This window comes from Quercus suber, unplaced genomic scaffold (genome assembly GCF_002906115.3).
Source record: "Quercus suber isolate HL8 unplaced genomic scaffold, Cork oak 2.0 scaffold_63, whole genome shotgun sequence".
NCBI classification, from domain to species: domain Eukaryota; kingdom Viridiplantae; phylum Streptophyta; class Magnoliopsida; order Fagales; family Fagaceae; genus Quercus; species Quercus suber.
In genome coordinates this window covers 1,542,284-1,608,530 of record NW_027069528.1, presented here as the reverse complement: position 1 = coordinate 1,608,530, position 66,247 = coordinate 1,542,284, and the positions used below count along the sequence as shown (strand labels likewise).

The 66,247-nt window shown below is 34.5% G+C and overlaps 2 protein-coding genes across 2 annotated transcripts; both read right to left on the bottom strand.

Annotated features, from left to right (window-relative positions):
• Positions 1 to 34,485: 34,485 nt before the first annotated feature.
• LOC136067211 (trifunctional UDP-glucose 4,6-dehydratase/UDP-4-keto-6-deoxy-D-glucose 3,5-epimerase/UDP-4-keto-L-rhamnose-reductase RHM1-like) lies at positions 34,486 to 38,075 on the bottom strand. Its single transcript, XM_065772754.1, has 3 exons — positions 38,025 to 38,075; positions 35,334 to 36,921; positions 34,486 to 35,235 (listed from the first exon to the last, which is right to left on the bottom strand). Exons 2-3 carry the CDS (start codon positions 36,906 to 36,908, stop codon positions 34,771 to 34,773), a joined length of 2,040 nt encoding a protein of 679 aa, XP_065628826.1. The 5' UTR covers positions 36,909 to 36,921; positions 38,025 to 38,075; the 3' UTR covers positions 34,486 to 34,770.
• Positions 38,076 to 60,028: 21,953 nt separating this feature from the next.
• On the bottom strand, positions 60,029 to 60,571 carry LOC112040788 (uncharacterized). Its single transcript, XM_024073686.1, has one exon. The coding sequence runs from the start codon at positions 60,569 to 60,571 to the stop codon at positions 60,029 to 60,031; it is 543 nt and encodes a 180-aa protein (XP_023929454.1).
• Positions 60,572 to 66,247: the final 5,676 nt, after the last annotated feature.

Below are 66,247 nucleotides of genomic sequence, written 5' to 3'. Positions count from 1 at the left end.
TTTGAATTGATATTTTATAATTTGGGGTTCAAACGTTCAAGGGTGTTTTATACACATTTTGAACTTTCAGTGCTATATGTTGACATAGTTTTTATGATTTCCTCTCTAGACATATGTATATATGCATACGTTGTGCACATGCACAACAACATACAAATTATATCATATAATATGTAAGACTAATATGAAAAATAAAATGGTACTCAATGTGAATATTATATATGTTTTAATGTTAACGGGCTACTACAGTGGTTTCAAAAATTGCCAATATACATCAGATATAGCGGTGCTTTTTTGAACCGTCCATGTACATGAGATATATTGAGGCATACCATTAGACCACCGCAATAAATATAATCTTTTGCGGTGCTCTATAGTGGCGGTATAAAAACAACCGCAATACATGTGTTTTAGTAGTATTTCTTTTAGTTATAGCGGTGGTATACTGAACTGCCACAATATATGCATTTTTGCAGCATGTTTTCTTAGTTATAGCAGTAGTTTTAGTGGTTGCCGCAAAGGACATTTTAATTGCCCAAACCCATTTTTAGTCCAAATTTTTCCATCTTTTTTTTCTTTCCCTTTCCCTCGCCTAAACCTACTACTTTAGCATCCAACCTTTTCATTTATCATTTGTTTGTCTCCCTCTAAAAAAAATAAAAAATAAAAAATAAACACACTCTCTCGACGCTCTCAAAACCCAGTGATCGATCTTCCCACCACTGCCACGCATCCTCACCACCACACATCCTTACTGCCATGCATCCTCACTCTCAAAATCCAGCTTAGGTCTCTCTCAATTAACACTGAACGCCGCAACTCACCGATTGAAGCCCCAAAAGGAGCTTTCGAGGCTTGGATGAGCCAAATGCTTGGCATTTGCCATTGACAGTGCTGACAAAGCAAGCTACTCTTAAAATCCAACTCGAATTTTATTGCTAATACTTGAACTGGGACTTAAGGAATTTTGCTAATAAATTGTAAATTAGTTTGTGTTATGCTAAATTTACAGAGCTATGTAGGTGTTCTCATTTCTACCTGGAGTCTTGAATTTTCCCCTTCCTAAACACTTCTAAATGTTTAGATATGGTTTGCATGCTTTTACCCTCTTTTATTATTATTATTTTTTATTTTATATATTACTTTATATTGGATATGCTTTGTTTAGCCTAGCTCTTGGTTGATGGAAATGGGTTAATCACTTATACTTGGACTAATCATATTAATTTTGCTTAGAAGTGATATAGCTGTAAAAAGCATGGTTTAGGGTTCTAAACAATTTGCATGGGTTGCTATAGCATCTTTCACAATACATCATGGTAAACTAAAATTTAATGACTGAAATTTAATAAATAATGCATAAATCTTAATATTAGGACAATAAATAAATTTAAAAAAAAAAAAAAAAAACAAGGGATTAAAAATACAAAAAGGAAGTTTTCCCTTTATTTGACATAAGAAAAGATTCAACAAACACATCATTTTGAGTTCCACAGATAGCAGAAGGCAAAAATAATTATTTTATGAAAACAAAGGTGGGGCATGGAGTTAATCTGAGTTCCACGGATAGCAAAGATCATACTGTTTGGTCTCGTAATTTAACTTACAAACACCATCAGGCCTAATCTTCCAAAAGTAGTTACCGCATTTAGGGTGATCTCTATCAAATAGGTAGATATCAAACCAATGGAAATTATTTGGCCATTGAAAATTACAATAATAATCGGAAGTGCCAAAAGCATTTGGTTTAAAGTTGAATTGATAGAAGCCATTTGGATACTAGATGAAATGAGACCCAAGATCGCTATGCCCAAATTTACAATGAACAGTAACATTCAAGCCCAAATCATTAAACAATTCTACATATACTCTTTTCCTTTCAAAAAGCCCTCCTTTAACCTTGTGAAAACTAGAAAAAAACAAAAGAAGAAAAATTTGCAATAGTACAATTCTATTGATTGAAATCATAGTGTACTCTTCAATGCTAGTTTTGTTGGGTAAATTGACATTTTACATGCCTATCATTTTATAGAACCAAATATTATCCCACATTCAATGCTATAATCATCAAATTTGGCAACATTGTATTACCTAGTTATGTTTTGCAATAGGATGTCTGCGCTAGCTCAACATTCTTTGTTTTGACATCCATATCTTCAACAAAATGAATCATCTTCCAAAAATCATTATCTAGAAAACTATGTTACTTTCCTTGGTTTGGTAATGAGTGGGAAAACTATATCTTAACTTCCCTTATTTAGTTTTGTGTGAGATACAATTTTCCTTATTTAGCTTCGTGTGAGATAGAGTTGTTTCCCAAAAATTATTAGCAGAAAACAACTATATATTATGTCAAGCTAAATAAGGGAAGCTAAGAAATAGTATTCTTTGAACTCTTTTTATTTTATTTATTTATATATATATATATATACACACTACAACACACAAGAAAATGCGAAAACTATCTTCACATATGTTTTTCCAAAGAAAATAAATAGAAAATTGGATTTGTATATTGCATAAGAATTGGGATTTGGTTGAAATATTTCAGGATATGTTTACGGCATTTGTAGTAGGAGATTGTTTGATTGTGATTGCTTATTCTGGTAATTTTAAAAGCATGAGATAAAAGGTTGATTTCATTTCATCAAACTAGAGTTAAAATTGCAGCTTTAAGTTAGAATTATTCCATTGAACAAGCAAAAGGAAAAAGGACCAGTGTCATGCTAGTAAACTCCATGAATATACCAGCACAATAGCATGGTGACACCACATCAGGGAGCGTCCTGTCTTGTTGTTCTCTAACCAAGGAGGGGTACTTTCTTGTAAAGCAATGCCCCAATTTCTCTTTCTAGTTTAAAGAAACCTTAATGAATATAGGAAATATAGACTTGAAATCCATCATAAAATTAATAAATTCTAATAGAAGTATTTTATTTCAATTTTCTAAAAATCAATTAAGAAATATAAATATTTATAGAAGTCATTTATGGTATTATAAAAGCTTCATTAAAATTGAAAATTTTAAAAATATCATCAAATTTCATACAATAACATAAAACACCAAATTACCTAAATAAGATAATTGAATTTAGGTGTGAAAATAAGGATAATTTTTTTTAAGGGGACTGCACGTGGAATTTTATTTTGTAGTTCTTGAAGGGGAATTTTGAAACCAATTGGGTCCATGATATATTTATTTATTTTTATGTTCACTACAAGAAAAATGGCTATTGTTGGGCTTTTTTGAACCGCCCCTATACATGAGATATATTGCGGCGTACCATTAGATGGCCACAATAGATATAGTCTTTTGTGGCGCTCTATAGCGGCGGTATGAAAAAAAAGCCACAATATATGTGTTTTAGCGGCATTTCTTTTAATTATAGCAGCAGTATATTGAACCACCATAATATATGCTTTTTTGCAACATGTTTTCTTGGTTATAGCGGTGGTTTTAGTGACCGCTACAATAGATCTTTTAATTGCCCAAACCCATTTTTGGTCCAATTTTTTCCCTCTTTTTATTTTATTTTATTTTTTATTTTTTTTCGCCTAAACCTATCACTTTAGCCCCCATCCTTTTCATTTATCATATTTTGGTCTCCCTCTAAAAAAAATAAAATAAAATAAAATAAATAAACACACTCTCTCTCACTCTCAAAATCTCTCGACACTCTCAAAACCCAGTGATTAATCTTTCCATCCACCACCACCACGCATCCTCACCACCACACATCCTCATTGTCACACATCCTCACTCACAAAATCTAGCTTGGCTCTCTCTCAATTAACACTTTCCACCGTAGCTCACTGACTAAAGCCCCAAAAACAACCATCGAGTCTTGGAAGAAGCCAAATGCTTGGCATTTGCCATTGACAGTGTTGACGAAGTGAGGTACTCCTAAAATCCATCTCAGGTCTCTTTATTAGCACTCATTGATTGAAGCCCCAAAAACAGCCGTCAAGGCTTGGACAAGGCCAAATGTTTGGCTTTTGCCATTGACAGTGTTGAAGAAGCAAGGTAAAAATTAGTTCTTTTTTTCTTTTTTAATCTCAATGATATCGGATTTTCATTTTTGGGTAGTTAGTCTTAGTTTTTTTTTTTAGTTGTATTGCTAATACTCAAACTGGGTCTTAAGGAATTTTGCTAATAAATTGTAAATTTGTTTGTGTTATGCTAAATTTATGGAGCTATATATGTGTTCTCATTTTTGCTTGGAGTCTCGAGTTTTCCCTTCCTAAACACATCTTAGTGTTCAGCTATGGTTTTCATGCTTTCACCTTTTTTCTATATTGCTTTATATTTGATATGCTTTGCTTAGCCTAGCTCTTGGTTGATGGAAATGGGTTAATCACTTATGCTTGGACTAATCGTATTAGTTTTGCTTAGCAGTGATATAGCCGTAAAAAGCATGGTTTAAGTTCTAAACAATTTGCATGGGTTGCTATAGCATCTTTTACAATACATCATGGTAAACTAAAATTTAACGATTAAAATTTAATAAATAATGCATAAATCTTAATATTAGGGCAATAATTTAAAAAAAAAAAAAAAAAAAAAAAAAAAAAAAAAAAAAAAAAAAAAAAAAAAAAAAAAAAAAAAAAAAAAAAAAAAAAATTTTCTTGTAGTGTTTAATAAATAATGCATAAATCTTAATATTAGGACAATAAAAAAAAAAAAAAAAAAAAAAAGAAAGAGAGAGAGAGATTAACAATACCAAAAGAAAGTTTTCCCTTTATTTGACTTTTGACATAAGAAAAGATTCAACAAACACATCATTTTGAATGTTGCTTCTCATAACAACGAAGGAAACATGCTTCAAGAAAAAGAAAAAGAAAAAAACCAACAAATCAGAAGGCAAATAATTATATAGTGAGTAAGTAGTAGACATTGATTTATGAAAACAAAGGTGGGGCATGGAGTTAATTTGAGTTCCACAAATAGAAAAGATCATACTGTTTGGTCTCGTAATTTAACTTACAAACACCATCAAGCCTAATCTTCCAAAAGCAATTACCGCATTGAGGGTGATCTCTATCAAATAGGTAGATATCAAACCAATGGAAATTATTTAGCCATTGAAAATTACAATAGTAATCGGAAGTGCCAAAAGCATTTGGTTTAAAGTTGAATTGATAGAAGCCATTTGGATATTGGATGAAATGAGACCCAAGATCGCTATGCCCAGATTTACAATGAACGGTAACATTCAAGCCCAAATCATTAAACAGTTCTACATATACTCATTTCCTTCCGAAAAACCCTCCCTTAACCTTGTGAAAACTAGACAATAACAAAACAAGAAAAATTTGCAATAATACAATTCTATTGATTGAAATCATAGTGTACTCTTCAATGCTAGTTTTGTTGGGTAAATTGACATTTTACATGCCTCTCATTTTATAGAACCAAATATTATCCCACATTCAATGCTATAATCATCAAATTTGGCAACATTATATTACCTAGTTATGTTTTGCAGTAGGATGTCTGCACTAGTTTAACATTCTTTGTTTTGAGTCCACATTTTCAACAAAATGAATCATTTTCCAGAAAATGAATCATTTTCCAAAAATTATTTTCTAGAAAACTATGTAATTTTCCTTGGTTTGGTAATGAGTTGGAAAACTATATCTCAACTTTCCTTATTTAGTATTGTGTGAGATAAAATTTTCCTTATTTTTCTTCGTGTGAGATAGAGTTTTTTTCCACAAACTTATTAGCAGAAAACAACTATATCTCATGTCAAGCTAAATAAGGGAAGTTAAGAAATAGTCTTCTTTTAATTTTTTTTTTAATACTACAACACATAGGAAAATGCGAAAACTATCTCCACATATGTTTTTCTAAAGAAAACAAATAGAAAATTGGATTTGTATACTGCATAAGAATTGGGATTTGGATGAAATATTTCAGGATATGTTTAGGGCATTTGTAGTAGGAGATAGTTTGATTATGATTGCTTATTCTGGTAATTTTAAAGCACGAGATAAAAGGTTGATTTCATTTCATCTAACATGAGTTAAAATTGCAGCCTTAAGTTAGAATTATGCCATTGAACATGCAAATGGAAAAATAACCAGTGTCATGCTAGTAAACTCCATGAATATACCAGCACAATAGCATGGTGACACGACATCAAAGAACGTCCTAACTCGTTGTTCTATAACTAAGGGGGGGTACTTCCTTGTAAAGCAATGCCCCGACTTGGGAGCCGTACTTGGGAGCCGTGCATCAAAGGTGGAAACTGTCACTACAGATCAAGTCCAATTGGGTATTGGGGTAAGGGTTCAACTATAAGTTGGTAAGGTATTTGGGATTCCTTTACTTGTAACCGCTTGATTTGATAATAGTGGAGTTTCGGGAGTGGTGACCTGAAAATCACCCGGTGGGATTTTTGCCGCGAGATTTTTTCCCATTCGTAAACAAATCACCGTGTCTTTTATTTTTCGCTGCTTTTTTAGTTTATTGGTGATTTGTTTGTGCTTCCATACATTTGCATGATTAATTGATTAATTAATAACTTGGCTAATTAATTAATTTGTATAATCACAAGGGGTCATTCAGATTGTGGCCTATCATTTCAACCACCACATTCTGTTGTGGAGTCTTTGGAGCTGAGAATTCCTTCTTGATACCATGCTCTTCACAAAAAACTTCAAACTTAGCATTCTCGAATTCCTTCCTATGATCATTTTGATTTTGACTATGGGAACTCCTTTTTCATTCTGCAATCTATTGCATAATTTTTGCAATTTATCTCATGTTTCGGACTTCTCTCTAAGAAATTCCACCCAAAAGTACCTAGAGAAATCGTCAACTACCACCATAATGGATCTCTTTCCTCCTAGACTTTCAGTTCTTGTAGGCCCCATTAGATCAACATGAAGAAGCTCTAAACACCGTGAGGTAGCAATCACATTCATCTTGTGATGGCTTGCCTTTGTTTGTTTTCCCATTTGGCATGCTCCACATATAGTTTTCTCCACCTTTCCAAACTTTGGAAGTCCTTCAACTGCCTCAAGTTTAGATACTTTAGATACTTCAGCATATCAACACGAGCACTTCTACATGAAATAGGTGCCGTAGGAACTACTCCATAGCAATTATCAGTAGTCCTATTTCCCTCCAAGACTTGAATCCCTTTTTCATCAATGATTATGCACCCCTTCTTTGAGAATTGGACAAGAAAGTCTTCATCACAGATTTGAGTGATGCTTAACAGATTTGCCTTCAATCCTTTGATGTATAACACATCCTTTAATAGAGGTAACCCCGGTATTTCAACCGTCCCTTTGCCGAGAACTTGAGCATGGCTCTCATTACCAAAAGTCAAATAATCACATGCTTTCTCTTTAAGAGTCTTAAAGAGTGATTTATCTCCTGTCATACGACGAGAGCATCTACTGTCAAGGTACCATAAGCATGAGTTAAAAACCTTCAATGAGGTGTGCACAAATAGACAAGCATGAGACAAGCATTTTTTACCATCAAACATAACTTCATCTTTATTTTCCATGCTTCTGTCAGATTTGTTAGGTTCTAAATATTTAGAACAATTGGCAAATCGTGAACACAAACTTGTCTAGATATAGATCTTAGAGTCTATAGGTTTTACTAGACAAAGCTCAAGGTGATTCAAGTCAAGATTCAAGAACATACAAGCTGCAGGAAGAAGACTTCATATTTTGCCTGGTTCGATCAATCAAAGAACAGGCTTGATCGATCGAAAATCGTATCTGCAGAATTTTAAGTCGGCCCAAACAGCAGCTTAAGCCCATTAAGGATTAGGGTTTCAGATCTAATTCTCCCACTATATAAAGGAAACCCTAAGCCACGTTTTTAGTACTTTTGAGAGAGAGAAGAGAGTGTCTCTTTTGTATCTAGGGTTTTGTACCCAAACCGCTCTAAGGTCTTTGTTGCTCATATTGCTATTTATGTGAATCTCTTGTGAGATCTTTGAGGAGCTTTCCTTCACATAAACTTAGGGTTATCAACATTTTGATAATCATTCAGTTGCAGATTCAAGAACTTAAAGAATATCAAGCGTGGGTGCTTGTAACCGATTGAAGAATTCAAGAAAGAAGGAGTCCGTAGATTCGGAGCTTGCACGTGGTCGTGTCAGTAAGTTCTACTGGTGGGTAGCATTAAAAAGTCGAGCGGGGAGCTTGTAGTCCTTTTGTATGAACTTCGATTCTTTCATAGTGGATTCAGGTTTGCCTTGAGGATCGGTGGGTCAAATCCTCCCCAGGTTTTTACCGTGTGGTTTCCTGAGTCATCATATCTTGTGTTATTTATTTTCCGCTGCTTTATATCTTAATATGATTATTTGATTGCTTTAACCTAGAATTGCATAATTTGACTAAGTAACTTGGCTAATTAATCTAGGCTAACCAATCTGGTTGTTTTAAGGGGTCTAAATTTCCAACAAGTGGTATCAGAGCAGGTAGCTCTTCTGTTTTAGATCTTTTGATCTAAAAGCTGATCCTTGACCCTTGTTGTCATTGATAATTTGAATTGTCTTTCTAATCATGTTTCTGCTCATGCTTCTGCTGATTTTATTGATGCCTGTGATGATTTGAATAAAAAGGACAATATTGTTTCTATTGATTTTTTTGATGCTTTTGAAACTCTTCGTAAGGAATTATCTAAATCTTTGAAAATTGCTAAGAAATTTAAAGAAGAGTTAAAATTGGCTAATCTTGAAAAAGAGGAATTGATTGTGAGATTAGATGAGTCTAATAAAAGGAATGAATTTTTGAGAAATCAAATTTCCTCTCAAGATGAGAAGATGAAAAGTTTGGAACATGAGTTAGTTGAATCTCAAACTAAACTTGAAAATTTGACTAGTACCAAGCCTGTTGTTGATAACAGAAGTGTTTCTGTTTCTCTTAAGCCTAAAACTGAGAAAGTTTATATCCCTCATTTTAAGAGGAATAATAAAGAAAAGGCTTATTTTGCTAGGTTAGACAAAGGAAAAAGTTCTGATGTCAACGCTGAAGTTTCTAAACCTATGTCTAAACCTACTGTTAGAGAGCATAATAAATTTGTTTTTGTGCCTACCTGTCACCTTTGTGGTGTTGTTGGTCATATTAGACCAAACTGTTCTTTGTTGAGGCAAAAACCAAAATCTGAGACAAGATTTGCTGTTAGGAATATTGATGTTCCTAAATTTGTTTCTGTTTGTCATTTTTGTGGTGTTCGTGGTCACATTCGTCCTAATTGTCATAAATTGAAATTTAAACATTCTGTTTATCAATCTAGGATATGTGATGATTTTCTCATGCCATAAGTCCATATAAATTGTTTCATATTCTTTTGAAAAATTTGAGCTTGTTGGCTTGTGAAAGGAATTTACAGGATTTCAGTCTCTCTTAGAAGTTTGGTATAATCCCTCAAATACACTCTGCTTCACATGGATTTTCACCTACAAAGCCGAAGACTCGTGCTAGATGGGTGAGAAAAGATTCTCCAAGGTGAGTGTTACTAACTTGTCCCTAATTTAATTCTTTCAATTATTTGTGGACATGTATTATTTTTGTTTTTGGTTGTGTTGTTTTTTAGGTTGTTTTTATTTTAAAAAAAAATCCAAAAACATTTAAAAATTTCAAAAAAAACAAAAATATTTTACTTTGTGTCTTGTTTTATTGTTCTTGAGGATTACATGGGTTATGATATCTCTCTCTTGATTTAGAACATGCTTGACATTGTGGAGAAACTTGAATAGTTTGTGTTAAGCTATTTCTGATTTTGTATGAGTATGTACTAGTTGAGCTTATTTATTGCACTTTACTAGTTGAGCTTTGTAGTGCATGTTATGTGGGAAAGATGTGTATAGTTTTTAATCATTTTGTCTTGATCTTGAAGTCACATGTTATTTGACTGTCGGACTTGATCCTTTTGAGAAAGGCATAAATAACCATCTCACCACTGTTCACTAGCCAATCATGAACACCTTAGTGCATATCATAAGATTTTGTGCTCGAGAAAGTGTAGCACATGCACAAAAAGAACATAAGGTGTAGTCTCAATTAAATTAAAACTGGTGTGTACTATTAGGCTTGATGCCAATTCACTTAATTCAAACCGGTGTGTACTATTAGGCTGAATGCCATTTCATACAAATAAGAGAAAAAAAAAAAAAAAAATCTCGCCACCAAATTCTTTCTTTCCTATTATTGTTAATAATATATTGTTTTAGTTTGTCATATAATTATTTAAGAATGAGGCTTAATGAAAGGACCTTTATATGTAAAAGAATTTTATTTTCAGTATGGCACTGTCAAAATAGAGCACCAAATAATGGAAATAATAAGGAAGCAGGTGAAATCACCAATTGAAAGTGTTGGTTACGACTTACTAGCATTACTCCTGTATAATCAAGGAAGTTGGCTACATATGAGGAATTTCTACCTCAATTTTCAACATAGAATTAGAGATTGTCTGTGTATCTAGGAAAATAGCTTCTGCCTAGTGTTTCTGAATTGTTAATCTTCTTGAGAGGATTTTGAACCTTAGTTTTAGCATGTCTCAAGCAGTGTCTGTATTTGTTTAGCCTTTTTGTTTGTTTGTTTGTTTGTTGTTGCTGGTTTCAACTTGTCTCTCAAATTCTCGATAGAAATTCAATTCTTCTTGAATATAAAAAGTAAGAATAAATATTAAAAAGGAAGAATTGAATCTTACGAAATTTGAAAATAAGCGTTTTGAATAAAAAAAATTTGGGATTAAATATATTCCATATCAACAACGTTGTTCCATATCTTCCAAAAGTGTAGCTAGATCTGCACAATCATAATCTCTGTTTGGCAATCCGTTTCACTAAAACAAGTCAACGCAATATAATATGACAATTAAGTGATTAACTAAAGGCCAAAACTGCAAACAGCAAACCTAGCACCTAAGACAGTTTCATGCTAAAATCTATATTTTAACTAACCAATAAAAGCATATCATGAAATTCTAAAGTAATATGAAATTTAACCTTGTGCATGAAGGTTACAATTTTGTATTTTTGACAAGGCACAGACAATATTTATTATTTAGAGCTGAAAGTTGGATGTTAACTTAGTCATTGTTGCCTATTGGCCATTAACACTATCTTTTTATTAGAAATATGTGCCTAAAGGATTAAATTTACAATATAATAATAATTTAAAATTTTGAAATAATCGGTAATCTAACACCTTTTAGCCCAAAGTAGTGTTGATGGATTTTACTTTTATAATTGTGTAGCGTAAGAACAAGTCCAACAACAAGAATAGCCCGAAAAAAAAAAAATGGTATTGTTCCAGCGAGTTTGAGGCCCAATATCAATTTGTATCAAGGCCCAATATCAATTTATCTTTCCCTGATACAAAGAGAGATTATAAAAGTTTAAAACTATTACATTTTACAATGAATGTTTTAGTAACCTCTTTGTTATTTAAAAAAAAAAAAAAAAAAATCGTGACACTAAATGTAACATCAATAACATAATAAATAAAATTTTAATAATATATAAAAGGGGGTGGGGTGCAACTGGGCATGGAACCTGCCAATGCCATTAGAGGGCACAAAATTAATACAAACAAAATTATATGAGTTACAGAGGAAGGTTGTATTTGGCAGGGTGCTGTATTTTTTATTCTTTATTTTTTATATTTGGGGGCTTTGTATTGATATTAAGAGCCTGATGGGATTACAAACCATCCAAGCTAGCACGTTCCACTGCTACTTGGGTCAAACCAAACTATATATATTGTTGTAGGATGGGAAAATTATATATAGCTAGTCTTTTAGTGTGTGTGTGTGTATATATATATATATATAATCCATGATATTATAAATAAATAAAAAATTATGATTGGAGAATTTTATATAACAAACATAAGCCATGCATAACCCATTGGAGTCACTGGGCAACATAGAACCATTGGTCCTGTTCAAGGAAAGGGACAGTAAGCTAGTCAATAGAATAGTAGTAGAACATAGAACTGTCAACTTTATTAAATTAAGGTCTCTCCATTAGTTTTTGTTAATTGTTGCAGTTAATTGTCTAATTGTATAATTTTTTTTCAAAATTTTTAAATTAAAAAAATCTAATTAATGATTGAAAAATATTTTCCTTTATATATATAAAAAAAAAATTAACAAAAATTCAAAGAAACTTTAATTGAATAAATTTGAAATTTAGAGAACTGAAATAAACGAAAGCAAAATTAGAGGACTGAAATAAATTTTGTGAAAGTTAGAGGATGGTTTTTTTTCATTATTATTATTATTATTATTATTATTATTATTATTATTATTATTATTATTATGTGACTATTTAACAAATCACATAACTGTCAAATGCATATTATAACATGTTTGTTGTGTGCTTAAACCTAATATGGTTGTACGTAATAATTTAAATCGGTTTAAAAATGTTCTCAAATGGTATTTTCAAGCCATATATCTTTAATATTCTATTATTTTCCTTCACAATCGCACCAAACAAAACTACAACAATTGTATTTAATCTATTTTTCAAAATTATATGTGATCAATATATTATTAAGAGATATATATCTACTATATATTGACATTATATAACTAAGATAGTGTTGCAGTAACACTGACTAATTTTATTTTTTTAATTTCCTCTTAAAGAAAATAATGTAAGCTTAGTTTGACTATGTTCTATGTTCACATGACTAGGACAAAAGAAGATGTTTCATGCATTATGACTAGATGCCCAACCAAAAGATTTAGTTCATCAAACGCATCATTTAAGACCAAAACTTGGCTCCCAACATCCCACTCTGTGGTAGAACCAAAATTTAACTTCATAAGGGACAAAACTTTTAATTCAATACGTACAAATAATTAGTTGGTCTTCTTCAAGGGTCAAAAACCTATTTTAACAAAAGTATGAAAGCCCTCGAAAAGGGTTAATTTAAGAGTTAGGATGAAACTCGAATACCCTTAAAACAAACACTGTTGAAAAAGAAAAAAAAAAAAATCAACAGCTAAATATGAACATAAAGTGAACATAACATTATGTTTAACAACATGTTTATGTATAAACATATGTTTGCATTTAGAAATATTTTTATTAAATGATGGAAATAATTAAATTCAAGTTGGTAATTGTATTGCTTGATGTTAATTTTAAAACTTTAAATTTGTAGAGTATAAGTTAAAAATAATTTGATGAAATATCTGCCTCAATTTCTAAAAATGGTACTTAATGATTTTTCATTTAATTGAATTTTTTTATAAAGAGACATATTTAGTGTGCAGTAGGTATTAAGATGTGTAGATACCACATTTTGGCTACCCCTATATTTTGATGAAAATTCAAGTCTTAAATTAATCATTTATATTGTTTTAATTGTGAAACCTTTTTTTATAGGATTTACTAAAGCTGTGTGAGTTTTAACTAAAATGTGATCAATTGATTGGATTAATTGTGATCCCATATTAAAAATCATGAAATTCCTTTCAATTTGACCGTTCATGGGCAAAAATCTCACTTAAGATCGAATGAAATATCATGAAATCAATGAAATAAAGTTTATACCATTAACTTTCAAAATATTTCAACTTTGTTATTGGACGATATCATATAAAAAAGTACTTTGTCTACAATATAAACATTACCTTCAATAGATTCATGCTGGCGTATTTCGTAGTAATTCCATTAAATAAAATTAAGCTAGCAAAAAAAATAAAGTCTCAGACTATGAATGAGAAAGAGGTAATAATAATTAAGGGTGTAAATATGGCCCCAACACGTCGAGAAAGCTATTCATATTTATTAGAACATCTCGAATTTCAGGTGGTGAAAATTTTGAAACAACTAATAGCATTGATGTCAATACAATACCAATACCAATGATAAATACAAGTCTTCCTACTATGAGCATCCTAAGTATATGCACATGGAAGGAACATAAAAAATTGTTTAATTTCTTTCATGTGTTAAATGTTTATGTTAGCAACTTGTTTCTATATAAACATATGTTTCATTTAGAAAATGTTTGTTAAATTCATGAAAATTCTGCAAATAATTTAATGCAAGTCGGTACTTAATTTTATTATTTGAAAATTCAAGGTTACTTGTATTAGCTTAAATTTTGTTGTCTAAACATTGAACATCATTTAGGGGCAGCTCTACTTGTTAATTAAGGTGGTCACATGATCACTCTGACTTGATTTTTTTTTTTTTAATGTAATTTTAAAAAAGTTAAAATTAATATAGGTTATTAACCACCCAAAAAAAAAATATCTTGACCACCCTAAAATAATAAAAAAAAAAATCTTGAACACCTTAAACAAAAATTTGAGCCCATTAAAATAAAATTTGATCTCTCCAAAAATTTTGTCTAATGAAAATTGAACCAAAATATTGTGAGAAATGCTATATTCATAACATTTTCACAAAACTTTTATAAATAAATCCTAAGTGATAGGTTATGATTGACTATTTCTAGTTGACAAAAAAGATAATTTCAGTTGTATGTTCAAATTATAACCAATAGCAATTTACTATTTATAATTTGTTTTGAAAATGTTATAAACATAGTACTACTTCTCAAAAATTGCCCAAACATATACAAATTAGCCCCAAAACCAAAATCAAATGTTGAATTGTGATTTTTTAAATTGTATTTTCAAAAGGCATATTTTAATAACACTATGTATATATTTTTTAATTATAAAAAAACACACATTTTCAAACAGCTAGTTTGTTAGTGCATTCTTTAATTTTTAATCGAAGTTGTTGAATTTATGTAATTAATTTTGTACACACACATATGCACTAAAGTAATAACTGAATACTTTATTGAATATGATTAATGTAATGATTGAATGCCTAAGTTGAATATATTGAATTGAACTTATAGTTTACCCTTTTGCTAGCACTATGAACAATTTTTTGATAAAGAAATCACTTGTATTGCAAATTCATTTTCTAAGCAAATTCGTATTGACTTGAATAATTTTCTTTCAAATCCTATGCATGATGAGAAAATATCTTATCTGTTCATCCTAATGACCATGATGAAATAAGAAGAGCATATACATTTACAAAGTGGTTATTGTCAACCTCTTTGCCATGATTTCCCTAAAAAAAAAATAAGCGGAACATTGCGTAGATTAAATCCTAATTAGTTTAAAGAATAAAAAAATTGGTTGAATCATATCATAAAAAAGGATGATGCATTTTTCTTTTTTATATTGTTACTTATTTAAGCAAGATATTAGTAATTGAATGGGAGATCAATAGTGTAATGATTACTTAATTGTGTATATTAAAAAAGATATAATTGATAGTGTAGGGACTGGGTTTGTGCATCTCTACTGTTGAGTGAGTGGACTCAGATCCAGTTGGCTCAATACAATGAATTTGTAAAGAATGGGTTTAAGAACTAGACCTTAGCAAGCGGACAACGCTCAATGTGATAATCGCCACCATCAAACGTAGATGAACTGAAACTATCTTAGAAAGTTTATCCTCAGCTCGATGCGAGGAGCTTGGTGGTCATTTTTCTCCCATCCAAATCCCCCCAAGTTGATTTGTTTCTTCCCTTTATATAGTCCTCCTCCTACGATCTCTTTCTTCCACTTGTTGATCATCAATGCCTTCTTTTGACAACTAGTCCTATCAGCGACTTTACTAAAATCTCCTGTAAGTTGCAGTAACCGAAGCAGCACTGCTCAAGAATCATTTCCTTATTAATGCAGTCAGAACGTTGGTTGTAGGCATTTAATGTGGAGGTGACAGTTCATCTTGGCCTTACTTCTCCACCATGCTTCCATGGCTGACATGTTGTACTTGTTCTTTCTCTTTAGATGCCCTGGAAGGCTGCCTTTGGTGGCCCGTTACTTCCCCCTCCCATAGTCTTGGTTGGCCGAGGACATGGTTGTCCTCGGCAAGGTTCCTGAGCAATTTGGACTTTCACACTTTGTCCTCGAGTGTTTCTTCCTCTCGGCATGGGCCTTGGGCTTGGTATAAAGTGGGCTGGGGTTACCAAATTCTTTAACCCCATAATAGCCCCTCAAAATCCTGCTGTTCAGTTCCTCGGATAGGGAGGAGGATTTTGATGTCCTCGGGCCTTTACCGTGGCTTGTCCAGTTTGGTCTTAAGTCAGCGCTCAGAGTCTTTTCACTTGTCTAATGCATGTTTCTGGCACTTCGATATGCGGTACGCACCTGTATTAAATTTTGGCGGCTCTATACTTCCCACGTTTAACGGTGTGATGGTAATCCAACGGTGGGGATCTTTCGCTATTATGGACGGGAAACCTTGCACAGTTGTCTTTGGTGAGGAGGTACATACCCATTTGAACAGATTTGCCTCTCCACTTTTGCATTCAAGAGTTCTCATGCACACAATCTGAATCTGGTCAAGTCTCCAACTCAACTCGCGTCTCTTTGCAGCCTAAAAAAGCCCGTTCTGAGCACCCTCCCTCATTTTTGTAAGTTTTCTTCTTACCCTATCTTGTGCTTTTCCCTTTTTGACTTTCTTCTTCCTCTATCTCTCTCCTCCTTTTGTTCTTCCCTGAGTCTCTTAGCCATTCTTTTGGATGGGTAGGTTTAAGAAGTTAGTTAAGTCTAAGGAGGCGATGGAGGAATTCATCGCCACTCATAGGATGCCTAGTAACATGGGTTTGAGGTACTGCGAGGAGGGAGATTGGTATATAAGGAGGGAGGTTGGTGAGGTAGTGATTCCCATAACCGCCTTCCTTGAAAATGGTATGAGGATTCTTATAGGGCCAGTGATGAGGGGCTACCTTAGGAATTTTCGATTAGCCCCTACCTAGTGTGCCACTAACGTGTTTAGGATCCTGGGCTGCATGGATGCCTTGAACGAAAAGATAGGGTTGAGGTTACCCCATCACGACGTGAATTGGTGCTACAACCTCCAGCACCTAACGGGTAAGTCCTACTACATAAAGACGAGGGACGATAGAGTTAGACTCATCCAGTGTCTCCCCGAGTCTAGCAAAGGTTTGAATAAGGATTTTCTCATCGTGTTAGGGGAGTGGCACGACGGCCTTCACTACCCAACCGTAGAGGGGGAGCCAGGTAGGGTACTCGAAATATGGGAAGGTTGATCTGCTATGTTTTCATAGTTCGCATTGCTTGGTTGTTAACAAGAACTAGCTTTTTCTGTTGTAGATTCACATGCCTTTGAACGACACTTCCATTTGGTCAACAAGGAGGACATAGAAACTGTACTCAGGGAAGAAGTCTTTGTGAACAAGGCTGACAACCAGGTTAGAGCCGCTCATAAGATTCTCGGGTACAAGCCGATCCAAAAGTCTTTCTCGGCTCCTAGACATGTGATCAGAGCTAAGGACCTAAGGATTTGCCAAATCACTGTAGTGGAGCGCAGGTTCTCATTTTCTAAAGGATCTTCCATCACAGAGGGCGTCCCGTTGGCAACCTCTTCCTTGTCCCCCAAGCTGTGGAAGCTGAGGGAGGAAGTTTAGAGAGAGAGGAAGAAGTAGTTGATTTGAGTCCGTCCGAGGACGAATTTGGTGCATTCAACCAAGTCCATCTATTCGAGGATCCCTCTGGTGACTTAGGTGACCCCCATTTATCTGAAGCAGACCTTTTATCATTGAGGACTGGTACTTAGATCGAGATGAGTTTCAAGAGACAACCTCAAACTAGCCTATTTGACCTGCTTGAGGGCCAACTGGGGAAGGACACGCCGGGGAAGTCATAGCCCAAACTTCCTCCTCTTCCCCCACCTAAGTCTTTGCCTGCACAGATTAAGTCGTCTTCCACTCTGTCGACCTCGGAACTCAGCTCAAGCCCACCGATCCGAAGAGGAAGAGGCCCTCCAAGGGCAAAGACCCAGTGGATAGGGGAAGACCTCGTTCCTTCCATGAGGAAGATGAAGCTCGCCGACCTTCTAAACAGCTGAGGATCGATGGTCAGGGCAAGGGGAAGGAGGTCACTCAGCAGTCCGAGCCCCAGGCTTGGCTGCCTGTTGCCATGCTTCATAGGGAGCTTTTGATGGACGACGCCACCCTTAGGGACTTCCGAGGGGGCGAAGGCGCTTATGTGGCCGATGCCCTGGAGAGGTCCCTGCTTCTCCCTGCTGATATGGCCGAGCTGGGGGCTTAAGAAGGTAGAAAGTGGTCCTTAACCTTAAGATGTATCTAGGTATGGCAAGACTTCTAATACTCATGCCTTTGTTGAGTTTTATTCCTTAGTTCCCAACTTACGGTGTACTTTTTTTAATCGGTAGGCTGTCCAGGCCACTTTTAGGCTGGAAGAAGAGGTCAATAACCAGAGTAGGGCCCTGGATTAGGAGCACGACAAGTACTTAGATGCCATGAATACCATTAAGAGATCCGAGGCCAATCTCAAGAAGGCAAGGGAGGACCTGAAAGAGATGACGAGGGCTAGAGATGGCGTGGTATCCGTCCTAGCTGGTGCTAAAAAATAGGCCGAGGACCAGACGGGGCGTCTATTGGAGGTTGAGGTTCAATTGCAGATTGCCAAAGAGCATATCGCCGACCTGAAGAAGAAACTGGTTGAGGCAAAGGGAGCCAAAGGTGTTGCCGAGTACGCCAGGGACGAGGCCTTGAGAGCCAAAGTAGAGGCTGAGTTTGCGAGAACAGAGGTTGAGAGCTCTAGAGAGCAAGTAGAGGAGGAGGCCTTTGCTGAAGGAGTGATTAAGACCAAGGCTAGTCTTAAGACTCAAATACCCGAGGTATGCAGGCACTACTGCTCTCAGGCTTAGAATGAGGCTCTCAACCAAGCTGGGGTTGAGGCCTCATTTGAGCTTAGGAGGGCTGAGAGGGTGTATTATCCCCCCGCCACTTTTGACGTTACCTCCACTGACCCCAAAGCTAGCATTTCCTTTAAGCCGACGGATGAAGGCCAGGCCAGTGTTGCCAACGATCCAATGTCAACTGATAGGCCTGCTGAGGAGACTGGGCACCAAGGACATTGGGGAAAGGAGAAATCAGTAACCCAGCATTGCCCTAGGATGCGGTGAAGCCTCCTACTGACTCCCAGGCCACCCCTGTTGACTCCTAGGCTCCTCCCGTTGAGAAGGAGTCCTCCAAAGTTGCCTCTCAGAGCCAGGATCTCGAGGCATCAGATGAAGCTTCTCGGCAGACCCCCAGGGACAAATTGCCTATTGAGTTGAAGAAATAGGCCATCTTGATGGGCAATCTTACTTTGTCAACTGGGTCCATTATAGCCTTTTTTTCTTTTCGTTCTGTTTTTTTTTTCTTGGTGATATTGTAGTGAAACTGTTTTTTGGTGTAATATATCCAATCATCTGTATTTATTTCTTTGAACGTCACATCTCTTTATTTATCTTGCTTTAATGTTTTGCTCAATAATCGGTTGATCATAACAGTGTGCTAGTAGCGCTTGTATAATTGAAAAACGATGGACCTACGATGTAAATTTTGCCTCAGGCTTTATCCGAAAACTGAACTGTCTCAGCAATGCAGCTTGTTTCCCCTTTGGACGAGTCGCAAAGGATTCTGGTCCATGATGTACACGTTATACAATCATACGTCCTTCGTAAGCTTGCCGAGCCTAAGAGAGCGTTTCAGCACTTAAAGTGCTTTAAGTGATGCTCATGGGCTTGCTTCAGTTTTGCATTTTTGTCGAAGTAGGCGGGGGCAAGTGACGCGAGGCACTAGACTCCCCCCTGGCAGTGTTCGCAGCTTAGTTGAATGCCCTCGCTCTGTTTTGTTGAAGGTAGCTAGTTCAGCATTTAGTCTTGTGAAGTAACTAGTTTCCTATAGGTTTGAGTCCGAGAACCATGCAAAACTTTGGTTCTGCCTAGTACTTAGCCTTGTGAAGTAACTAGTTTCCCCATAGGTTTGAGTTCGAGGATCATGCAAGACCTTGGTTCTATTTAGTACTTAGTCTTGTAAAGTAACTAGCTTCCTCATAGGTTTGAATCTGAGGACCATGCACGAACTTAGTTTTGTCTAGTACTTAGTCTCGTGAAGTGACTAGTTTCCCCATAGGTTTGGGTCCGAGGACCATGCAAGACCTTGGTTCTGTTTAGTACTTAGTCTCATGAAGTAACTAGTTTCCCTATAGGTTTGAGTCCAAGGACCATGCAAGACCTTGGTGCTGTCTAGTACATAGTCTTGTGAAGTAACTAGTTTCCCCATAGGTTTGAGTCCAAAGACCATGCAAGACCTTAGTTTTGTCTAGTACTTAGTCTTGTGAAGTAACCAGTTTCCCCATAGGTTTGAGTCCGAGGACCATGCAAGACCTTGGTTCTATCTAGTACTTCATTGTCACTGTTCAGAGTGAAGGAACTTGTCCTTAATGTGGGGATATTTACCTTTAGAGCAACAACAGCCCCGGCCTCGCCTTGTCGAGAAGAGGCTTTTTCTCCTTTACGCTCAATTCACCTAACATTGACTCGGACAAGTTCGGCTTGCTCCTCCGCCCTTACGTGCGATAGCAGCCCCATTGCGCTAGCCTTTCGTCACTTCTGATTACGAGACGTCTTTTGACTATTCGAGTTGCGTGCCTGTCGTTTCAATGTGTGAGGCGTGCCTTCATTAATATCTTCATGGGTTAACACAGACCCAGTGGTTGGTGGCCTCTTTGGAAATTGGTTAGGATTAATGTCATTGGTAATTCTTCCTTCGAATTACGTGCAAATTAATTCCCACCAACCCTTGCCTTTTATATAAGGTCCTCCAGGGGGAATCGTCCTTCTATATTCCACGAGTCTTTGAGTTCAGCAGGAGCTCTGAGCTCCCAACCCTCTAAGTATTTCCAAGAATTTTGCCAGGATCGTGATCAAGGCTTAGGGGAATGGGATGGCTCTAGATGAGGGCAAGGGCAAGGAAGCCAAGCTCCTTTTAGGAACCAGAGATATCGCCGAGACCCTAGACTACGCAGTTGAGGCAAAGGGGGCGGGGGCCAAAGGCGCCCCTACCTTTCAACCGAGCAAGAGGGAAGGTCCTCCTTTTTCAATCGAGAGTCGTAGCGGGTGTAGATCGCGGCAGATTTTCAGTGTGGCAAGGCTTGGGTGTCATCCTGATGGTAGTGCATCTGGCAGCTAGAAGGGAGGTCCATAAGGAACATAATATTTTTCTCCGGTATGCGTCCGTGCCTGCCCTTCAAGCTGGTAGTGATTCGCACCTAGCTTACCCGTCAGTGGAGATTTGCAAGATTACGTTATGATCGGTGCCTGGGTGTTGCCGCCTTTAATGCTTAATTATCATGAGGCTAGGAAAGCATCAAGGGAACATCCTAGGATGGGGCTGTTAGGCACTCCCACTTCTTCTCCTCTCTCATTGTCGGTACCATCCATACGGGCTCGGGAGTTGTTAGTAGCCTTAAAACAAGCCTGCTTCAGCCTCTCTTTCCTATAGTTAGCTTTAGAACAAGCCTGTCTAAGGCCCTGCTTGTACATTTAGCTTTAGAACAGGCCTACCTAGGCCATTGTTTGTATTTTTGTCTTTAGAACAAGTTTGTCTAAGCCTTCGGGCGTATAATGTACTTTCCTTCATTTAATAAAAAGGTTGTACTGTTTACTTGCTTCATTCTCTAAATCTTTCATTTTTCTGCAACAACCGTTTCTTGAGTGGGTGCATTGTTTTTTTTTTTTTTTTTTTTTTTTTTTTTTTTTAATGAGACCCAGAATCGGTGTCAGCGGTGGCGACGAAAATTTTTACCTAACTTCGTGCGAGCCAGCAATGTAAGGACAATTGACCATTGCGCTTGCTAATGCACAAGTTCTTCCCATAGACGGTGCCAATTGTAATGACTGGGTTTGAGCACCTCTACTATTGAGTGAGTGGACTCAGATCTAACTGACCCAATACAATGAATTTGTAGAGAATGGTTTTAAGAACTAGGCCTTAGTAAGCGAACAACGCCCAATGTGATAATCGCCACCATCGAATGTAGATGAACTAAAACTATCTTAGAAAGTTTGTCCTCGGCTTGGTTCGAGGAGCTTGGTGGTCATATTTATCCCATCTGAATCCCCCCAAGTTGATCTGTTTCTTCCCCTTATATAGTCCTCCTCTTACGATCCCTTTCTTCCACTTGTTGATCATCAATGCCTTCCTCTAGCAACCCGTCCTATTAACCACTTTACCAAAACCTTTTGTGAGTTGCAGTAACCGAGGCAGCATTGCTCAGGGATCATTTCCTCATTAATGTGGCCAGAACGTTGGTTGTGGGCATTTAATATGGAGGTGACAGTTCATCCTGGCCTTGCTTCTCCACCATGCTTCCATGGCTGACATGTTGTACTTGTTCTTTCTCTTTAGATGCCCTGGAAGGTTGCCTTTGGTGGCCCGTTACTTCCCCCTCCCATAGTCTTGGTTGGCCGAGGACATGGTTGTCCTTGGCAAGGTTCCTAAGCAATTTGGACTTTCACACTTTGTCCTCGGGCGTTTCTTCCTCCTCGGCATGGGCCTTAGGTTTGGTATAAAGTGGCCCGGGGTTACCAAATTCTTTGACCCCACAGATAGTATTGATAAGGTTAAACTGCAAAATACACCCTGAAGTGTATAAACAGTCACACAATCCTAAAATGCATGAAACATTATTATAATGAATATAGAATGCAATGCATGATCATGTGAGTTCATTTTAACAAAACCCATCCCAAAAATTTGACAAAACCCCAAAAAAATCCCCAAACCTAAAACCTAGGTCACAAAAATGCATGAAATGCATGAGGAAGGTAAAAAGAAGAGATTTAGAGCACTTACCAAGAGATTTGGACAAGGATTATGCCGAAATCTTGATTGGAAGAGGGATTTTGATGAAAAGAAGGGTTTTGGGTCAAGAGAGAAGTGAGAGAGATCGAGATATTTGATTTTCCACAAAATTGGGTTAGACCTCAAATATATATATAGAAAATGCAAGTCAATAGATTGAGGAGGTGTCGATGGCAAAAATTCTCGATAGATCGAGGAAGGTATCAAGGAGCTATTGAGCAGACGAAGACTCCAAAGAATTTGGCTCGATGGATTGGGCTATCAATTAATAGGTATTGAGCATAAACCCATAAATCTCAATAGAAGAGGTTTGTATCGAGGAGGTGTCGAGCAAGTATCGAGGAGGTATCGAGCTATCTATCAAGAGTCTTGAAGAAGAGATTTCAAGGAGGGGAAACAACACAAAATGTATGCAACCAAGATAACCATCAAAGCAAGCAGTCAAAGAGCATGTTAAGCATAGAAACACAACCTCAACACTAGATGCAAAACATTCCTAGATCAAAACACACTAAACAAGTGTAACTAAATATACATGAACTAATATTTCAACTCAATTATAAACAAAATATATCCAAATGAGTTGATAAATAAAATATACATGAACTAGTATCCCAACTCAAATATAAACAAAAATTAGTGGAGTGGGAACGGGAGGCAGCAAAGAGAGAAATTAAATTGTTAGGGTTTGTGAGGTAATTAAGTTTTATATAGGAAGAGCCGAATAGGGGAACAAATTAAATAAAAAAATTATTAATTATATAATATATTTTAAAATATATATTAAATATATATAATTTAAAATTTAAATATATAGGTAAGTTAGGTCAAGTTAGACAAACTCGTGATTGTTATGACCTAAACTCAACCTGACCCACTATTAAAAATTTTTCATACCCCTAGATTGGAAAAAAGCAAGAACCTGAATTCTCTCCACGTTTACTCAATGTGGGCGTAGAACTGATAGGTGAGACCGTGATAGATGGGACTAGCTAGGAGGGGAAGTATAGCTTTCAGGGGCAAGGATCGCCAAGGAAATAAAAATTTTGTAGGCCTTTTCAGTATAAGTAAAACAAGCAGGACAATGTCTCTATGTTCTGCAATTAAGAGAGGCTCTGTATGTGGCCGAAGACAAAGGACTACATATACAAAGGATAGAGACATAAGAGTTATAGAGTTGTGCCATTGTGCTGTTGCACGTTAAATAGATTAACCATTGGTTCAGACAGTGGCGACTCTAGGAATTTTGTCCAGGGTGTTCCTGGACAAACCGGAACAGTGGCCTACCCTATTCTACTTTGAAAAAATTTCGGGTCATTTCGGTCTATTTCGGGTGTTTCGGGACATTTTAGTAAATACCGGCCGAAATTCAAGATTTGGCTGGCATGAAATTTGTGTTAAAAAAAAAAAAAAAAAAATTGTTCTTAAAACCAAAACAAATTTGCTGAAATTCAAAATTGTTTGTGTTTGTCTTTTATAATGTATTTGAGTGAGTTTGGTTTAACTTTTTGAAACTAGGCTTTTTGAAAAAGTGGAGATTTTAAAAATTGCGGTATGAAATTGGGTTTTTTTTTTATAAAAGTTGAGTGTTTGGTAAAAGCTGTCAAAAAGTGCTTATTAAAAAAGCTAAGTGTTTGGCTAGCATTTATAAAAGTGGCAGTTTGAGTGGTAAATTACCAAAAAGGATAATGTATATATAAATGAGTTTATTTCATACTTAAATCAATTACTTGTGATAAATTGATATTGATTTTAATTTGAACATACTATTACAATTATTTTTTTCTCACCAATATTAGCTAATAATAACCTACCACTTAAAATTTATTGTGAAAGTATCGTGAAAATATTGTGATAATTGATATTGGTTTTAATTTGAACGTATTATTAAAATTATTTTTTTCTCTTTCTAAAAAAATTATTTTTTTCTCACCAATATTAGCTAATAATAACATACCACTTAAGATTTATTGTTAAAGTATTGTGAAAATATTATGATAAAAATTGATATTATTTTAATAATATATATATATATATATATATATATTATTGGTATTATTTTAATAATATTATTAAAATTTAAAATTATTATATATATAAAAAATTTTTGGGTCAGGGTGTTCTCAGGAACACCCTGAGCCCAACGTGGCATCGCCACTGGGTTCAGAAAGAACGACGGTTGTCTTCTTACATTTGGAAAAGAGAATAGTGTAGGAAGTTGCTAAATTAGTATCACAGGAAAATAGGCAAAGGAACTCTGTTAACACAACATGTAACTGTGGTCTAATAGTTTAATTTTCCTTTCATAATCACTGCAACTCATGGAAGAAATTTTTTGAAAGGGCTACCAAAAAAGTGAAGGTTTAATTAGTACCAAGGAATGACGGCTCAAATGGACAGGAAAAATATGACCAAAGTCTCTCTCTCTCTGTTTGTTTAGTTCCTCCTGAAATTAAACAAAGCCTCTCTATAACAATCGAACAAGTACCCCAGAAATCAAATTATTTAAGTAGGAGTAGGAGAGAAAATGGAAACACTCATTTCAAATAAACGGTATAACCAAGATCAAAACCAAACTTATAGGTGATGCCTGATCACAGATCTCAGATGAGAACCCTAACCAGAGATGCTATTTTAACAAACTGTTTTTAAAAGCATTTCTTTATATCCACCACTGATTCTTCACACATACATATTCTACAGTTGTAATCTGACGGTAGCTATATAGATCAAGGTCAGTGATAAGATTGTGAATAGAAATTTGTAAAGATAATATAATTTTATTTATAGTAACTCATCAATCATCACCAAATATAAGTCCACATGCAACATCAAGTCACCCCAAAATTAATGAACTATATATCAAACTACATGGGTGCAGTAGATTTTTCACATCACATGCGTATCAATGCAACAATAACACATAAACACTTCAAACCAGCTTACTAACTGGAGAAAAATCTAGCTAGGCACATAACTTTGTACCACAACTTCTACCACGATTTGAATATGACTAATTGTGAGTGATAGAAAAAAAAAAAAAAAAGGTAATGTTATCAACACATAAAAATGTATAACTTTGTGACACAACTTGTCATGTGACGAGTAATGATTGGAGGATGTGTGATGGTAGGCCATGTGGGGACACTTTCACCGCTCATAACTTATTATGTGGTAAGTTGTGGCACAAAGTTGTACATTTTTATGTATCCCTGCATTACTAAAAAAAATAGTAAATTCATGTGAAAATAATAAGTAGTCAATTATAGCCTATCACATCAAAAGTGTGGCATAAAAGTTGTTTTCATAGAAGATACTTTATTAAGAGTCTGTTTAGGAACAACTTATTTAGCTAAAACTGAAATTTTTACTAAAAATACTATAAATAAAACTAAAAGATAATTGAAATAGTACAGTGAGACTCATAAATAGTATCAAAAAGTGCAATAAGATCTATAAATANATTTTGCAAGGAAGCTTCCTTTTTCACTCTTTAACCCCTACCACATGTATCTGACCACATCTTAAAGCATCATTTTTCACTCTTTAACCCTCCACCACATATATCTGACCACATTCCTTTTTCCTTTTTTTTTTTTTTTTTTTCATCATTGTCTTTTCTCTTCATCTTCATCTTCCCTTTTTTTTTTAATCTTTTCCCTTGCAGTGCTGCTAGAGCTCTCAAGTACTTGTTTCTTCCTTGTCATCTTTAGATCATCTTCATCGTTTGTTTCATTCACCTCCTCAGTTTATCAATTTTCATAGAGGAGAAGAACCTGGGGATGCACCGTTGATCAAGCTTGTTTGTGAATTTGTGATCTGCTCTAGTTCCAATCTTTGATTTGTGTTGCTCACTTTCACTGTGTAAAATTGTGTTATAAGCAAAGGGATAAAATTGGGTTTTTAAGAATAACTAGTGGGCAATTTGCTTTAGCACTTTTGTGCAATCTGGTTGAGATTGGTTTTGTTTAGGATTAATGTTGGGCTTTTAGTTTTTGGGCTTGCTCTGTAACATTTTTTTTTTTTTCAAATCTCTATTACAATTTTTTTTTTTTTAGATTTTAGTTCAAAATTTGTTTGGCAAAAAACTTTTGAGGGTGTTCCTATTTTGCTTAAGGGTGTTCCTATATATTTTTTTTTTTATGGGTAAATAAAAAAAATTTTAAAATTATTATATATATAAAAAATTTTTGGGTCAGGGTGTTCTCAGGAACACCCTGAGCCCAACGTGGCATCGCCACTGGGTTCAGAAAGAACGACGGTTGTCTTCTTACATTTGGAAAAGAGAATAGTGTAGGAAGTTGCTAAATAAAAGTGCAATAAGATCTATAAATAGTAGTAAAAATAAGCTAAATAGTAAAAAAAAAAAAAAAAAAAAAAAACTGATTTATTAAGCCAATGCCAAACAGACACCGACTATCTCAACTATCTCAACAAGTTTAAGTGCAAATAAAAAAGTCACGTCATTCCAAAATAGAATTCATAACCTTCAACCTAAAATTGTAACATGGCATGATAAAAGTTCAGCAGTTTAATTCACATGCTGAAATGATCCAAAACTTTCAGAACTTTGTCTCCCATATCTCAACAACCAAACATAACTCAAGGGTTTAAATTACTTTTTCTTCATCACAATAGGAAGATATATCTATGGTTCTAGAACAACCATCAATTTAGCTTTGCCAAAACATTTCACTGGCTCAAAAATTCAATATCATCTATGAAAGTTCAATATGTATATAAAACACCCTTGAACATTTAGACCCCAAATTACAAAATATCAATTCAAGCTTATAATCAAACAATTAATGTGCGGAACATGAACATAAGCCAAACATAGAATTGATAACTAATCTAAGCTAAATATAAACACATCCACAATAGTAAATATAAGGCAAAGATAAAAGGAAGGAAGATGCAAACACACGAACAACACACGATGTGTTATCAAAGAAGAAACTGAAGTTTTTGGTGTGAAACCTCTCTGTTGCCCTCTAAGCGGTGAAATAATCCACTAAAGAATGTAATTAGGATACATGAACAACAGAAGACCCTTCAAGCCTAATATACCCTAGTACCTAAGCCCTCTAAGCTTCTTGCTCCAACGAGCTTACGCCAAACCTATTTCTTCTTTAACTTCCCGGATTCCACTACTAGATCATAGCATCAACCAATGTATATTGGTTCCTTCCTAACTGCTTCCCAAAAGCACCAAATAAACCTTCTCACAGACATGAGTATGGTGAGATAAAGATTTGATAAAGAACCTCTCAAGGGTATGACAATGGAGAGGAAGAGAGTAGAGGAATTTGTAGAATCTCTTAGTGAAGATTAGGGATGAGACAATCTTATTTTTCTCTAGGATTTCTCTCACAAAATTATCTTTAGAAGCTCTCTACATTTCGTAGGTATAAGAGTCTATATATAGTAGTGTGTGTTTGGAATACAAAGAGACATTTTTTTCCAAACAGGGCTGGCTGGCGACTTGGTCTCATGGCTTGTCCAAGTCGCGAGTTCAAGTCGCGAAGTAACTGTTTGGCCAGCTTAGGACTTTTGTCCTGTAGTGCGACAGCTGGCGCAACCCTTCAGCTCTCCTGTGTACTTCTCACGTGCCTGTAGTTGGCGGCTTGCCAGTCGCGAGTTAGCCGTGAGTCCTAGCCGCAAAACTCTGCTTCTTTGTACATACTTGAGCTTTTCTTCACACTCTCTTCACGCACTACCCTTACATGAATCTCATCTAAATGCAGAGTTACTAAGTGCTAAATTATTGACACGAAATAAAGCCAACAAAATAGTTGATAAATTTCAACCTTACAATCTAAAAGTAAAAATACTCTAGAATAGCAAATTCAACATCCAGAAACATTGGCTTATGAAAAAAAAAAAAATTGCAAAAGAGCCATCAAAAGACAAACAAAAGAACTTGAATAACCAAATAACATAAAGGCATAAATGCACTTTTGGTTCCTATATTTTGGTTTCAAAATTAATTTTGTTCCTATTGTCATCTCTAAAAAAAGAAAATTGATTTTATTTTGGTTATTGCCATTAACCCACTAACAAAAAATTCTACGTGGCTACTAGACTGCCATGTGTGTGCTAACATGGCTAATAAAATAATAATAATAAATCTTATTTGGCATTTTTTAAGACCACCTCAACATTTTAATTTTTTTTAAAAGCCATGTCAGAAAATTGGAAAAAAAAAAAAACCTTAAATCTAATTTTATTTATTATTATTTTTTCATAAGAACATAAGTCTGTGGTGATAATCTGATCTTGTTCTTCGTGTTCTTCCGGCAACCAAATCTAATCTCCAACAAACCCCAAATCCAAATCCAGCAACCAGATCTAATCTTTATCAAATCCAAAGAAACCAAACCAAACCATAAATAAACCGAAGAAATAAACCCAGAAACCAGTAACTAACTCAATCAAAAGCAAACCCATAAACCCAGAATTTCTCTTGAGAAACAAACACACAAAAAACCCAGAACAAGAGCAAGCAAGATACCCAAATCTGAACCAAATAAACAACACCGCGTTCTCCCCAAAAAACAAAAACACAAACATACCAAGATCAATGGCAAGGATACCCAAATCTGAACAAACTCAATCATGCAAGTATCAAACAAACCCAGATACCCACTCATGGGCACTGATTCTCTTCTTGCTGCATGCCACGGTCACCACCGGCGATGTTCAGATTTTCCATATACAAACACCATCCCCCACCGAAACCCATAAATCCAGAAAAATCATTAGACCCACATGGAAAAGAACACATAAATTTAAAACAAACAACACCCAGATGGAAAAACAAACCCAGATTGAACCTCTGGTGACCAGAGCGGTGGAGCATAGAAGGACACTGAAAGAGAGGCCTTGCCAATTCAGTATGATGAGAAGCTCAAGGTTCGGCCATAGAGGCTTTGCCGATTTGTGGGTATCAAAGGATTAGAGAGTGAGATCGTGAGGATAAAGGTTTGGAGAAAAATCACTGCCGGTGGTCGCTCATGGTAGCCATGGAATAGCTCAGATAGAGAGAGAGAGGAGAAGAGAACCATCGTTTTCAGACTCGGACCGGACCGTACGGTCCGACCAGGTTAACCGTGACCCTTTCATCAATCTGGTTCTTTTAACCCTGAAAACCGTTCTATGCATAAAAAGCACGAAACCGTTCGAACCGGGGTTCAATCGCCCGGGTCTGAAAACCGTCCACGGTTTTCACAGTTCAGATCAAAGCATTAAAAAAAAAAATTTTAAATTGTTGAACCTCCTTCTTCTTGCGTGTCTCTCTATTACTCTCTTTCCGCTCTCAGATCTTCCATTTCGTGTCTCCCCATAAAGTTTGGATCTTATTTCTCAAGTGATAGAGAAGAGAGGGCAACATGAGATAGAGAAAATGAAAGAAGTTGTAGACAAGAAAAAAAAAAAAAAAAAAAAAAAAAGGAAGAAGGAAGAAAAGAACAGAAATTCACAAGCACACGACAGAGGAGTTTAAGTTATTATATCATAACTTTCAGTTAAGTTATGATATTTTTTCATTTTAACCCATTATTATATCTTGGATATTTTTTTCTTAATCAGCTCGAATCAAATTGGTTCAACTGACTCAAAAGTTCTTAACATACTTTTAGCAATTTCATATTTTGCACATGTAATGGAAATGCTTTTTGGGCTAAACAAAGAAACATTGGGCCTTGTGATTTAACTTAAAAGAAAGCCGTAAATAGCCCATTAGACATTAGTTGTGAATTGATGTGATGATAAACTTGAAGCCTTCATTCTTCTTCTGACAGTAAACTAACTAGGACAACACTTGGAGTTTCTTGTTTTGGTGGCAGACAGACCAATAAAGCAAATGAAGAAAAGTAAAGAGTATTATTTAAAATGAAAGTGCTCAACTTCTAAGTATGCGTTGGCAGCACCTCCTCCACGCAAAGTGCTTCAAAGCTGGTATTTTACAGTTCAAAACTACTCTTTACTTCTTTCAAATTTTCAGATGCAGTGCTCAAGAGTCAAGACCTCAAGTGAATTTCCATTCTTCTCTTCACTTGAGCANATTGAAAGACAAGGTCGACCGATCAAAAGTCGATTTCTGCAGAATTTAAATCAGGCCCGAAAGCCAGCAAAATGTTTAGGGTTTAAGTCCAACACTGCTAGGTATAAAATGAAAACCCTAAATCATGTTTCAAATGTTCTAGGAAGTCTTGTGAGTTACTCTTGTAAGATTTGAGAGGTTTTGTAACCTTATAACTCAACAAGCATCTACTAGAAAGAAGATCCATATACAAGAACCGGTGGAGATTAGTTGCTGCATACAAGATCATACATAGCTGATTTAAAGCTTTGAGTGGGATCTTAGAGCCACAAACGGGGGTGTTTGTATGTAACAAATTCATATAGAAGTGTCTATGGATTCAGAGCTGCGTGTGGTCACGTGAGTAAGTACTACAGGAGATAGCCTTAGATTTAGGGAAAAATCTATTGTAAAACTTCCATTCTATTTAGTAAATTTGTTACCTTGAGAATTCTTTAGGTTAAATCCTCCACAGGGTTTTTTTTACCTTGAAACTGGACGGTTTCATTAGTTTTTCTATGTCATCATATTGTTTGTCTTCTTTACTTTTTGGTACTTAGTGATATGATTGTTTGTGTTTAACCTAGATCTAAATAATAAATCTAAGTAACAACTTGGTTAATTAATTAGGTTAAACAATCTGAGTATACATGAGTCTAAATAAACTAACAAGTGGTATCAGAATAAGTTAGCTCTTGATGATGTAGTTTTACCTAGAGTTAATCCTTACCCCTGCTATTATTGAATGTGGTCACTCTCTAATGATCCCTCCCCACTTCGATGGGAATAACTATGCCTACTAGAAGGTGATGATGAAAGCCTTCCTGAAATCTCTGGATGAGAGAGTTTGGATGTTTGTGAAAACTGGTTGGGAAAGACCTGCTACTCCTATAGCTCAATGGTGTGATGCTAAAAAAGAAACAACTAGCTTTAATAATAAGGCTATGAATAAGATATTTAATGTTGTTTCAATAGAAGAATTCAAAAGGATTTCTAATGTAGAGATAGCACATTCTGCTTGGAACATCCAACAAAATGTGCATGAAGATACAAAAGCTATAAAAATTAATAAATTGCAATAGTTGACTTCTAGGTTTAAGAGCATTAGAATGGAAAATAATGAGACATTTGATGAGTTTTATGTCAAACTGAATGACATAGTCTTTTAATCTAGGTGAAGTTCATGAGGAACCTAAGATAAATAGGAAAATCTTAAGATCCTTGACTAAAGACTTTAGATCCAAAGTCACAGCCATAACTGAGAGCAAGGATGTGGACACTATTCCTGTAGATGAACTTGTAGGATCCCTTCAATCTTATGAGTCTAACCTACCCAAGACAAACAAGTCCAAATATATGGCCTTGAAATCTATAGATAATGTTGATGAAGGTGTGTTTGATGATAAAATAACATCTACAAAAATTGCTTACCTTGCCAAACATTTTCGAAATTTTTGAAAAACAATAATAGAAGAGCAAGTAATCAAAATGTTGTTGACCCTAATATGTAAACAAGAATGAACAAACCAAAAATAATTTTTCAGAAAAACCCAAAGATAAGGTTGTTCAATCTTTTAACAATTCTGTAGTTCAACAATGTTTTGGTTGTCAAAGGTGTTGTAAAGATTTTATAAATGATAATTGAACAAAAATTTTAATAAAAATAATAAGAAAAAGAAAAATGCAACCATACTTGCTGGATTAGGTTTGTTCTTTGGCGCCTCACGATCGTTGTAGGTTCCATGATTAGCTTGTGGCTTAAAATTGGCGCCAAGATAGTAGTTGGTAATGGAAGGACAATTAAATACATACAATGATAATTTTCAGGGACAATTAAATTTAAAATAGTTATATATTTGAATTTAATTAAAAAATCTAATGTATTGTACCTAAGTTTTAATGCTAATTATTGTTATATACAGCTTATGAAAATATTATTTAAGTTATAATTGTGAAATGGTAAAATCATTTTTTTTTTTTAAATGAAAAATTTTAGTTACAAAATTGGTTGTAGCATAAAACTACAAATTTACTCAATAAAATAAACATTGCTGCATATTTTGAAAATATAATCGTTGAGTTGTATGTTCTTTACATTCTTAATACACATATCAACTTTTGTGTCTGTCGAATATTATTTACTATATGATTTACAGGTTTATATTTTATGCATAATTTTAAATTACAAAAACTTGCAATTTAAACAATTTATTGATGACATAGCTATTGATCTTTAATTTTCTAAAAAATTTGCAAGTATAAGTGATATAAGAAGAAGAAGTAATCTAACGATTAATTTGTCAAAATTCATATCTAATAAAAAGAAATTAAGTAAGGTTATATAGGGTAAGACTACAACTAATTTTGTAACTAAATTTTGTCATTTTTTAAAATACAATTTTACAGCTTTAACTAAAATCTTGTTTTCAAGCCTATGTGATAATCATTAGTCAAGTTTTAAACTATGATATAACCTATTTGTAGTACGGATCTTATTGACTCCACTGTCTTTTAATTTGGGTCTGTTTTTATGGGTTTCAGTTAGCCCAACTGGTAAAATCTTTGATGGTTAAATAAAAAATCGGGAGTTTAATCCCATTTACACTAAAGAATTATTATCAGGAGCAGATGTCATAAGTTAAAACTTTCTCTTTAAAAAAAAAAAATTAGGCCTGTTTTTAAGGAAACATTACATGGGCTCTTAAAGGATGAGCTAAGGTCCACCTTGAGTAGTGTTTTCTTAAAAGGATGGGCTTAATTAATAGCTTCTTTAGTGGGTGGGAAAAATCTAAAATTCTCTTAATAAATATGCCAGATTGGGTTCTAATCATTTCCAAAAACCAAAATCAGGATTCTTTGAAGAACTCCCTAAAATCAATCAAAATCTAATCTTTTCTAACTTTAAATCCCGAAAATCCCTCCCCAAATCAATAGAAAAAATCTCCTTGAAATATTTTCTTTCCAAAATCAGTAAGAACACACATTTCGGTTATGTACAAATACAATCATACATGTTACAACAGAAACACATGAATAATAATCCATTGAAGAAATTTTAAAGGCCATTATTTTTTTGAAAGGAAGGTTAAAGGCCATTATTATATATATATATATATATATTAATAATCTAATAGTCACAACAAAGAGAGACAAATTTTAAATTTAAACTCTAAATGTTTTCGTTTGAAATATCATGAGATATCAAGCAATTAAACTACAAGGCTAATGGGCTTTCATTATTAAGGTATTGAACTCTGAATGTTTCTGTTTGAAATACCATGAGGTGTCAATTAATTAAGCTTCAAGGCCATTGGTTGAAGGCCCGTTATTAGGGTAACGAATGAGAACAAATTTCAACGTAGACAGACACCAAAGTTTGGAAATTCTTTTAGCTAATGTATATGGTTTTATCCTTTGAAATACTGTGTACACACCACTGGACAGTTTTCTTTCTTCCTTTCATTGAGAACAATGGCAAATAAATTTGTTGAGGGATTTTGAACGTCTCAATCTAATGCTCTAGACAAGCCAGCAGACAAGCTTCACATCAAATTTTAACGCCCTGCTTATATTTCACACTTCATTAGCAATTGGAAAATTATTCCTTGGGATGTCTGCATACTAACATAAACATACATTTATCAGCTTAAAAATCAATTTGAAAGTAAAACAGGTACAAACATTAATAAATACTAAACATCTTTTAATTTATTGATTTATTTTAAAATTACATGACAATAAGCTCACAAAACATATTTAGATAATTGGAAGCCAGTCAAAACTGGTTTCAACAATGACCAAACTGAAATTACAAACAATACAGCTTGTCAAACCATCCTAGCTATCATAAAAAATTACAAGAACTGATAGAAATGAAGAATCTGAATGATGAATAAAAATGGTAAGATGATAGTAAAGCAAATTCTGTAACCCAAAAAATAAGAATGCATAAATTGGTGTTCATGACATGCTTATTTTGACACTCCACCAGCACTAGTTTTCTTGTTGGGCTCAAAGACATATTTGATCAGTGAATCCTTGATTGGCAGAAGTTCAGGGAATTCTTTCTTCAACTTGGATGCATCCAACTCATTGTTGCTGCGAGGGGCAACAATAACCTTGGCCTGTTCTTCCAATGTGAAATTAACCCACTTAAAATTGGGCTCAATGTAGTTCTTGTACATCTCCAAAATCTCATTGTGACTCACAACACCAGGATTTGTGAAGTTCCAAATGCCCCTGCAATTCCTTTTGGCCATCTCAACTGAAATGGGCAGCAGCTCATCCAAGATAGTCATGCTGTTTGGAATGTCAACCACTTTGTTATAGCGTGTAATCTTTGTGATGAAGTTGCGTGGGTTGCCGAGATCAGATGATATTGGCATACGGACTCTGAGGATGCAAACATTGTCATATTCTCTCAAAAGCTCCTCAACCTGGCAAAACATTTGGAAAAGAGATTTCAGTTGGCAACCATAATAAGAAAATTTTCAAGATGAAAACAGAATTGAAAATGGACAGTGTAAGAAGTTACCATGGCTTTGGTTTTCGAATAGAATGAACCAGTGAAATTAGGTTTGTCTTCTTCCTTAAACCCAATTCCAGACCCCAACGGATGTGCTGCATCAAATTCAAAAATACAGCCAGTAGCATAATTCATCATTAGAAGGTTATTCTCTCTGCAGACATCTGCCAAGGTTAAAGTACCAACAACATTGGTCCGGATTGTCTCTGGCTTATGAGTTTCACACCAATCCACATTGGGTCTGCCAGTCACTCCAGCAGCATTAAAAACATGAGTTGGCTTAACAGTTTGAATATCTGCCAAGATCTGTGACCTCTCCTGCAAACGCCCTCTTCCATACTCAAAGGGTATACCTTGCTTCTCACAAATCTTCCCAAGAAGCCCCCCAATCCACCCAGTTCTACCATAAATTAAGAACTTCAGAGCTGGCTTCTGAATAGAGGGGTTGTTCTTTGGAGTTGGAACTATCATATGGTTCTGATTAGAATTATTTACCACAAAAGAGGAATCAGAATTGCTGATATCAGGCCCATCAAACTTTCTTTCAATTCCAGGCACCATTAGCATTCTTGGATGAGGGAGCAGTGCTCCAGAGACATCACCCCACCAGTCAGGATTGTTGACATACCATTCCATGGTCTTCTTTAGACCCTCTTCCCATGAAGTATGTTCAAACCATCCCAAGCTCTTCAGCTTTTGGTCATCCAAGAAGTATCTTTGATCATTAAAAGGCCTATTCTCTACTAACTTAATATAGGTATCTGGGTTCAAAGAGAAAAGTTGGCAAATCTCCTTGGCCACATCAATCACTCTCCTTTCTTTCAATGTCCCAATGTTGTAGACATGGCCCACTTCACCCCTGTGGAGAATGACTTCGAATGCCTCCGCCACATCTTCACAGTAGAGATAACTCCTAACATTAGATCCATCCCCATGAATTGGTAGAGGCTGTCCCTTCATGGCCAAGAGGATAAATTTTGGAATCATTTTTTCAGGGAACTGGTTGGGCCCATAAACATTGTTACCTCTGGTAGTAATCACAGGCAAGCCATATGATCGCCCATATGCCATAACAAGCATTTCTGCTCCAGCTTTAGTAGCAGAATATGGGTTTGTTGGGAGGAGCTGAGAAGCCTCGTGATTCCCCACAACAGCATCCTCATCTGTCTCACCATAAACCTCATCGGTGCTCACATGGATAAACCTCTTGATTTGGCCAGTAACTTTGCAGGCCTCTAGAAGGACATGGGTGCCATATATGTTGTTCTTAGTAAATTCAAAGCTGTTGCCAAAGGAGTTGTCAACATGAGTCTGGGCTGCAAAGTGCATAATGGTATCAATGGACTCGGAAAGCAAGATGTAGTTGACAAGGTCGGCACTGCCAATATCTCCCTTGACGAACTTGAAGTTAGGGGATGATTTTGAGGGAAGCAGGTTTTTCAAATTTGAACAGTAATCAAGCTTGTCGAGGACAACAATATTGTAATTAGGGTGGTTCCTAATGAGCCGATTGCAAACATGGGATGCAATGAAGCCAGCGGCTCCTGTGATGAGGATGTTCTTTGGTTCATATGTAGTGGCCATCTCCAACTAACTTCTACATTACACAGCATACAAAAAATCAACGCAAAATCTCAGATAAGTGGCATACAATAGCTAAAGTATACCTAGAAACATGGGAGAAACAGATAAATATTCAACAAGTAGAATAGAAAATCACAACAACAACAACAACAAAAGAAAAGGAATTTAAGACCAAGTGAGATTTAGGAGAATATTTTTTCGGGTCTGCATCTCAGTAAAACATAATAATAAAGAAAAAAAATTGAATTGAGGTGTGAAGAAATAATAATTCCCAAAAGTGAAAAAGGCAAACTGCCTCCAATAGAAATTCATCTCAATTTGCTGTACTGGTGAATAGACAATATTTCCTGGAAGATAGTTTCCCCCAATAAAATATATTTTCGTTCTTATTCCCCTAAACAAAAAAGCTCTATTCATCTCAATTTACATTTGACCTTAAGAATTAGACAAAGTATATCATGTCCCACCAATTAGCATATATACATATTTATATATATATATATATATATATATATATATATTATTCCACCTCATATTCATGTTTCTCTTGAGAAACACACTTCAGAAACATAAGGCCTTTTCCCCTGAACTATTTTCTATTGAAACAAACAGAAGAGTTCAAACTTCCCAGTTCCCAACATGTTAAGCAAAGCAAAATTCCACAGCAACACAAAAAATCTCCTTTTGTTTCTCTCCCTGCATTTGTAGAAGCCTAGAAGGTGAATCCAATATATCATACTAAAAAAAAAAAAAAGCAAAAACCCACAAACCCAAAATCAAGAAAAACAAAAATCCAGAACATATTCCTCACATTATTTTCCAGAAAATTAAACAGAACCCAGAAACACAATGCATACAAACAACCAGATCTGCAAAAACAGTGCCACAACAGAACAATATCCCAAACTCAAAGCAGAAAAAACAAAGAAAGCAAAATCATAGGAACACTTAAACTAACATGCCTAAATAACAACAACGAAAACCATGAAAAACACCATTATCACTTACATAATTAAGCAACTTGAAAACATAAAAGAGAACTAATCCATAATTGAGAGCCATTAATTGACATTACTGTACAGTGTTAAAAAAAAAAAACCAGAGAGAGATACTTACAGGTAGTCCTGAGATTGAACCAAAGCCCAGAAAATAAAAATCTTAGAGAAATTCTAGAATTTTTTAAATATTTTTTATTAAAAAAAAAAAAAAAAAAAACCTGAATTTTGACAATGAGAAAGAAGAACACAGAGAGAGAAGATTGTGAGTAGGATGAGGAGGGAAAGTCCTACGATTCAGGTATTTATAAATATGCCTAACTGGAAAATATCTTGTTTTTTTTGTTTGTTGTGTTTTAACTACGTAGTACCATTAAAAGTTATTGTGTGGGGGACAGTTGGTAGTTAGAGAATAACTAACCAGTAAAATGTGGCCACGTATTGAGTTTGAGTGAACATGACAAACGATAACGTGGGGTATGAGGTTTCAATTAGGGGTTGTTATCAGATTTCAACGAGAAGATGAATGACATGGACCCAAAGCGCACGCTCGCCGACACAGAGAATAATTGCTTCGTACTTTGATAGTTCCTGTAGTTAAAGCCTTCTACAGATTTGTAGGGATTCACCGATTGATTCAGAATAAATTAGAGAGAAAACCTAAAAAAACAAAAAAAACAAAATGATTCTTTTTTTAATCTCATATTTTAGGTTTAGTTTATTTTTGTCAACTTATATTTTAAATAAAAATGTGTAATTATACTCTCATCCTTTAAGGTCAAAGAGAAAGACATTTTACCAAAATTTGAAAGAAAAAAAAAAAACCCTTTCTTAGGTTTATATTAGTAATCCAGTATTCTAAATTTATAAGATTTTTTTTTTTTTACTAAAGTTTAACAATATTTAGTAAAAACAAAACTAATAAATTAGAATTAAAATACCAAATTTATCAAATACCAAAAACTTGCAATGACTAATTTCCCAGCAACCCATTGAAAAAAATGAAAGAAGCAAAAATTGTACTAAATATTTTTTAATTAAAAAGTTAAAACACTGGATTTTAATTATGAGAGGAGGTTAATTTTAGAAATTTGCTTTTAAGCAAAAGGCAGGTTAGTACACAATATTTTTAATATCAATTTACATACTTTGGTCAAGTTGATGTAAAGGGTTTTTTTTTTTTTTTTTTTCCTTTAAGTTTGAGGCAGAATGTCATTCGCATAAACTTTAAGGGAGGGGAGTGTAAATACTTCTAAATAAAATAAATTGATAAAAAAGTCTCTATTGGTCTATCAATTTATACTAGTTAGAACCTCATGCATGTGCATGAGTACAATTTTTTAGGAAAAAGTACACGCATGCCATATATATATAAGTTTCAACCTAGTAAACAACAATTTTTCATAGAATTATGTAAAAAGTAGATAAATTTGAATTATTTTTAGCTAGACAAACATATGGCATTGGAAAGCATAATCTTTCAAACCCTATCTTTTTCTGATTTTAGATATATAATTACGTATATGATTGGATTTTTTTATAGGTCATTTATATTGGATTCCTCGTATTTTACGTTGAATTAACTCACTAGATACAAAAATTAAAAGGATTTAGATGGGACACATGATACAAAATTAAACTCTAATTGAAATCCAATTTGGATTCTATTTCAATTTTCTCTCACCTTTGGTTATACACACACACACACACACATATGAGTCATTGAAAAAAAAAATGAAATTGCATATTATGGTGGGCTCATGTATGATATGGTAGGCTAATTTGAGAATGATGTGAAATTATTTGTTAATAGCTTTATTGCAATAAAACTAAGCACATCTTTTTTCTTTTTATTTATTAATTGATAGCATAGGTTTGAACTTATTATGAAGTCTACCCCATAATGATAAGACATGGATTTTATGTGTAAGCGGGACTTGAATCCAGATCTTACTCAATCACAAAACTTTACTAGTTGAGTGAAGTGGAATAGACAAAATAAGCTCATTCTAATACATAAATTACGCAGTTTGTTTAAATGGAAAACATTATTTGAAGACATTTTTTTGCATTTACCTTGTTTGTTAGTATCGGGGAAAAAGGGGTTGTTAGGTTCTAAAGGTTTAGGAGTTTATGTATTTAGAATTCTAATTTGTAATATTGGCAAACCATAATCAAAATAATATGTTTAGTCTTGTTAAAGTGTGCTCAAAATTGATTAATTATTGTAAAGTTGGAATCGAGAGATTGTAGATGCATTGGGCATTTCGGTCTGACTCAATCGATCAAAAAATAGATTCGATCGATCGAAAGTCGACCAGATTGCGTTTTCTGCAGTTTTTCCAACTCAGCCCTAACTCATTAAACATTTAGGGTTTTATGTTTTTGCCCTAGGTATATAAGGTAAAACCCTAGACACGTTTTAGACTTGCTCCAGTTGTATTGTTGCTCATACATTGCTATTTTATGTAAATCTCTTGTGAGATCTAGAGGAGCTTTCCTTTACACAAAACTTAGAGTTTTCAAGATTGAGATCACTTAACATCTTGATGATCAACTTGGTTGCTACCATTGAAGCTTAAAGGATATCAAGCGTGGGTGCTTGTAGCTGATTGAAGAATTCAAGAAAGAAGGAGTCCGTGGATTCGGAGCTTGCACGTGGTCGTGTCAGTAAGTTCTACTGGTAGGTAGCATTAAGAAGTCGAGCGGGAAGCTTGTAAGTCCTTTTGTATGAACTTCGATTCTTTCATAGTGAATTCAGGTTCGCCTTGAGGATAGGTGAGTAAAATCCTCCCCAGGTTTTTTTACCGTTTGGTTTTCCTGGGTGATCATATCTTGTGTTATTTATTATTCTGCTGCTAAATATTCTTGATATGATTGTTTGATTGTTTTAACCTAGAATTGCTTAATTTGACTAAGTAACAACTTGGCTAATTAACTAGGCTACTCAATCTGGTTGTGTGTTAAGGGGTCTAAAATTTCCATCAGGGGTCAACGGAAAATTATCTTTTAACTTTTCTTATTAAGTAATGTTACAGTTACAAACTATTTTACAACATTTTTACAAAATTTTGATGTGGCCAACCTCTTATTGATTTTCATCTATGCCACCATTAATATCATTTTTTTATTTACCAATAATTACTCATCACATCAGCAGTTTGTAAAAAAAATTGTATCTCTAGCATTATTCTTTCTCTTTTGAGTAATGATACAGTCACAAACTATTTTACAACATTTTTACAAAATGTTGATGTGACCAACCTCTTATTGGTTTTCATTTAGGCTCACCATTAATATCACTTTTTCATTTACCAATAATCACTCACCACATTAGTAGCTTTTAAAATTTTTTGTACAAAAGTTTGTGTCTCTAGCATTATTATTTCTTATGAGTAATGCTAAATCCATAAACTATTTTACAATATTTTTACAAAATGTTGATGTGACCAACCTTTTATTGGTTTTCATATAAACCCACTATTAATATTACTTTTTATTTACTAATAATCACTCACCACATCAGCAGTTTGTAAAATTTTTTGTAAAAAAGTTTATATCTTTAGTATTATTCTTTTTTATGAGTAATGCTATAGTCACAAACTATTTTACAATATTTTTACAAAATGTTGATGTAGTCAACCTCTTATTGGTTTTCATTCAGGCCTACCATTAATATCTCTTTTTAATTTACTAATAATCATTTACCATATCAGCAGTTTGTAAAATATTTTGTAAAAAAGTTGGTGTAAGGACCAAAAAATCTAACGGCTTAGGCCCACTTAGAATAGTGAGTGGCACAGTTCAACCTTGGCCCAAATCAATAGAATTTGTAAGAGGAGGAAACAAATAACAAGAGTGGACTCTGCCCGAGGATAGAAATAGAGAAGAAAAGGTTAATCTTATAAAAAAAAGGGGAATCTATCCCTCCACCAGCTCGCCCGAGAAGGATAAGTTCATATAGATAGTTACACTGTTCACTCTCTTTTCTCTCTCTCGTTTGTGCTTAACACTTTTTGATGCCTCTGTCTCGATCCATTTCTCCAATGCTCCTTCTTTTCCTTATATACTTCTACTTCTATCATATCTCTACCTAGGAGTGTGTATGAGTCAGGTTGGGTTGGGTTGAGGGAATTTTTTGATCCAACCCACCATGGTGGGTCAAAAAAAATTCAACTCAACCCAACTCACATGGGTCGGGTTGAACCTACGGGTTGGACAAATTTTTTTTTTTTTATTACTATTATTATTAAATTGAGCAAAAAAAAATATCACATTTACCACCTAAGTTAATAAACAAAATATACATTAATATATAAACTAATATTCCAACTTAATTGTAAACAAAATATGTCTAAGTATCCAACTGAGATGATAAACAAAATATAAATGAATTAGTATCCTAATTCACTTATAAACAAATGAATTCCTAATTTAGTTATACACAAAATATATCTAACTAAGTTGATAAACAAAATATATAATATATATTTAATATATATATATATAATATATGATAGTAGGAACCGAAGTGCCCTACAACTAGTTTTTTTTTTTTTTTTTAAATTATTAAATATATATTAAATATGGGTGGGTCGGGTTGGATTTGGCAGGTTTGTAATTTTATGACCCAAACCCAACCCGACCCGCTATTAAAAAAAAAAAAATTGTAACATAAACCAACCTACCAAGTCCTAAAAATCGACCCAACCCGACCCATCGGGTTGGGTCGGGTTTAGCGAGTCGGTGGGTTTTCTGCATACCCCTACTAGACTAGAAACTTCTCTACTATCCACTGACTTCCACTCTCTTTAGATTCCAGCTCCCACTTAGAATACTATAGAGTACCTTGATTCATTTCTTCCCTTCCTCGAGTAGCTTTCTTCTTCAGGCCCGTGGCCTGCGGCATTCCCACACCAATGCTGCAACTCTTCAACTTCATCCTCGGTCCTCGGGCTCCCACAATTTGTATCTCTAGCATTATTCTTTCTTATGAATAATGCTATAGTTACAAACTATTTTATAATATTTTTACAAAATGTTGATGTTGCCAACCTCCTATTGGTTTTCATTTAGGCCCACTATTAATATTACTTTTTTATTTACTAATAATTACCTACCACATCAGTAGTTTGTAAAAAATTTTGTGCTCTTATTTAGCTTAGAATGAGATAGAGTTATTTTCCGCTAAATTCTTTTGGAAATCAACTCTATCTCATGCAAAGTTTGATAAAGAAAATAACTCTATCTTACATAAACCTAAATAAGAGAAGTCAAGAGATAATTTTTCAACTCATTTTAAGGAAAACATACAAAAATGAGATAATTAAAAAAAAATGATTCATTTCCAAAAAATATTAATGTCAAAACAAACAAAAAGGAAATAATACTAAGTTATTCTTTCCTTATTAATATATTTATGGTGATTGTCATTTGCAGAGACTTAATGAGATTTATTCCGGGAGAAAATATGGTGTGACATAAAATAATTATCCGATACAACTAGGCATATTATAGGCATATATATAATGATCACCTATAAGGCCTTACACTTATAAGATATTCATCCACTGCTTTCCTCTCCTTAGTTTAAAAAAAATGTATGATCAAGCCTTCAAAGATTTTATGTGTAAATGAGAGTGATGTTAGTTACATTTTTTTTTTTTTTGATAAGGTATGAGTGTCATAGACTTATAGCATATTATTTGGGGTGGAGATTGTATTTAGTGTATTAGTGTATTAGACATGTTAAGATTTGAACATGTATCCAAAACAAGGCACGTATCCAAATCTCAAAGTGTTTAGTGCATTACTGCACTGGACACAAGCCATGTCCTATTAATTGAGCCATGACCCTATTCTTTACTCTTATTATTATTATTATTTTTCATTGAAGACCTTACTCTTTACTCTCTCTCATTAGAAAAGAAAATATCATTTAAAATAAAGCTTCAAGGCAGATAAATGCTCGTCTTAGAAAAATGAGTAAAATTTTAGTCGAAGTCCAGCATCAAATTATTTGCCAAGAAAAGGTGTAGTGCTATATATATCATATTCTTATTTCAAGATTTGACCTGCCTCGTGAGATGCCAAGGTCTCAAGGACATATGAGAGCATAAAAAACGTGACCAATCACTTTTATGGATCTATAGTTTTTTTTTTCTTTTTTTCTTTTTTTTTTTTAATGAATCTATAGTTGGTTTTATACATTATATGCAAATGTGTATATATAATAAACTTCTCACATGAGAGTGGACCTCATAAGCGTGAGAGTCACTCTTATATAAGAAAGGTGTATATATGCCCATTACACTATATAATCCCTTCAGATGTAAAACATTATAAAAAAAAAATGACAAAGTTTAGCTATAAAATTGGTTGTAGTTTAACGCTACAAACTCACTCAATAAAATAAATATTACAACATATTTTGAAAATTTAACCGTTGAATTGCATGTTCTTTCGCCCTTAATACACATGTTAAATTTGTGTCAATCGAATATCATTTACTATATGATCTAAAAGCTTATATTTAGTGCATAATTTTAAATTACAAAAATTTGTTATTTAAAAAATTTATTGATGACATAGCTATTGATCTTTAATTTTTTTTGAAATTTTGTAAGTATATAGGATATAAGAAGAAGATGTAATCTAAAGGTGGATTTGTTAAAATTCACCTCCAACAAAAAGATATTAAGTAAGTTTGTAACCTAAGGCTACAACTAATTTTGTAGCTAAATTTGTCCATAAAAAATATTATTACCACTTAATTATTTTTTAAATTCCATATAAACATGAACTTTTTTTTTTTAAACGAAGATAAATTATACAAACATAAACTTCTTTCTTTTTTGATAATTTGATAGTTGGGGATGAGGCAATTTGAACCTTAGATGTCTCTATTAAAACACTAGGAGATGCAAATTATTAGTTGATGTATAAAGTTTTTTACTACAAACATGAATTTGAGTGTGTTACATAAATTAATTAGTAATAATATATCTCCTTTTTGTGGTAATAAAGGAAACTCCATTAAGAAACTAACAACTTAAAATACACAATCTTAGTCTTGCACTATACTCTTTAATGCTATTTTCAAAACATATGTACACTTGTTTTCTTCTTTGTAACAGTGTTTGATTGTCAACTAGTAAGGCAAATTCACCTAGACATTCCTTTGAACTTTTCATAAGGCAAACCACAGCATTAGCACCGAGTTAGTAATGATATATTCACATGTATATGACTCAAATAAAAGAAAAAAAGTGAGGGCGGAGTGCAAGTAACTGTTTTGTGGGTTGTCACCACTACAAAAAACTAGGCCTATAGTGGCGTTTCAAAAACGCCACTACAGGTCCAAAAAACGCCACTATAGGCCCATTTTGGCTATAGTGGCGTTTGCTATAGTGGCGTTTGTAAACGCCACTATTGTACCGCTATTATAGGCCTATAGTGGCGTTTCTCAAAAACGCCACTATAGGTCCACCCTATAGTGGCGTTTCCAAACGCCACTATAGACCCTTTTTTTTTTTTTTTTGAAAAATGCTATAGTGGCGTTTGACAAACGCCACTACAGGGTAGACCTATAGTGGCGTTTACAAACGCCACTATAGCATTTTTCAAAAATAAAAAAAGGGTCTATAGTGGCGTTTACAAACGCCACTATAGGCCTATAATAGCGGTACAATAATGGCGTTTATAAATGCCACTATAGAAAACGCCGCTATAGCCAAAAAACCACCAAAAAAATTTTAATTACCAAAAATTAATTTTTGGTAATCAAAAGACTTTTATTTTTGACGTGAAAAAGTTTTTTTTTTTTTAAATTCAATTAAGATTGTAATTAAATTAAAAGATACAAAACAAAACAAAATACAAACACTATAGATAGCTATCCCAGCAAATTGAAAGTCAAACACAAACCCACCTAAAAAAAATTCAAAATCAAACACGCTCACATCCAAAAAAAATAGCAACTCCAAATACAAACACTATGGTTATCCCAACAAATTCAAATGAAAACACAAACCCACCTAAAAAAAAATTCAAAATCAAACACACAAAAAAAAAAATATATATATATATATATAGCAACCCCACCCCAACACATTCAGCCGCCACAGACCAATAACTTGCAAAAAGAAATCATCAAATTGATTTTGAATTTTTCACTACTTGAGTAAGATATTAATCACAACACTTGAGATCTCTAAATTAACCTGAGAGACCCACAAAGCAAAGTTGATAGCAGACAGAATAGGCCAAAACTATTATAAAAAAAGGAATAGACTTTACAAGCATTAAAATTTTTTTAAAAAAATACTTACTTGCAACTATACAATCAATAGCATTCTTCCTTCAATCACAAATCCCATAATAGTAGCACCATTTACAAATTTGAACAAAATTAACTAGTTGCAACACTATCTTCAAATCCAAAACCCACTAACATTAACACCACCACAAATAAAATAGGAAAAATTAAATCAAATAGGAGAAAAAGAGAAAAGAATAAATCCAGGTGTGTAGTGAAAGAAGAGTAAAAGAAGGAAAAAAAGAAACAGAAAAGAAGAGAAAGAAAGAAAGAAGCCTGAAGAAGTGGAGATAAGTGAGCTAGAAAAAGAGAGAAAGAAAAAAAGAAAGAAAAGAAAGAAGAAGGCTGAAGAAGTTACGTGGAGCTAGAGAAGGATATAAGGTGAGTGGGGGTAGGTGGGGTTAGGTGGGTTTTGAATTTTGAATTTTAAATTTTTTTGTTTAGTTCTTTTATATATATATATATATAAATGATATGTACATAATATTTTCACAATATTTTTACAACAAATTTTAAGTGGTAGGTTGTTACTAGTTGTTATTATTGGGGAAAAAAGTAATCCTAGTATTAAGTTCAAATTTGAACTAATAACAACTAACCACTTATTATTTGTTGTGAAAATATTGTAAAAATGTTGTGGACGTAGCACCTCATATATATATATATAGAGAAATGCATGTTCACAACATTTTTACAATATTTTTATAACAAATTTTAAGTGGCATATTGTTACTGTTGAGGCCAAAAAGTAATCTTAGTGTTCAGTTCAAATTTAAACCAATAAAAATTAATCACTTATAATTTGTTGTGAAAACATTATAAAATGTTGTTAATATAACACTTCTCATTTAATATAAATAAATAATATATATATATATATATATTACCTCAACGTTGAATCAATTCGGTTTTTTTTTTTTTTTTTTGGAATAGTTTAGAATATGCCATAGAATATTCTATGGCATATTCCTAAAACAAATCATAGTTTTTGTGTTTACGGATTGATTTTTTTTAGTTTTTTTTTTTAAATTTTTTTTAAGGAATGGTTTGGAATATGCTATAGAATATGCTAGGAATATTCTATGGCATATTCCTAGCTAGAATAAATCACCCTTTTTTTTTTTTTTACGGGTTGATTTTTTTTTTTTAAAGAATAGTTTGAAACATACCATAAAATATTTTTACAACAATATTTTTATAACAAATTTTAAATGGTGAGTTGTTATTGGTTCTTATTGTTGGGTTAAAAAAGCAATTTCTTTGCTAAATTTAAATTTGAACTAACAACAATTAATTACCCATGATTTGTTGTGAAAATGTTATTAAAATGTAGTGAAATTTGTTGTGAAAATGTTTTTTTTTTTTTTTAAGAACCTATAGTGGCGTTTGTCAAACGCTACTATAGGTCGTACACTTACAGGGCCTATGGTGGCGTTTGACAAACGCCACTATAGGCCTTTTTCTCTGCATGCACAAATTAAAAAATCCCAAAAAATGCCTATAGTGGCGTTTGACAAACGCCACTATAGGTCCTACACTTACAAGGGCCTATAGTGGCGTTTGTCAAACGCCACTATAGGTCTATTATAATTATAAAAGAAATTAAACCCAGCCGAAAATTTTTTTTTTTTTAAAAGTAAAAAAAAAGTGCCTATAGCAGCGTTTGTACCATGAGGAACGCCATTATAGGTCGCACCTATAGTGGCGTTTTTAAAAACGCTACTATAGGCCCTTAAAAACGCTGCTATAGAGTACCTATAGTAGCGTTTATATAAAACGCCATTATAGGACTTGCTAAACGCAGCTATAGGGTACCTATAGTGGCGTTTATATAAAACGCCACTAGAGGGTACCTATAGTGGCGTTTTTGACAAACGCCGCTAAAAAAAACGCCACTATAGGCCAAGTTTTTTGTAGTGCACTCTATGCCTATTTTTAAGAATGAAAAGTACTTTTCATTTAAAAATAATAATAATAATAATAAATGAATGAAAAGAAAAAGAAAACTACTTTAGAGTTTAGAGCACTAAATTTCAAAATTCCCCACATGGAAATCATCTTACGACTTACGAGCACACTTAAGACTAATAAGATTTTTTTTGGAAAGAATATGACTTATAAATTATAGATGCGATGATTAATATATAATTTATAAACTTTTAACTTCTCTTTTTGCAATAATGAGTAATAATGATATTTTCTAAAGGTTCGATTGATGATTGATAATAATAATAATAATAATAATAATAATAATAATACATATCAAATATATCAATTTAGACCGAATGTTTTTCATTTTTTAATAGCCAGACTTCAAAGTCATACTCATGAGAAGATCGATGGAAACATCACAATAAAGATTTTAATACTTTTATTGAATAAATTTTAAATGATTTTTTTCCCCTCAAATTTGACACCTTTCTATTTAAGAGGGTCATAGATTTCATAGTAAGCTTTTTTTATTTGAGTAGTGTTACAGCTACAAACTATTTTACAATATCTTTACAAACTATTGATGTGACCAACTTCTTATTAGTTTTCATCTTGACTTACCATTAATATCTTTTTTTTATTTACTAATAATGACTCACCATGTTAGCAGTTTGTAAATTTTTTTTTATAAAAAAGTTTGTATTTCTATCATTACTCTTTTTATTTTCACAATCCACATGAACTAACTAACTTCAATCTTTTCAAAGAAAATGCGTATACACTACAGTCAAATGGTTATGGAACCAAAAATTTTATAAATCAAAATAAATCAAAAGACAATACAATATGGATTGAGTTAAAGTTGCCTTTGATTTAATTTTTAACAATATCATATATATGTTTAAATGAATTTTTATTCGATGAATTTATTTTTTTGACAGATCCATTACTAGATTATATCATCTTTTTATACTCTTTAGAGATACAAAACATGAGCTTATAGATTGAATAACATATAGAAGCGCACTTTAACTCAAAAGGTTTAAGCCCAATGGGTATGTGCTTAATTATGTTATATTAACTACTCATTCTTCATCTACTGTTTATCCTCCAAAAAGAAAAAAATATTCATTTTTCTCATCATTATTCAATGATTTTTATAATATTTAAGTAGATATATCCATCATGTTTATAATCTTTAAGTAGATATATATATATTTTAAATTTAATCTTTTTTTTTCTTCCAAATAACATAGTTATTAATTTTAGGTCATCTTAATGTTTTGTAAATATAGAGGGTATAAGAAAGCAATATAATCCAAAAATAGATTTATAAAAATAAAAAATAAATTTTTTTTTTTAGTAATGTAACATTCACAAAAATTACATACTCATTCTTCTTTTCTCACCCAAACATATACTTCTCTTTCTCTCTCTCTCTCTCTCTCTCTCTCTCTCTCTCTCTCTCTCTCTCCTACATATTTTCTAAATAAGACTCACTAGAAAGTTCCCTAGGAGGCCCCTTATAACCTCAATTGCTCCAAAATTTTAAGGCAAATTCTAAAATTTTAGTTATTTATTTATTTATTATTATTATTTATGTTGAAACATATGAATTTGGTTCAAGCTACACATGGTGAGACGCCATAGTGATCATTTAAATTGAATTTTAAGATAGGATTTTCTTAATTTGATCGACTAAAGTTTCAAACTTTTGTTAAAAAAAGAAAAACCCAACTTCTAACCATATTCCAGATCATTTTTATGTAGCACAGATTTAAAGATATATAAGGGTTGAATGTAAATGAAGCCTCTAGAATCAGCTAGTGTTGCTGAAGAAATATCAGATAACAGTGAAGTAGATGCAGATTTACTTTTAGTTTCATCAGGTAACAAAATTCTATTGGAATCTTGAGTTTTAGATTTAGCATACTCATATCATATGGTTCCAAAGAAAGATTGGTTTGACACGTATAAGCTTTACAATTGTAGTATGGTCCAAATAGTGCTTTACAGATTGATTGGGAACACAGTTGTAGGAAGAGTTGCAGTCACCACTCCGATAGAGTCCAGCACTGACGACACAAAATTATGGCATATGCGACTTGGCCATATTGGTGAACGTGGTATGTTAGAGCTGCACAAGAGAAATTTATTGAAAGGGGTGAAGACATGCAAGCTAGACTTCTGCAAGTATTGTGTGTATGGGAAGCAGCATAGAGTCAGTTTCAAGACAGGCTCTCATACAAGTAAGGGTGTTCTTGACTACATTCATTCAGATGTTTGGGGTCCAGTATCAGTTTCTTCTCATAGCGGTGCTCAGTATTTGTCAGTTTCATTGATGACTACTCTAGAAAGGTATGGATTTATTTTATGAAGCATAAGTCTGATGTGTTTGGCATATTTAAAAAGTGGAAAGCACAGGTTGAGAATCAGACTGGCAGGAAAATAAAATACCTTAGAACAGATAATGGACTAGAGTATAGAGATAAAGAATTCATAAAATTTTGTGAATTAGAAGGCATTACTCGTCACTTCACAGTTAAAGGAACTCCACAGCAGAATGGGGTTGCAGAGAGAATGAACAGAACCTTAGCAGAAAGAGCCAGATGCATGAGATTAAATGCAGGGTTGCCTAAGGTGTTCTGGGCAGAGACAGTTAACACAGCAAGCTTCATTATTAATAGATCTCCATCATCAGCCATAGATTTCAAGATTCCAGAAGAGGTTTGGTCAGGTAGACCAGTTGATTATTCGAGTCTAAAAATCTTTGGTTGTCCAGCTTATGTGCATGTGCAGAGTGGAGAGCGTTCTAAATTGGATTCGAAGTCAAGAAAATGCGTATTTCTTGGTTTTGAAAAAGGTGTTAAAGGCTACAGGCTTTGGGATCCAATCTCAAAGAAAACGGTGACCAGCAGAGATGTCATATTTGATGAAGCCTTATGTTGAAACAGAATGAAGCAGAGACATGTGATGATAGTCCACAGGAGAAATTAACTGTTGAGGTGGAGTTTGACGAGAATAGTTCATCCAGTGATAAGGGTGATGCTGAGATTGATCCACAGCAGCAACAAGAAGAGTCTTATTCAATTGCTAAAGGTAGAGAGAAGCGGGTTCACAAAGCACCACAGAGATATGGCTTTGAAGATATGGTTAGCTTTGCTCTCATAACTAGCAGTGGAGATCCATTGTCTTACAAGGATGTAGAAGAGATGGGGTCACTACAGAAGAATAAGATTTGGGAATCATCTAGTATGTTGATAAAGCCAATTCCAACAGACAAGTTCAAGAGCTACTTGGACTTGGTTGATGTTTGCAGCTTGTAAGCCCTTAAGGGCTAAGGTGGAGGCGATGGAGGAGTTTGCTCGTGTAGCTTGATCAATTCAAGCCAAGGTGGAGATTTGTTGAAGTGCTTGGTGTGGCTTGAATTGCCACAAGCCCAAGTTGACCGAATCCTATTTGTAATAGGAACCTCTTCTGCCGACTTTGACATATATATAAATATATATATTTTAGGTTATGAGATGAAGAAGCAGCCGTGGAATTAGAGAATTCCAATTAACCTAGTGAGCAGCCGCATGAGAGAAAAATAGAGAAAAGAGAGGCAGCCAGCTTCTATTCTTATTGTTTCTGTGAGAGAGTGCTAGGGTGTAATTGGGATTTGGGTTTCTTGAGAGTGTTATTGTGCACTATTGTATCTCCCTATTTTTTATAGTGAAATTTCTCCGTCTCCGTCGCGTGGAGGTAGGCAGTTTGCCGAACCACGTAAATTCTTGTGTTCTTTGTGTGTGCTTGTTATTTAATTTCCGCTTATTTACTGTTATTGATTGGAGTCCTGGGGTGCTATCTGCACAACATAGAGCTTGTAGTGAAGGCGATAACAGCAATAGTGATGAGAGCTATATCAGGTCTGTCTACCGTCAACTCATTGCTTGGACTATATATGATATATTTGTGTTTATCTGAATGGGATGCGGCAGATTTCAATAAGTTGTATTAAGAGAGGGGGGAATATGGTAGGGCATTCTTTAGCTAAGTATGCAAAAATATTGATGATGTAATCTATTGGATAGAGGATTCACCACCACCGGCGGTGGAGGCTTTGTATTTATTATAATTGTATTTGTATATAGAAGTAAATATTCTATTCCTTTAATTTTCTCCAAAAAAAATCTACCCTTAAAAGTTATTATATTTATATTAATTTATATATGAATTGTATATTCTACATAAAACAAATTATTAGTGTCAAAAATTTAAAAGCAGGTTTAAATATAGAAGGAAAGTTAAATTTAATTGAAATATACGTATTAAAATAAATTATAAAGTCTCAAAGATTACATGGCAAAAATATTATAAATTAATCAAACGGTCAAGCATTTTTGGTTAAAAATCTTTGAATTTTGTTGTTGATTTCTTAATGTTATTGTGTAAGTTTTTGAAAGCCTAGATTCTTCCATACCTCACTAACTATAAGTGCTTATTTTCTGTCCTTTCATCACCATCAAAGCACCTTTGGTAATCTTCATGATTCCACCCTTTGATGAGTATGAATAGCCCAAATCATCCAATACTCCTAAAGAAATCAAATTCTTTCTAAGATCTGGAACATGTCTGACATTACTAAGAACTCTCACAACTCCATCAAACATCTTGATCTTCACGGTACCAATCCCAATAACCGGGCATGTAGCATCATTACCCATTTGGACCATACCACCGTTGTAAGGTTTATACGTGTCAAACCAATCTTTCTTTGGAGTCATATGATAAGAGCATGCTGAATCTAAAACCCAAGATTCTAATAGAACGTTGTTACTTGATGAAACTGAAAGTAAATCTACACCAGCTTCACTATCATTTGATGTTTCTTCAACAACACTAGCTGATTCTAGGGGCTTCTTTCCATTCTTCTTCTCCTCTAAATGCTCTTTCAACTCTTTACATTGATTCTTGTAATGTCCTTTCTTGTGACAATAAAAACACTCTACATCTTTCTTTGCACGTGATTTAGACTGTGATGTTTTCCTGTTGGAGTTCCGTCCTCTTGACCTGCTTCTACCCCTATTGCTTGACTCAGACTTTACAATAAGTCCATCAGCCTGAGAACCATCACCATCTTGCTTCATCTTTATGTGTGACAAGAGAGCACTAGTCACCTCCTCGAGTACTATAGTCTCTTTCCCGTACATCAACGTAGTCACTAGATAATCAAAAGAAGTAGGAAGCAACGCTAACAAGAGTAATGCTTTATCTTCATCCTCATAATTCACCCCAAAACTTAACAGTTGGGTGTTCAACATGTTAAATGTGTTGAGATGCTCCAACAGATCTGAACCCTCCTTCATATGCAAACTATACAGTTGCTTCTTCACGTACAACTTGTTCGTCAAGTTCTTTCTCATATAAAGACCTTTTAGTTTTTCCTAAACCTCCTTTGCAGTCTTTGCTTCTAGGATGTTTTGAATGACCTCATCACCTAGGTTTAGACGAATAGCGCTAGCTGCTTTCTCATCCATCTCTACCCATTCTACATCCTTCATTGTTTCCGGTTTCTTCTCCTTCCTAAGCAAGGCCTTGTGAACTCCTTGTTGAATTAGGAGATCCTTCATCCGCCTTTGCCAAAGAGAAAAATTTCCCTTGCCACAAAACTTCTCTACATCATACTTTGTGCTTGACATCTTTACTGTGTTCAAAGGATTGAATCCTAACCTGGCTCTGATACCACTTGTTGTGCAGATAGCACCCCAGGACTCCAATCAATAACAGTAAATAAGCGGAAATTAAATAACAAGCACACACAAAGAACACAAGAATTTACGTAGTTCGGCAAATTGCCTACCTCCACGGAGACGACAGAGAAATTTCACTATAAAAAATAGAGAGATACAATAGTGTACAATAACACTCTCAAGAAACCCAAATCCCAATTACACCCTAGCACTCTCTCACAGAAACAATAAGAATAGAAGCTGGCTGCCTCTCTTTTCTCTATTTTTCTCTTATGCGGCTGCTCACTAGGTTAATTGGAATTCTCTAATTCCACGGCTGCTTCTTCATCTCATAACCTAAAATATATATATTTATATATATGTCAAAGTCGGCAGAAGAGGTTTCCTATTACAAGTAGGATTCGGTCAACTTGGGCTTATGGCAATTCAAGCCACACGCAAGCCCACTTCAACACTCTGAAAATCCAACTTCCATGGCAAAAACCACTGCCTGTCGACACACCAAAGCTTTAGCCTCTTCGCTATCTCTCACATTGGGTCCCTTAGCCGACATCCCAGCCATTACTTCTCCTTGAGCATTTCTGATTATTGCTCCAACCCCAATTCGCTGTTGCTCCGAACACAATTGCATCAAAATTCAGCTTATACATATTCTGGGGTGGAGGATGCCAATGGTGTCCGCTTGATGTTGTATTCAAAACAACCAACTTCTCCTACGCCTTTCTGTACTCTTCCATGTAGTCTGCCGCTTGTTTGTTCAACAAGTAAGGATGCTTCATCTGTCTGCTGTGCACCAACGAGTTCCTCTAGTTCTACACAGTCCAAAGCTTGCACCACAAAGATCTCCATCCCAGCTGCATAAAAGCATGAAAGTTAGTAGCACATTTCTGCATCATGATGGAACTCCCCACCCACACATCTTAGGCCGCTGGACACTCCCAAATGGCATGAATCACAGTCTCTGGAGCTCTCTGATAGCAAAGGCATAAATTCTGTCCAATTATATTTCTTTTGGCCAAGTTTACACGGGTTGGTAGTATCTCATGACAAGCCCTCCAAGCAAATACCTTCATTTTGTTAGGCACCCTTATTCTCCACAATTTCTTCCATAATTGCTGCCCAGTACCTGTCGAACTTTCAGCCCATTCCCTTAACACTTTTCTTGCCACATGATATCCGGATCTGTGTAAGCTCCTTCTTTATTATGCAGCCATACCACAGCATCAACCACATGCCTATGGCTTAAGGGGATTTTACATATAGCCTCTGCATCCTCTCTATTAAATGTTGCCATGATGGCATCTTGCCTCCACCCATGTAAATCTGAATTAATAAGATCCAAAACCCTCCAATCCTCATCACCCTCATGAACTGGATGCAGCACCCTATTTGATGGATAATTAGGAATCCATTTATCCACCAAAACTTTTATGGATTCACCATTCCCCACACGCCAACAAGATCCACTTCTCAAAATTGGCATGGCAGCCATAATACTTCACCATACATACGAACAATTAGGAGACACAACAGCATCCAAAAATTGACATCTCGGAAAGTATCTAGCTTTGGTACATTTGAAGAAGAGAGAATTTTGGTCCCGCATTAATCTCCAGCCTTGTTTAGCTAGCATAGCATAATTAAACAACCTCAAATCTTGAAATCCCATCCCTTCTTCAGCCTTTGGTTGAGTTACGTTACCCCAATTCTTCCAACGGATCTTTCTTCATTTCCCACCTATCCCCACCAAAATTTAGCCCACAAAGCATTCAGTTCCTCACACATTTTAACCGGCAATTGGAAAACCCCCATATTATATGTAGGAATTGCTTGTATAACTACTTTTATTAATACTTTCTTACCTGCTCTTGATAACATCATACCCTTCCACCCTCGTAATTTTTTCCAAACTCTATCCTTTAGATAGGAAAAAGTTTGATACTTTGCCCTTCTTACTAAAGTAGGTAGTCCTAGATATGATTCAAATCTATCCACCACCTTCACTCCTAACAATGACACAATCTCTGCTTTTTTTCTTTCTTGAGTGTTACTATTGAAATAGATCAAGGATTTCTCCATATTAGTACATTGGCTAGAAGCATTAGCATAGGTCTGTAAAACTTCATTAATCACCCCAACCTCTTTACTAATGGCTCAACAAAAAATTATTGAATCATCAACAAACATTAGATTTGATATTCTAGGCGCCCTTCGACATATAGAAGCTCCTCTTATACGACTATCCAACTCTGCTTTTTCCAATAATGAAGTAAAACCTTCTGCACATAATAAGAACAGATATGGAGAAAGAGGATCCCCTTGCCAGATTCCTCTAGATGGTTGGATATTGCCATATTCTTTGCCATTTATGAGAATGGAAAAGGAGGGAGTGGTTACACACCCCATCACCCACTGAATCCATTTGTTTGGAAACCCCAATTTAATCATTATGCCTTGCAGAAAATCCCACTCAACACGATCATATGCTTTACTGATATTAAGCTTCAGTGCCAATGATCCTATTTTTTTTTTTTTTTTTTTTTTCTGAGAATGCATAGAATGCAAAACTTTATAAGGCACTAGCACATTATCAGTAATAAGCCTCCCTGGCACAAAAGTACTCTGTGTAGGAGATATCACAGATGGTAGAATCTGTTTCAACCTGTTAACTAGCACTTTGGAAATAATTTTATAAATTACATTGCACAAGCTAATAAGCCTAAAATCAGACATTCTCTCAGGAGATTTAATTTTAGGTATCAGTACAATATTAGTATGGTTTATATCAGGCCCCATAAAACCAGACTGTAAATAGTCTAACACTGCATTAATTACATTATCACCCATTATATGCCAAAACTTTTGGTAGCAAAGAGCATTCATACCATCAGGTCCAGGCGCGGTCCCATTATGACATCGCTATCTTGATTTCATCAGCAGTAATATCACTAGACAATATTTGTTGCATATCTTAGGTCACCTTATGCTCCACTGTGCTAAAACAATCATCAACCTGAGTACAAGTACCTGCATGAAACAAGTTCTCAAAATAATTTATTGCTACCTGAGAAATATCTTCCACCTCCTTCACCCAATTACCATCAGAATTTTTTACACCCTGAATATAATTTCTCCTCCTCCGTTGTGATGCTTTAGAGTGAAAAAAATTTGTATTCTTGTCTCCATGCTTAAGCCAAGAAACTCTAGATCTTTGTGCCCAAAAAATCTTCTGTTTCATCAATAAATCATCCAACTCCTTGCTCACCTCCAAGAATTCTACCCTTGAAGCTTTCGTAGTCACCTCCATGTTCAAATTTTCCAATCTTTTTTGGAGCTGTTTGATGTCTTCATTGTTCGGCCTGGCCTTAGAAAAACCCTAAGCTCGTAATTAATCCCTACAGTTCTGAATTTTTTGCTTGATACTTGCCAACCCGTGCCCTCCATTATGCTCCAAAGTCCATGCTTCTTTCACAATAGTCTCACATTCCTCCCAAAGCAGGCAAGATTCCTCAAACTTAAATCCTTTCCTCCCTTGTCTGCTATTCTTCTCAAATTTTTGTGTATAGAATAATGGGCAAGTGATCCGAAGCATGAGGGGCTAAATGTAATATTGAACTCAGCTAGAATTTTTCTTTCCATTCCCTCGTTGCAAACAGCTCTGTCTAACCAAATTCTTATATTTGCCTTTCCTAGCCGTTTATTATCCCAAGTATAAGGGTAACCCTTAAAACCTAAATCCTCCAAATGACATTCCTCCATTGTAGCCTGAAAATATTCAACCTGGTATACTTGTGCTGGCTGTATACTGAGCTTTTCATAGGACTAGAGAAAAGCATTAAAATCTCCTATACATAGCCAAGGACCCTCCACAAAAGACTTGAGATGATTTAGTAACTCCCAAGACTTATGTTTTTGCTGCGCTTCCCGCCATCTATAAAAGCATGTCAACCACCACTCAGAACCATCTTCCTCCTTCTCTTTTGTTAACACATGATTATTAGTGAAATTGATCAATTCCATCCTAATTTCATCCTTCCACAATAGAGCCAATCCTTCACCCAAATCAGGTTTCTTCATAATGATTTTATTTTGATAGGGCAATTCACCATACAATTTTTCAAAACCCTCCTTATCTAGCCGTGTCTCCATAAGAAAACACACATTGGGAGCTTGTTCCCTCACAATCTTGCAAAGGCTACGACCTGTCTAAGGGTTTACAAGCCCTTCGCAATTCCAACTTAGCAGCTTCATTGCCTCCGACCAGGGTGGTTAGCCACCCTCTCCGATTTATCGTCATTAATTCGACATAATTTCTCCCTCTTCACTCTCTGTGCTTCCTCTTCTTCATATGATAAACTGACCTGCGTTTCAGTGGAGCTGCCTCTCTTCCCCAGCAAAGGTGCATCCATGGGCCTTATAATACTTCCAAGCCCATAATCCATCCTCATAATCCGAGTCCATGTTAATTTTGTTTTAGGTAGTGCTGGTCCATGCAGATTCGGCCCAATTTGCTCATCCACGATATTAGCATTAGGAGAAAGTTTCTCTGCAATCTGAATTGGAGGAAGTCTCTCCAAACTGTGATGTGTCATTATCAGAGAGTGACACTTGTCCCACTCTATTATAACTCAAATTCAAAGAGATAACTCCGTTAACTCAAACGTTACCCATTTTTCCATATTTTTTTTATTAAAAAAATAATTAATTATTTCTAACCACTATCACCTAAACAATCAATCCTCTCTCTCTCTCTCTCTATCGGCTTCCTTTGATGGTTGAGAATGAACTTAAACCAAGATTTAGAAGAACAAATGAGGCTTCTTTGATTTTCTCCATGGCATTTGTGTTTCATGGTTGTGTTGTTGATCTAGTGAGATAGGCGTTGTGATAGTGCAAATTATTTTTGAGGTTGAAGTTGAAGTTTGGGTGAGATCAATGGATCTGTTTTGGGTTTCCGTTTTGGTTTAGATTTGGGTATGGTATTTGATTTGAGCAGTTTGTGGGTTTGTTTTAATCTTTCTTTGATATATCTAGCTTATGTTTGATTTCTAAGAAATTTTTAATTTTTTAAAGAAAACTTTGGATAATGATATTTTGTTTTGGTGTAGCTTTGCCTGGGTTTTTCATGCTTGTTTGGCTTTAATCAGCTAGAAATTTTGGATGACGGGGGCAGTAGCTTTTGGTTGAGGAAGAAGAATGATAAAAAACTGGGAAAGAAATAGTATCAAGAGATGGGAAACTGACTTGCGTTGAAGGAGAGAGAGAGAAATGATTGATCGTTTAGGTGATGGTGTGAGAAATAATTAATTATTTTTTTAATTAAAAAAAATGGAAAAATGGCTAACATTTGGAGTTATCTCTTGAATTTGAGTTATAATAGAGTGGGATAGGTGTCACTCTTTGATAATGACACCTCATAGTTTGGAGAGACTTTCTTCAATTCAGATTGCGGAGAAACTTTCTTGTGATGCCCCAATTTGATTGATTGTGTGATGTGTGTGGGTGTGTAATGAGTCCCACATTGGATATTTACTGGGTTGAATTGAGCTTTATTAACAACTACAAGGAGTCTTAATTGTGACTGGTTCTTTTGAGGTATAGCGCAGATGTGGCTAACACTTTTCCTTGGGTTGTTACATTTCTCCTTAGCATTATCTCTATCATATTGTGACTTTAGACTCTCATAAACTATTTCCGTGTTTGTAGTGATAGAATAGGTATTATTATTGCCCACAGCTCCATTATCCCCGTTATTACTCCTTTGCTGAATTTCCGAGTTCATCTCATGCATTTCAAAGTTATCCATGTGACTTGGAATATCCACAACTAACTTCTCGGCCTCCACTACTTGAATTTCAGTATCCACTCCTTGATTCACGTCTGTACTCTTCATCCATTCCTGCAAGTCAGGCTCTACCGTACTCCTCCATTGTGGTGATCTTTGCCGGCCTCCGGTAGCCTTTAGCCAGTCACCGTATTGGTAATTAGCCTCCACCCCCTATTTCTCAACTGCATAATGGCTCGCATAGTGACGTAAGTCATGCCCAAGAATACCACAACAATAACAAAACATCGGTAACCTTTCATACTTAAATTTAACCCAAGTGCGTTCCCCATATGAATCTTCAATAAATCCTCCCCGCCTCAACGGTTTAGAAACCGGTAATGCAACTGCACCCTCATAAAGTAAGTCGGAGTATCCTGCCCCCTCCGTCTCTCCACATCTTCCACCATACCTAGTCTATTACCAACTGCTGCTGCTACTTGTGGAGACACCATGTCAAACGGAGCCCCCCAAATTTGGACCCATAAGGATGCATGATCTAATTTAACATTACTCACAGTCATCCCTTTAAGCCTTCGCTTGAGTAAAAGCAGTTGGTTATCAAAACTCCACGGTCCCCCTTTCAACACACAGTTTAAATCAAAATCTGTTTGGAACTTGAACTGGAACAAATTCGATCGAACCTCAACAATCTTCAACTCAATATTCATGCCCCATGCTTTCCGTATTGTACTCATAGCCGCCCTTTTGTTAAAAGCCCTGCACGTTAAAAAATTTTCAATGAGACTCAAATTGCAGCTCTCAATCTCGGCTAGTCTACCCTCATCAGATATCACAATAATCTCTTCTTCCTCAGATGTCAATTTCATGTTTTCCATGCTCTCAATCACGTCTCCAGCCATTAGGAATCAAGTAAAAAATAGTGAAAACAAGCCCTTAGTATAAAACTGCAACCCAAAAAAAAAAAAAAAAACTTTGTTAAACATTTCCGTGCATCACACAAGTTACTGATGTTTGATCTCTTGACAGTATTCATGCGGATTGTTTTACTTTTTGAGCTAGGTGCCGGCGCTTCAAAATAAGGATGAGCAACTGTTGCTAAAGATATGCGACTCTCTCAGTCCAGTCTACTACAATGAGCCGAGCGACATTGTTCGGGAGGGAGACCCAATTGATGCGATGTTCATCATCACAGATGGCGTTGCATGGAGCTATTCAACTAGTAATAATGGTGAAGCAATCAGTGGCTCCTCTTCACTCGCTGAGCGTCTTGAGAGAGGTGACTTCTTTGGAGGAGAACTTCTTGAATTCGTGTTGAAAAACCCATCCTTGCCCGCACTCGCCATTTCTCCAAGAACCGTCAAAACCCATGGACCAATTGAAGGCTTTGCTATAATGGCCGAGGACTTGAAGAATGTAGTCACTGAGAACTGGGAGTGGGTTGGCAAAGGGCAGTTGGAACCCTTCGCAAGCAGCTCGGCGCCGGCAAGACGAAAATGAAAATCGTGAAAAGTCTTCTCAGGGCGGTGGATAATTGCTCGGGCAATATTTCCATGTATCGTGCATGCTGTGTGAGGAATTCTCAACTGGGTCTTTCAGAGATTGTAATTTACTAGCTAGTTGTTTAGAGTATTGAATGAAGGCTAGACTAGGAAAAATAAATATCTTCTGAATTCGAGTTAGTGTTGACGTAAGGTTGATTTGCCTTTTCTCCAAGGAAGGCTGTACTTGCCCTTTTGATTTTGTTATTCTAGACTTTCCTAATTCTGAAGAACTATGTAAGATTTTGTGCTCAGATGCCTCGGGGTTGTACACCTTAAGGCGTAATGCCACAAAATTGTCTGTTTTAAGTAGTTAATGTTATTTGACTCCCCTTTTAACCCAAAAAAAAAAAAAGATTTGTCTTTTCTTTCTTCCCAAGAAAATGAATTTATTTTCTGAAAAAAAATGAGGTTTTCATTTAAGTGCTTGTTCTCTGCAACTTCGACTGTGGTCTTCTTAAGGTCAAAATAGAAGTGATGTCTAATATTTCGGTTAAACTATTTCATTTTTTGTTTATGAAAAATCTCAAAAATTCCATGGACCAATATTAAGGAGTGTGAAACATGGAATATGATCTCAAGTTTAGGACTCGCCTTTCAAATTTGTTGAATCTATCTTCCAAGTGTTTCCAAAGAGAATTCATATTGAATTTGAAACACATCTAATGAGATAATTAGTTCCAGACTTGCTAAGAAGCTTTTATATATAATTATATATGGTTGAAGCCCAAAGTCAAAGGCAAGACCGATAAAAATATTGGAGCTAATTTTATTTGTCTTGAGATGGAGTTTTTTAATGCTAAATTCTTCCAAAATGAATTTTTGTTAAACTCATCTTTCTAAATTCAAGTAACAAGGCCCACGTTCATTAACAAATAGGACCAAACCCAGTAAGATTTTAATAAAATAGAGGCCCAATTCGTTTTGTAGTGTTGCTTGGTACTTTTAGATTAAAACTTATTAAAAAAGAAAAAAAAAATTAACTTGGGTTGTCCTAATAAAAATCAAGACAAGTTGACTTCTGATATTTATATAATTTTTTTCTTGTTTTTTGTTTTTTGTTTATGAGATATCTCAAAAACTCCAATGAACTGATAGTAAGGTGCAAAACTTGGAATTTCACGATTTATGGCACATTTTTCAAGTCTATTAAACCCACTGTCTAAGTGTTCTTGAAATCATGTTTTGTATCGAATTTGAATTTAAAACACAGCTAATGAGATGCTTAAGTAGTTCCATACTTAAAGGTTTTAAATATGATGGTTGAAGCCCAAAGTCAAAGGCATGACGGATAAAGATATTGGAGCTAATTTCATTTTGTTTCTTTCTTTTTTAATATAAACTTGCTTGAGATGGGGTTTATTAATGCTAAATTCTTCCAAAAGGAATTTTTGATAAACTCATCTTTCTAAATTCAAGTCATTAACAAATAAGGCCAAACCCAGTAAGCTTTTAACGAAAGAGAGGCCCAATCACTTTTGGAGCGTTGCTTAGTAGATACTGGTAGAAATTTCGGGCACTCATGGGTATTTCACACTTTCTCAAGTCATGGCATAGCTCGTTCTTTCGAACTCGTCCCTATGAATAAGTTTTGTCTTTTAAAGCTGCGTTTGGTAACAAGTAAAATATTTTCACCTGAAAATATTTTTGGGAAAAGAAAATTTTTTAAGTGTTTGGCTGCATTATGAAAATTGTTTTGGAAAATGTTTTTAGGTGTTTGGTTGTATTCTGAAAATGTTATTTTTCTATTAATTTCTCACATTTTCTTAGCTTTCAAACAAATTTTGTAATAGAAAATTTCAAGGAATAAACTTAAAGAAACAAAAATCAAAACAAAGCCATTTTTTAAACTCAAAAATTCGGTCAAATTGAGAGAGGGATGAAGAGAGAGTGATAGTAAATTAAGGGAAAGGGAGAGGTAGATTGAGACGACGAGAGAGATCAGTCATGGGTGGGTCATGGGTGATGAGATCGATCAAGCGGCAGCAGACTTCAGGCGGCACCAAGATTGAGATGACAAGAGTTCGATTTAGAGGGCGGCAGTGGTGTGATCTCGGCGATGCAATTTGGGGTGTGATCTCGGTGATGCGATCTGGGGTTGGGGTGGTGGTCCGATGGCTTGTGTGTGCTTCTAGCTCACACTCTCTACTCTCTCTTCTTGCTCTTTTTGTCTCTCTCTCTTCAGGTGTCTGAGTCTGAAAAATCATTTGAAGGTAAATGAGATGTGTAAATGATTTTCCGAGTTAATGGGCTTATTTTATGGTCAAAGTTTAAGATTTTCCGTTTGACTTTATTTTACGTGTGCAACCAAACATGCTGCTAGGTGTAAAATATTTTTTGAATTTCATTTACACCCAAAACGAACACAGCTTAAGTCTCAAACATACTACAAAAGTTAGGGCACCACTTTATTTATGGGAACTGGCACAGCTCTTTATTGCACTGGCGGCTCCACATGGAAGCTAGTGGTTACAAGACCACCCTGACTTGCAACTGACTTACAAAAAAAATGTATATATACACTTGCTAAAAAAATGTTATATACTAAACTAATCTATTGTAACCACCCTAATAAAAATGTTGAACATCCTGACTAAAAAAATGTTATATGCTAAACTAATCTGTTGTAACCATACTAAAAAAAATATTGAACATCCTGACTTGAGAATTACAAAAATCTGGGTTCAACAAAAATAAGAGTAATGTTACATTCACAACATTTTTACAATAATTTCACAACAAATTCAATGTAGTAAGTTGTTACTAATTCTAATTTGACCCAAATACTGATATTATTTTTTTAACCACCAATAACAGTTTTTTGCATAAGATTTATTGTAAAAATGTTGTGGACGTAGCATTACTCCAAAATTAATTCCCCCTTCCCCCCCCCCCCCAACATAATTCTTTATCCCTTTTATAAATTATAAAAAAAAAAATCTTAAATATAACAACAAATATAAACCAAACAAAAACAAGACAAGATCAAACAACAAGTGAACAAATTGTTCAATAAAAAGCCTATTATAAAACATAAAAAAAAAAAAATCCCGCTAATCATTTAAAATTATAGATCGTTCAACCTCTTTCATAAAATAATCTCTAATTTCATTTTTCCTTAAAAAATGATATTGAAAAAAATATTGTGATTGTGAGTTTTCTTTGATGGTAACGATAATTTCGCTTTTTTTGGCTTTGCAATCGCAACAATTTTACTCTCCTTAGTGACGTGACTTACAATTGTAGCAAATATTCAAGTTATTGCTTTATTAGATCTTATATAATTTAGATTTCTTAGTGATCACCCTAAAAATAATTCCTCGAGCTGTCTCTACTTCTTTTCTTTTCAATGTGGAACTAAATTTTTCAATAAGATTAGCGTTCTTATTATAAAAATACTGATTATTTTAAAGTAGTGTCACAATACAATAATGCTAGTTTCAGTTTAACCCTTTTGTTTTGGATAAGTTAGTGGGAAAGGGTCCAAGTAAGTGTATATCTGTTAAACGTTCAAAGAATCAAAGACCTTTCACCATTTGTTGTTTCCCCCCCATTATTTAATTCGTTTTCTAAAAGAAAAAACGAAACCGAAGAAATGTCAATTTTAAAGGAAATTGGGATGTTCAGAGGGAGGGTTTATCCACGACACACGCATGGGTTCTCGAGAATCATATTTTTGTTACATCGAGCTTTGGAGTTTCTGTAAATTTTCTTCTCATTCACATTCACATAGGTTTGACTCTTATTTATTTAACAAAATAAAATATTATATAATCACTAAACAATATTTTATTTGAACGTAAAATTATGGTATACGACATGGTTGTAGGATAATGCCAAAAATACTGACTCTTGTTACACATACAAGCTAAATATAATGAAGGTTTTATGGCCAAGTAGCAATCATGAGGGTTTTATTTAAAACTTTATCTTTCCATTTCTTACTTTTAATATCCTAAGTTCCCATTTGCACTTGCAATTTTCAGGTCAAGTCAATTAGCACATTGCAAAATATACATTTATATATATTACAATTTTATTTTGCTGCAAATTTGTGCAGTGGATTTTTTTTTTCACCGAATGTTTACACTGTCATGTAGAGCTGGCCGAGTGGACTTTGGAATATAAATTAACTGTTCATCGGTTGGTAAGAAAAACAGTAGAATACTATTAATTAGTGTAATGCTTGAGGAAGACACTAATTAAACAATACAATACTATTAAGTAGTTACTAATTATACAAAGGGCAAGAGTTTGCTTATTACTTGCAACTTCATCCGCACAATTTGAAAATCCTACGACAAAGCCAATTTCAGCCACTTTTTGCTTTCTCCGAATCATGGTCTCTCCTGCTCATGCCTAGTAAAATGCCTGCCACTCAAGTTTATCAGGTTCGATTCTGTTATATAAATTCTATAGGTAGGGGATACTTCTATAGGACTATTTATTGTTTTTTTTTTCATTACTTTCCAAAATATAATTAGACTGTTTTTATTTAATTTTGTGTGCTTCATTTTGGCAATTAAATTAATTGCTTTTGGAAATTCAGAGCTATCTTGTTAACAAAAACAACAAAACAGTAGAGACAGGGATACCAAAAAAATAAAAAATAAATAAAAACCCTGTCTCAAACAATTCAACCTTTGTCAGAAACTACTCTGCTTTCTACAACCCCAATAAAACTATATACGGCAAAAAAACCACAGATTTTCTTGAAGGAAAAGAAAAACTCCAGCCATTACATAGGTGATAGGATCCTTTGAAGAATAGAATTCCCTATCTTGGCATGACCATTCATTCTTGCTTTGATATCCAATCTTATTCTTTTAATCAATTGCTCTTCTATAAGTGTAAAGTTATTATTTATCACTATATGTTTTGTTGGCTTATATTTCGTGCCAAATTTGATTGTAATTATATTCAATCTGTTGTACTCTGTATTTATTGTGGGATTTCATTGTAAGGATTGTGTGTTAGAGAGAGAGAGTGCAAAGACTTAAGCGTTTGAAGATTGAAGATTTCTTGCGGGTATCTTGC

Bases quoted from the DNA above. Each gene is read 5' to 3' on its own strand.
- LOC112040788 (XM_024073686.1), bottom strand. From the start codon at position 60,571: ATGGCTGGAGACGTGATTGAGAGCATGGAAAACATGAAATTGACATCT.
- LOC136067211 (XM_065772754.1), bottom strand. From the start codon at position 36,908: ATGGCCACTACATATGAACCAAAGAACATCCTCATCACAGGAGCCGCT. The intron at 35,236-35,333 runs GTAACTTCTTAC...ATGTTTTGCCAG, and splicing joins ATTCGAAAACCAAAGCCATG to GTTGAGGAGCTTTTGAGAGA.